Source organism: Lycium ferocissimum, unplaced genomic scaffold (assembly GCF_029784015.1).
Source record: "Lycium ferocissimum isolate CSIRO_LF1 unplaced genomic scaffold, AGI_CSIRO_Lferr_CH_V1 ctg8879, whole genome shotgun sequence".
NCBI lineage: Eukaryota > Viridiplantae > Streptophyta > Magnoliopsida > Solanales > Solanaceae > Lycium > Lycium ferocissimum.
Genome location: NW_026727473.1, coordinates 1 through 61,754, shown reverse-complemented (window position 1 = coordinate 61,754; position 61,754 = coordinate 1). Strand labels below are relative to the sequence as shown.

At 38.0% G+C, this 61,754-nt stretch overlaps 1 protein-coding gene across 4 annotated transcripts; it reads left to right on the top strand.

Moving 5' to 3' along the window:
- Positions 1-7,269: 7,269 nt before the first annotated feature.
- On the top strand, positions 7,270-39,948 carry LOC132045980 (probable sphingolipid transporter spinster homolog 2). 4 transcript variants are annotated; one of them, XR_009412577.1, is made up of 16 exons: positions 7,270-7,679; positions 8,603-8,734; positions 9,038-9,139; positions 15,037-15,141; positions 15,252-15,327; positions 16,528-16,602; positions 16,693-16,795; positions 16,860-16,922; positions 18,361-18,415; positions 18,554-18,651; positions 27,388-27,464; positions 27,734-27,847; positions 36,177-36,296; positions 36,744-36,872; positions 37,297-37,617; positions 39,355-39,433. XR_009412577.1 is itself a non-coding variant. In XM_059436542.1 (16 exons), the coding sequence occupies exons 1-16, from the start codon at positions 7,633-7,635 to the stop codon at positions 39,677-39,679; spliced, it is 1,485 nt and encodes a 494-aa protein (XP_059292525.1). In that variant the 5' UTR covers positions 7,284-7,632; the 3' UTR covers positions 39,680-39,924. The 4 variants fall into 4 exon arrangements, 3 of the variants coding, with proteins under 3 accessions (XP_059292524.1, XP_059292525.1, XP_059292526.1); XM_059436542.1 differs by lacking the exon at positions 37,297-37,617 and adding an exon at positions 39,570-39,924 and having other exon boundaries at positions 7,284-7,679; XM_059436541.1 differs by lacking the exons at positions 37,297-37,617; positions 39,355-39,433 and adding an exon at positions 39,570-39,948 and having other exon boundaries at positions 7,272-7,679.
- The last annotated feature ends 21,806 nt before the right edge of the window (positions 39,949-61,754 follow it).

The following is a 61,754-nucleotide window of genomic DNA, read 5'->3' as shown; positions in this document are numbered from 1 at the left end:
AAAGGAAAAGCAAAATAAGGCCGACAAGGACAAAAAATAAAGATAAAGCAAAAGTCTTCAAAGTACGAAGGCTAAAAGACAAACGTCTTAAAAGACTAAGAAAAAGCAAAGTTTGAAAAAAATTTATTATAATAAATCACTACAGCAACTTTACTTTTTATCGGTAAAGTTTAATAACTATAAAATACTTTTATAAATTAAAATAATTATAAAAGAAAAACTACTTTTATAAAAAGATATGCTCTATAAAAGCATATTCTTGTGGCGGGGTCCACTTATCACTTCATTTTAGATTTTTCCCGATCTTTTGATGAGCTGGAAGATTCTTCTTGTTGGCTTTTGAATAGTATGCTTGCGTAAATCTCGGTATCATCGGGATCTTGAGATCTCCTGCTAAGATATTTGATCATCTTCTTTATTATACGTAGTATGGCCAGGTTGATCTATGGATGCATACGAGGAATTTCCATATCAAGATTCTGCATTAAATCATTTTTGAATTCTTCCATATATGCTGCTATTATTTCATCTGGGGGTATAACTCCCTTTTTCATTTGAATTTTTCTAGCAATATGCTGGAAGGGACTGAGAATTTCCTTTTGTCTAGAATAAATTGAGTCTCTATTTGCTATTGCTGTCTCAATTTGGTTTATTAACTCTTATCCAGGAATAGTTCCATCGGCAGATTTTTGAATTAACGTCTTCCAGAACTTCGTATAAAAAATTCTGTGTAGGCAAGAAATATTTTGTGGGGTATTACCCACTTCTACAGACCATTTCATGATCCATGAGATAGAGAATTCAATGAAGAAATACATATTAGCAATTCCTTCAAAGAACGTAGTATTAGTTTCTAAATCTATAATATTTGGAGAAACTTCAACCCATTCAGTATATAAACTTTTAAAGGGTTCTGGTAAAATCTTTACAGTTAGACCATAATTAATCCACCATTGACAAAACCAATTAGGAATGCCCCATTTATAAATATTGGCACATATTTTTATAAACCATGAATGTTTCCTATTAGGATTTTCATATAAAAAGACTTTATTAAAGCCTTCAACATAATCCCAATGATTAAATTTAGCTAGGTTTTTGTTCATGATGGATATAATCCTTTTCCTTTAAAGTACTTATTCCCGTTCATTTGGAGAAAATCTTTTTATAATAATTTTTAAAAGTTATAAACTTTTGCTATTAGCGAGGTAAAAATATTGAAATTCTGTGATCCTAAAGATGAAAAAGACAGCTCATAATTCATGCGATATTTATAAGTAGTTGTAGCGTATGACGCTTGATCAAAATACCTTTGCATGATTTGCCAAGGCTCATTTCTCCATTGGAGATCTTTATTTTCTATGAGAATTATTAACCCTCTATTGTCATTTTGTTCATATGAATTGGTGTCCTCATGATCTTGAGTTACTAGTAGTAGCGACGACACAATATTTGATTTATTCCAACTTATAAGCTTGAGGAAATAAATTGGAAGAAAGGAGGGTCAAAATTGGGTGTCAACAACTTTTCTCCTAGCCTCGTTAGAGCATGTTTGACTTGTGAGGATGGGTAGCACGGTTCCCGGAGAGATCGGGCGAGCCTTGTTTGATTTTGAGGAAGTTAGAAGTTCTAAGTTGAATATGTGAAAAACCTTTGATCAATAGTTGATATACGAGTAAACGGACACTTTTGGATTTTATTAATACATTCCGTAAGGTCGAAGAAGCGATTAATGACTTGGTGGGATGTGTGGTCCGGTTCTCGAGGCTTTCAGAAGCGTTTTATACCATTGGTTGGAAGCTTGAGTTTGGCCATTTGGGGGTTGACCCGGTCAAGCGGACCTCCGTTAGAAATTTCGAGGGAACGGGTGAGTTTGTAGCGCATTTTTCCATATGTCTGCATGTTCAGTTTGTATCTAGGAGGTCTCGGCTAGGTGTCAGGATTTTGGGGGAAACTTGGTGAAAATTAGATTTTTTACGGTTTTCTGGTGTCCGAAACATTGGTATTCTGCGCTACTCAACTGGTCCGCCTATCTTTGGACTTGGCAGCCTGATGCGAGTTGATGTGGCAAGTGAATCCGCTGGGGTGACCATTCTTTCGCGGAGGCGAGTCAGCTTCTGCGGATAAGGCATTCACAGAGGCGGATGTCATGCCCCGAACCTAGGCTTGGACATAACACGGCACCTGGTGCCTGACTATATGTGACCGAGCGAACTAATTGGCTGACTGAATGAACATGTGGTATCATAACATACTGAATGTGGAAAAGAAAACTAACATATGCTGATATACTGAAAGTCTGAATGATACATATTCAATGTGTAGAAACACTAATACACGTCTGAAGCATAACTATAGCCAACATGGCTTAACATGAAAAGCCTACGACTATGTCTAACTGTTACTATAGTCTATGAAGCCTCTAATAAAAAATGCGAAAACAACTCGTCCGTAAATACCGAAAATTTGTAAAGCAATAATAATGCCCCGAAAGAACAGGGGCTCACCATATAACTGGTACGAGTCCTAACGCTCTGAATCGTCAACTTGTAAACCGTTACCTGCATCGTGAGATGCAGGCCCCGGGCGAAAGGGACGTCAGTACATTTGAATTGCACTGGTATGTAAAACAACTGAATGAAAGAACTGTAAGTGGGGTGCTCGGGGAAAGGATAGCCCAAATCAATAATCATGTACTAAGTGTTGAAACTGGACATAAGTACTCCCTGTTCTGAATGAGAAACCACCTGTTTATCTGAGTAAATAAGCTAAGGCCTCAGGCCTAATATATAAGTGCACGAACTACAACCTCGGGCCCAAGTATACGTATACATAACTACGGCCTCAGGCCAAATATAGGTGTTCAACATTCAGGAATTTAAAAATCAAGAATTGAGAATCATCTTTATGTAATACATAATGCTAAACTGCTGGTCAACACTGAATTGAGACATGTATTTCTGAACTGATTATGGAGTGATGGAGTGCAAACATACTGAGTTTTCATGGCTGAGACTCATGGAATATCAACGAGCTGAAAGTCATACTGTAATGCATATTACTGAAATACTGAATCGTGCTGGACTATGTAATACTGGAACACTGAATAGAACTAAACTGAGATATGTGTTCATGAGCTGATTATGGAGTTTAAAGCATGAACTGTTTGTAAGCAAATCTGAGCATTACTATTCTGAGACATAAAATCATACTAACATGGCTTTGAGAGTCATACTGAAATACTAATATGAGATACTGAACATGGAAGCATACCAAGGTGCTAATATGCAGTACTGACTATTACTATACTAGCCGAGACATGAATTTATGAACTGATTATGAGAACTGAAACTTTAACTAGTTTATAAATATGCTGAGTTTCTAGACTGAGACTTATGGGTATAAAACACTAGTCTAATTAGATTACGTTCTGGGTTCACAACGTTCGGAACAAAAGTCATGAATAAACTACGAAACTAGGGAATAGAAGTTATGAAACTATTCAAGGAGACTAAGCTGAACTATATTTCTGAGGCAATTCGTAACATTGTAAAAGAAACGTAGCGTAGGGATAATCATTAATATTACCAAACGTAGAGAATTAGCCTCACATACCTTAATTTCGGCCTTTGAGCGTAATACAACGTTCATCACCCCTTTCAACTTTAATCTATAGCAACACAAGTCAAAGGGATTCCATATTAGCAATAATATCCATCTTTGCTCATCTAAGCATTTTATCAAATATTTGGTGGGTATAAAATTCCACAACCTTCATTAATGGTGTTTTCTTCACCCAATTCCCACTCTCTTGCTTGTAGGTGATTATACAATCCCAAATAGATATAACTAACATCATTTTTCATCACCCATATGATTATAACAATCTCAAGTCAACAATCCAAAACCCTGGCATAGTTCATATGATTCTCTTTATTAAACCCATTAACTGTTCTCCCAAGAACTCATTAATTTACACTATAAATTATTAAAGAGTAGAAGTATTACCTTTTTGATATTCAATCCTCTTGAATTCGAGTTCTAAGTTTCTCAACAATGGTGTTCCAATCACAACTCTATTGATTAAAAGGGTTTACTCAAGTTAGAAAGGGATTAGTAACTTGAAATCAACCTAGAATCATCATAGAACTTACCTTGGAGGGTTCTTGGGGCTTGGGACTTATTCTCTCTTGTTTTAGGATGATTTTTTGTGATTAGGGGTGTTAGGGAACTAAACCCCAAGCTTAAATATAAGAGAAAACGCGAAAATCTGACTTTTGACCCGAAAACCCGACCCATTCGCGTTGGATCCGTGACGCCCATGCAGCGCGTGATCTCCTATAGGTCCATGGTTAGAGAGGGTGTTTTTGTGCTATCAGCCCGTGACGCGGGGCCATCGCACGCGCCCTCACGCGCGGCCCGTGTCGGCTCTGCATAGTGATCGGTAAAATGGGTATAACTTCTTGTACATTTCTCCGTTGGGGTTCCACAATATACCGTTGGAAATCTATTTCAAAGATCTACAACTTTTATGTTTTAAGTTTTCTCAAATTCTAAACGGATTTTCACAAGATTGGGCTGGAAGGAAGACGTATAAAAAACTTAGCCGATTCTATCGAATCTTAAGCACCTCACTATTTGTCTTGATTCCAGAGCAACTATTTCCATCCAAACTCAACCCGATAGTACTTCACATGTTTGAAATGTCACGTTAACACTCATTTAACACATCCACACCTATTCTGAATTTACGGAGTGTTACATTTACGCGGGGCCAACGCGCGGCCAACACGCATGGCCTGCTGCTCTGAGCGTTTTTGTGACGCTCATAACATCTTTCTCCGATCTCCAATTGGCCTGATCTTTATATGGATGGAAAGGTATTTCCACGTACTACAACTTTCATTAAGAAACCTTTTCCAAATTCTCAACTAATCAAAGGGTTACGGTTGCCCGAAATAGGCCTCTTGGCCACTTTGGCAAAACTTTAAAACGTTAGATTTTCCGCTAAAACTATAACGATACAAGTCTAACCTTAGTTCTAAGATACGGGGTGTAGCATCAGAGGTTGCTGATCAGAAAACCCTTTTTATTCCAACTTCGAAACCATTATTCTCATTCACTAAATTCTTGACCTAAAAAGTTCTAAGGGCGATTTGAGGAGCATTTGGGGTTGAATCTTCATTTGAGTAAGTCTTCCTACTCTATTTATGTTCTAAGTATGGATTCTAAGGTAGAACTAAAGAGAATAGTTGGGGAAGATGGGTTTACAAATGCTATTATTGATATATGAGTCTCAAGCTACGAAAATGGGCTTTATTGGTGAATCTTGCTAAATCTAATCATGGAGCCTTGTGAATGACTAGACTCTAAGGTTTAATCTTTATTTTGATTAATAATTAGATTATGGAAAGTCAAGGTTTCATCCCAAATTGGGGGTTTTTTAATCTAATGCGAAAATTGATGATTTCTTGAGTCTATTAGTAATTGGGGAATAATTTTGAACTTCAAAAATGTTGGGTTACCTATTTAATTTTGAAATTTCTATGTTGCCCTTGTGGGTTCAATTTTCCTCTTTTAAAGGGTTGTTTTCGATTCGATTAGTACTATTGCTTTATGGATATCGTTAGTTTCTATTTCTTACATAGAGTGCGTTGTTGAATAGACTTCGACCGTTCGGAAGGGTAAAGCTTTGGCGTGAGGGTTCATGGCACCCACTTGACATTGAGGTAAGTTACGACTTACTTTAGTTAGACTTTGATAAGTGAAACGTATGTATGCGATGAATTGACGAGAGAATGCATGATTAGGTCTTCCAACAAGATGTTGGGTTGGATATACTCTTAGGTTGGTATGGCTTCTGATTATGTGGGCTTATCGCCATTATTTTACGCATTGTGACATGTGTTGTACTTGCTGATGTGATTGAAGTGATCTGGGGTGATAGATTTACTATGATGATTGAAACTCTATGTTGATTCCATTTCCATGGTTGTTGTGATTTATGCAAGTCTTGATATGGCTTTTAGTGCTTTATGATCTCTACAACGGCTTTGATTGCATTGGTTTCTTATTCTTGCATTCATACATTCATGCATGATGGAAATATTGTGGAAAACAGCGTGATGAAAGGATTGTGGAACAATTGATGGAAAAAGACTTTGGAAACATATGATAGAAAGTGAAAGATGAAAGTCACCTCTGGGCTTTGTACGGAGCGGCTAGTTTTATGAAAGTCACTTCTGGGCTTTGGACGGAGTGACTGGTACATGGACTCCGCGGGGCCCCCACGGGTCATGACTGTCGAGACGTCAATATTTCGTCCGGAGCATGTGTGTACAGGTTGAGATACTGGCCATTGCATTGCATGTCGTCCATTTAATTGCATTGCATATATCATTATCACATTTTACATCGATTGACTGGATTTGTTGGTTGTATTCTGGATCGTGGTTACTTTGAGGCAATATTTGGAAACTTGACAGACTTATGTTTAGGTGCTTCACCTTGGGCGATGATTCGATATATGATATTATGTGACTTGAGTGGTTATTATGTGCCTATCTGTTTATCTTGTTGATTCTGTGCCTTATATGCGCAAACTAATCTTAGTCGGCCTATGATGCTTACCAGTACATAGTGTTTATACTGATACTACCTTGTTGTACTCTTTTCAGAGTGTAGAGTTCACACATGTGATTCACGTCGACCGCACCTGGGTAATTCCGTGCTTCCGAGTTTCCGGAGCCATGTTCTAGATTCGCAGCCCGAGAAACTCTTCTCTTATGATATCTGTCTTTTTGTTTCGAGACAGTACTTCAGACACTTATGTATTTCTAGATTCAGACTTACGCATATTTGTAGTGGGTCTTGTACTATGACTTGACCAGATTCTTAGGGTTTCGTTTGTACTTCTGCAATTTGGGTATTTAAGATATGAATTAAGACTGCTTGTACTATTTAATCTTCCGCATGTTAATTCTAAAAATGGTAGAGTAGGGGAAGGGTTCGCCCACCAGGGGGCTTACTGTGGGTGCCCGCTCGACCCGCGAGTTGGGTTATGACAGTAACCAAAACCCTATTCTCCGACACAGATCAAATAACTGAGTGGGGATCTTGGCTCTAATTTGAGGAAAATTGCAATCCAACTAGACAAAAGAGAACAATTAAGGAAAGAATATAAGAAAGAAAAAAGGATAGAAAAGAGAAGATAAGGGAAGGAGATAAATCACATAATTTGGGGTAAAAAAAATGTTGGTGTTAGGGAATTTGCAGGTGGCAAAGTCGACAGGGGTGTTTGAAATCGATGGAGTTTTGGTTGAACCAGAGGTAAAATAGAATTTTACTATAAAACTCAAATAGTAGCTACAAATGATAATTTTTAAAATTTATTTATATAATATATATGATAAATGTACTGAACTAGTTACACCAGGTGATTTTTCCTATTTTATGGAGTAACATAAAACATAACAAAAGATGTACTCCATTTGAAATGGATAAAGATAAAAAGGGAACCGCCCCAGGCATAAAAAGTTAAAAAGGAGGAAGAGTGAGGAATTCCCAAGCCATACAGTAGTGTTTATAGATACGGGAGGCAAGTCGAGAGCGTTTGGATGATCAACAGTGGACATGGCCCAAGCTTCAACTCCGCAACCTTCTTGGTTCACTCCCAAAAGGTATTATTCCAAATTCCGACGCCACTTTTCTCTCTTTCCCTTCTTCCCTTGCTATTCAATTTTTTTTCTTTGACTGTTGAAACATTTTCAAGGAAAAAAACCAAGATTCATAGCAACTGCCATTTCTGATGAACACATATTTTACTTCTTATTAAAACCAACCAGACAACTTGCTTCCCATCTTCTTCTTGATTGGCTTTCACTTTGGATTATAATTCTTTTATCCTTTCGTTTTTTTTTTTTTAAATGGAAACTGAAGAATTTTGGAAGACAAAAGTAGGGCTATTTTTATTAGTTACCAAAAGTTCATGATATATGTTGTGCGAGTGGCGAGCGGATTTCACGCCGATGGGTTCAAAATATAAAAGTTAAACATAATGCAAGTTGCTTAAGGATTCAATATCTACTATATATATATATATATATATATATATATAAAATAATTTTAACCTTATAAAAATAATATTTTTTTCCGCCGAGGGGATTCAGATGAACACCCTCGGCTCTATGTGGCTCAGCCACCGCCACTGGTTGTGCGGGTAACAGGAAAGCAAGTTGGGATCGGCTTTATGAATCCTCATTGACCGTATTACTCTATATAAACTAATCTCGCCGGACAGTGGAAGATTAATTTTGTAACGGTTTAATCTTTTGTTCACTAATAGTGTAAACAACTTTTAGCTGTTAGGTTACTTAATAACCAATTTCTAAAATAAGTGTAAATTAGCAGCCTAGAAAATATGGTAAGTCATTGGTAGTGTATATTAGTTTATCCTAATGAAACTTGTAAGCTTAATAACTGAAGATTTAATTGAAGCAGTGCTGATGTCTAGATATTTTCTTATAATCCATTTTATAACTCTTACTTTAGCTACGGCCAATTCTACATATTTGATTATGATCTATCTTCTGCTAATTGTCAGGTTACTAGCCATATTCTGTATAATCAACTTGTTAAATTATGTGGATCGAGGAGCTATAGCGAGCAACGGTGTTAATGGGAAACGCAGTGAGTGTACTAAGAGCGGTACATGCTCTTCTGCCAGTGGAATCCAGTAAGAATTTCATTTTTAATCTTAATGTTTTGATGTTTCATAAGTTCTCTTCCTTGAAAATGTTTAATATTCTTGCTTTCTAATTTCTTTTTTTCTTTATGATTGACTAGTTATTTTATCCAAGAGTCCAATTATGCGTTTTCTCTATGATGTACTTATACCTTCCCTTGGATGATCTGCAATTAGATAATGACTTTTCCCTGAGAAATTTAATGATTGGAATAGCCACTAAGTAACAAATCTGTATGACTATGCTGTGTGCTCCAACTTAAAGCTCTTTTTTTTATTGTTGTGTTTTTGCAGGGGTGATTTTAATTTGAGCAATTTCCAGGATGGTGTCATATCATCTGCTTTCATGGTTGGGCTTCTTTTGGCATCTCCAATATTTGCTTCCTTAGCCAAGAGGTGATAATTTTTTACACTGTTAGAATAGGAATAGGAATAGGATTTGTATATAGTATCCTACATGGAAAAGGATTAGGATGTAGTGTCTATAAATAGGGCTCAATGTAATAGTGTAGATACATAATTCAATAATATAATTTTTCTCCCATAATTTCTCACATGGTATAGAGCATTGGTGAGAAACATTCGGAGAAAAAAATACCATCACAGTGCCGTGCCTCAATTCCGGCGATAATTTTGCATCACTTTCTCTCCGGTGGGTTTTGTGCAAAATACGAAACTAGCATAGGGTAGAGAACACCGGCGACCAAACCCCTAAAATTTCCGACCGCTGGAACCCTAATCCGGCGCCGTCAGTTTTTTTTTCTTCTGGAAGATTTGGGTTTTCCGGCCACCTTTTCAAAAAAAAAAAAAAAAGTCCCAGTAAGGTTGCACAACAATTCTGACCCCAACCATATAATTTTCTTTAAGATCCGGTCACTTTTTGTTTTTCCGGCGAGTTCGAGCAGTCTCTGGCCACTTTTTTTTACCAGTCAAGTATCCCAGCAATTCCGCATTAACCCTAATAATTTTTTCCTGATTCTGATCACTTTAGTATTTTCCGACAACTTTTCCAGTGACTGTTTTGCTGGCAGCTTCTAGATCTGTCTTATTAGCACAATCAGCTAAGTTTCGTCCTTTTTGAAATTTTGAGCCATGTCTCTCGGATATGATATGTTTGCCTCCAAAAACACGGGAATCGGATCTTCAAGCCCTATGATTACTTCCGAACCGTTAATGGGAAGTTCAAACTATTTAGCTTGGGCTTCTTCGGTTGACTTGTGGTGCAAGGGTCAAGGTGTTCAAGATCACTTAACTCAAAAGGCTATTGTGGTTGATGAAAAGGCAAAGGCTAGTAAGGTAGATGAAAAGGCCAAAGCACAGTGGGAGAAGGTTGATGCTCAAATATGTAGTCTCTTGTGGCGATCTATTGATCCCAAGTTGATGCCCTTGTTTCGTTGCTTCCAGACATGTTATTCAGTTTGGGAAAAGGCTAGCGCTTTATACACTAATGACATATCTCGATTTTATGATGTGATATCTCGGATGACCAACTTAAAGAAACAAGAATCAGATATGTCTACTTACTTGGGACAGGTATAGGCAGTCATGGAGGAATTTGAGCAGTTGATGCTAGTCACTACGAACGTTGAAAAAAACAGGAGCAAAGACAGATGTTGTTTCTAGTTTTTACACTTACATTACTTCCTATTGACCTTGATTTGGTGTGTGATCAAATTTTGGCTAGTCCTACGGTTCCTACAATTGATGAACTATTCTCTCGTTTGCTTCGTCTTGTTGCGCCTTCTAATCACATTGTGGTTTCATCACCAATCGTTGACTCTTCTATTCTTGCATCTCAAACCATAGAGAATCGAACATCTCAATCTATGGATAATCGACGAGGAGGAGATCGCTTTGGAAAATCTCGAACTAAGTGTAGTTATTGTCATAAGTTTGGACACGCTCGCGACATATCCGTGTTTCATACGGTCCACTACCCAATGATGTTCGGTGTAGTTATTGTCATAAGTTTGGGACACACTCGTGACGTATGTCGTGGCTCGCTTTCTGTCAACCACCCAACAATGCTCATGTTGCTCGACCGACACTCTAGAAATCCGAGGCTTTTATCGGAAGTTGATATAATGAGTACCTTCGCAAAGTCGAGCAAGTAAGCGTACATCTCCTTGCAGCCGCGCATTCTCATCCTAATACTTCTGTTGCTGGTAATTCCTTCTCTTGTGTTTCACAGTCTAGTATCCCTCCATCGTGGGTCGTTGACTCAGGCGCTTTTGATCATATTTCTGGTAACAAATCACTTTTGTCAAATATTATTTATTCACAGTCTCTTCCTCCGGTTCTTTGATTATCCTATGTTATTTGTGTCGCTTGCGTTATTTCATTTCCATATCGCTTTGAATCTCTTAGCCTTATCCGACCTCTTCTTATGCTTTTTATTGAGCCGAGGGTCTTTCGGAACATGTAGTCCTACCTTGGTAGGAGTGAGGTCTGCGTACACTCTACCCTCCCCAGACCCCACGTTGTGGGAATGCGCCTTAAACCTCTCTCTTGAAAAAGAGCTGGGTTGTTGTTGTTGTTGTAGTCTCTTCCTCCGGTTACTTTAGCCAATGGGATCTAAACAAAACCAAAAGGGGTTGGACAAGCTAATCCCCTATCGTCTGTCACTCTAAACTCTGTTCTTTATGTCCCTGGTTGTCCTTTTAATCTTGCATCTGTCAATCGTTTGACACTCATAATTAGATACATTTGTAACAAGCTCGGTACATATGGCTTGTATGCACCAGCTTGAGGGGAGTGTTAGAATAGGAATAGGAATAGGAAATAGGAATAGGAATAGGATTTGTATATAGTATCCTACATGGAAAAGGATTAGGATGTAGTGTCTATAAATAGGGCTCAATGTAATAATGTAGATACACAATTCAACAATATAATTTTTCTCCCATAATTTCTCACAAACACAACACAGGCTGGATGTTGAGATATATAGAGGCATATATCATACTTAAGTGCTTTCACTGTAAAAAGTTTGTTTGACTGACACCCTACAGAAACAAGCATTGTATTTACTTTGGAGATCGTTTTGTCTGGACAGGAATTATAATGCATTACTTTATTCCCATTGTATCCATTTTCTTTAACCACCTTTTCTTTTTTAGTTTGTCTCAAATTTCTCGATAAGATCTCTTGAAATTCCAAACTAATATACGATATTAATACTCTTTTGTTTGACGTCGAATACCACGCTGTCCATTCTAGGCCATGCAACCCCCAAATCAGTGTCCACTTTCTGAAATGATTAAGTCACCACTTATTATCCCACTTTTACTCTTCCTAGCATCTAAAGAATAAAAAGTTATCCTTCGTTTTAGTAGGATAGCCTAGTGAAAAGGCAAGTCTAACCTTAGAGGTTGAGGGTTCAAGTGACCAAGGGAGCATAGTGGGAAATGGCCATTATTCACTCCTAGGTAGGGAAGTTGGGTGGTGGGTTTATCATATCAGAAAAGGTTAAAAAAGAGAATCCTTTGTTTTTTAAACATTTTTACTTGAATGAAATTGATAAATTTCAAATTCCAACCTAATAATTTAATGTAGGTCAATAGCTTTTTCTACAAATCATCTAAAATCAAACTATGGGTGTGTTTGGTATGAACAAAAATGTTTTCCATCGAAAATGTTATCCTGGAAAATGTTTTCTTGGAAAACAAGTGGGTTTCGTACTTATTGTTTACTGTTTGGTAAGTAAGCAAAAAAATATTATCTGAAGAGCATTTATTTTTTTAATCAAGAGTATTGGATCAAAAAAAAAAATAAAAAAAAATTGCTCTCAAGAGTATTTGTATGTAATCTAGCGAAACACTATAGGGGCAGGAGGAGGTGGAGAGTGGGGGTTCGGTAATGGCGGGGAGTGGGATGGTCAAGGGGTAGAGGTTGGGGCCTTTGAGTGGGTGGGGAGGAGACAATGAACTTGAAATGTCACGTATGGAACTTGTTTTCCCTACTTCCATTAGGGAAGTCATTTTCCTTATTTTTAAGGAACTTGTTTCCTAGAGAAAATGTTTACCATAACATTTTGACCAACCAAAATAAAAAAATTGAAAAACATTTTCCTCCGTACCGAACACACCCTAAATCAAATTGAATTGGATGAAAGTGATACCTATATCCCAAGGTTTACATTTTTATAACTAATTTCTCATTTTATAGATTTTAACTACTCCTAATATATGCGACATTGTTTGACTGGGCACGAAGTGTATGGAATTTTTTTTTTTTTTTTTTTTTGAAACTTGTGGTCTAAAATAAGGCATAGACTTTTGTGTGGCTATAAATCTTCTCACTAATGATAAAATGAGAAGTTTACAGTTAAATGGTTTCTGTATATAGAAATGTCTCTTTCTTTTGTGACAAATAAAAAAGGAAAGTGAGCCACATAAAATGGGACGGAGGGATTATTATCTTAAGCATGTCTCTTCCTTCTGATAAACATGAAATTAGAATATATAAGTTGTCAATGGATGGAATTGAAAACTCACATAATATTGGTAACCAGTACCTTCTGGGTAGAAAGGAACTAAACTTTGGGTAAACTTTTCCATTTATGTTAAGTGTGCAAAGTTCCATTGATGTTTTCACCATATTGGACTTCATAATTTATTGCCCATTTCTTCTATGGGGTAATATATTGTTAAGAATGTCAATAAAACACGTAATCATCAGTTTCACCTGAAGTATATTAAACTGTTGGACAACAATGCTAAAATGGCCAAACCATGCCATTGGTGATTGCTTCAAACCATAAAGATGCACTGCTGACATACTAATCCAGACTCTCTCTAAGCAACAACGCTATCAGTTGCTCTATGTTGACGTCCTCAGTAAGTTTACGATGAAGGAAGACATTTTTGCTATCAAACTGATAAAGGAGGCAATGAAGTACAATGGTGATGCCAGACATTGTGAAAGAAGTATTTTTCAGTTGGAATTTTAGCAGTTGAGATGTTGCTCCACTAGCACTTATGTGTGTCATATGGAGAGAGATATATACACGAGCTTTGAAGAAGAAGAGAATGATTTCTTGTAGTAGCTTGTTCCTTACTTTTATTCGGTGTATCCATGAGGTTCCTATATGTGTAGAAGATTGACTGTTGTTCATAGAGAACTATTTCTTTTGTAGTTCTTTTTTTTTTTTTTTTTAAACTTTTTGTATGCGATTTTTTGTCCCGTCATGAATAAAGTTATTTTACCTTATAAAAAACATAGCTGCTGTGGAGATAAGGTGGCAGATAGATGCAACTATGGCCACCAAAGAAAAGGTATCCGCATTGTCAATACCATAAATCTAAATATATCCCCTGAGCACCAGTTTAATTTTAAGATGATCAACCTTCCATCAGCACCTACGTTGACAGTGAACACCTAACGACATCCAACTATTATTTTTTCATGTACTAAAAGAGCTATCTTTTAAGTACATTGTCATGCAGACCTGTCATTTTCTCAAATATAGCTTGATACTAGACTGCATGATCAATTGCTTTTGCCGCAATTGTAGGTACTTTGACAGTGGATAAATTTGTAATGAAGGCATGATATGAAAGGTGATAAATGGTGCTAACTTAAGAAATTATAAGCCAGATGAGGGTTACAAGTAGTTCGAGTACCTTTTCGAAGAGAAATAGGAAGGTCAACTTATTATTCGACAAAACAGCGGTGTAGTTAGAGTAGGGAATGAAATACCAGAGTTTGTGTACTTTTATCATAAACTAAAGCTTCAACCGGAATTGACAAGCTTCAAACAAGGGCCATCATATGTAGTTTCTTGGGGTACTCTCGTCTTCAAACGGGTTACAAATGCTACCTAGTATACATAAGTATTTTGTGAGGCAGATGCAGCTTATTTGAGACACCCCCATACTTTTCACCAAATTCATTGAATAAAACAGCCATATGTACAGTTCTTGTCATGCCAACTCTTCCGACTCCCACTTTTCATATATGAACCCATTTAGAGCAAACCATTTATCATGCCAAATAACCAGACCAAGTTTTAATTAAAGCAAACAACGCTTAGCCTAATCCCTGTCTACCTCATTGACATATCGAAGATGCTGTTCTTTCAATTATGTTGTTTGACTTATGTTGTTAGACTTTAACTATAACTCATCCTTTCTCCTCCAAGTTCATAGCTTTGCCGCTTAAAACGCAAAGAGTAGGATTGGAAAAGTTGAACAGTAAAGGGAAAGGATTTAAATTCTGTGCCTATACACTCTGGTGTGCCTTCTATTAATCAATTTCTCATATTTCTTACTTGTATTCTGGTGACTTGGCAGTGTTAATCCATTTAGACTTATTGGAGTTGGACTGACAGTCTGGACCTTTGCTACTGCTGGTTGTGGCCTGTCAATTGATTTCTGGTCCATTACCATCTGCAGAATGTGAGTAGATTATGTTGGTTCTTTCAAATGCTACCAGTTTTTTCTACTTTTTCTTTTAGTTTGTGGTCCGGGGTTGGTTCTCTTTGTTAATAATTTGTTTCCTCTATCAGGCTGGTGGGTGTTGGCGAGGCATCTTTTATAAGCCTTGCTGCTCCATTCATTGATGACAATGCCCCAGTTGATCAGGTTTGTTTTGCAATTGTGATTCAGTTCTGCAAACGTGTCGACTCTGAGTAGATGATGCATGCTTATTGCTGTTCTTTTATTTCTGTTTTGAGGCTAAGAAGATTCTGGGTGCTAATATCTATTGCTAATGTGATGGGTTGTTCCTCTGCTTGTACTCCTGGTTCATTTATGTTCAAAAGTGTTTATGCTTATAAGACAAGGTGCAAGCTCTCGCCTCCTTTCTTTTTTAAAAATGGCGCGCCTAATTAATTCTGTGAGGGCTCCCATAAAGGTATGATTGCATTAGGGTGCAGTGATTACCTTTTCAGTATATTTGTAGGATTCTCTGTGTATTGCGATTGAGAACTATGAGTTTATAATTTATAAAGCAGGTGCAAATATGAGAGAGTGAGTCTGGTAATAATTATAAATCTGAAACATTGCGATAGTGCTTCCAGTCCTATGCATGAGTTTCTACTTAAATGTTACCTAGTCCATGCATGACCATGTCTCCTGGTAATGAAGAGCAATCACATTTCCTGTAAACAAATATTTAATCTACTGCAGGTTAGGTTCATTGAACTCTGTTGTTAGCTTGGTTAGAGCAAGTTGTGAGGCATTCATTCCTTTTTAATTGGTGGATCTATTAAACATATCTAGATCTTCTGCTTTACCAAAAAAAATACATATCTAGATCTTCTGTACAATTTTGGCCATGAAGATATCTGTCAGAAATGAGCACAACCTGGTTTTATGCAAGTTGTTTCCTATTGTAGTTGTATTTTCCTTTACTAAACTACATTTTTTTTAAAGCAAATATGTCACTAGGCATTGAGCCTACTGACTGACTTTAAAGTTAATACTCCCTCCGTTTCAATTTATGTGAACCCATTTGACTGGGCACGACATTTAAGAAAGAGTGAAGGCTTTTGAAACTTGTGGTTCAAAATAAGTCTGGATTATTTGTGTGGCTGTAAATCATTTCATAAAGTGAATTTGTTTTCAAATTAGGAAAGAGGTCATTCATTTTGACACTGACTAAAAAGGAAATAGGTTCACATAAATTGAAACAGAGGGAGTATAATTTTTTTCCTTGATGTGATCAATAGTTTTACATGCTTCTTCAACTTTATAGCTGCTCGTGTACAACTGCTAAACGTTTCTGCATCTCATGTTATGTCTGTAATGTGATTTCTGCATGCTAATTCCCCTTCATGTCAGAAAACAGCATGGCTGGGAATATTTTACATGTGTATACCAACTGGGATTGCTGTTGGTTATGTATATGGCGGATTGGTGAGCTCCCTTCAGTTGCTATGAGTTTTCTTGTGGAAAGTATCTTTTGTGGAGCATGCCAATTTTTACTAAAGCTCCACTCTGTGGTAGGTTGGAAGTCTTCTTAATTGGCGTTGGGCGTTCTGGATAGAGGCATTGCTGATGCTTCCTTTTGCAATTTTGGGTTTTGTGATGAAACCGTTGCAATTGAAAGGTGATGTAATATTAGTTATTCAGTCCAATGCATTTTCCAGACATTTCTGAAAATGTTTCTACAGGGTTTTCGCACACCGGATCAAAAAGACCATTGACTTCTGTGCAGACTTCTTGCCCAGAAGCAGGTAATGGCTGCTATCGCTCATATGTTGTCATTTCACCTTCTCTACCTAATTCAGCAGGGTTCACGATTCTTGTCCTAACTTACAAGATTCCTTTACCCGGATGAGGAGGTGCATCCTCCCAAATATGTTTATCTTTGAACAGGAATGTTATTTGGCTCTTTTCTTTTATAAGCAAATACATTGCCAAGAACTCGGAAAATCACATATGAAGATCACATATAAAAAGATAGTAAATTTTGTTGGGAGAAGTTCTTGTTTTGCACACATATTACAGCTAGAACAGTTGGAGGTAGGAGCAACAAAATAAAACCTGAACTGCTAAATAGTACCACTAGAAGTTAGGTGGATGTTTTTATAAGATACAAGTAAAATAAGAGAATGTCGCTTGAAGTGTTTCCACCATGCCCTAGCTAGATGTCTAGAGAATCTTTTTTGTTTGTGTAAACTTGAATATGTAAATAGTATTGATCATTTCATGGACTTGTTAGCTCCTTGATTTACACATAGTGATTACAGGAACATTTACAGGAGCTAATTTTTTTTTCTAAGCTGCTGTATCTTTTAGCATCTTCTGGATGCAGTTTAATGAAAGTTACCTCATTTTGCTTGGAAAAAAAGAAAATGTCTTTCGCCATGTCTTATGTAGATGTCCATATGCACCAGTAAATAGGAGCATCGATATCATGACATAAGGTGATACGCACCAGTAAGTATGAGCATTGATATCATGGCATAAGGTGATAATTGGGACAAGGTAAATATATCGTTAGATCCTTCAAAGAAGTAGTCTCAAAATACTTACAACCTCCCAAATTTAATGCCAACGTACTAAGGACAGAACACAATGTAAAGATCTACACATGTATTACCAACTAATTGAGATCAATACAGTCGTTGATATACTTGGACTACGTCAGGTGCTTGTCAAGATTGACCAACTAGTTGCCGTTGTATGTTTGCGAAGGAATAACTGTGAAATTTAAAGAACATCTAGTATTAGAAATCCCTTAATTTGCCTTAAAGACAAATTGTTTGTTATTATAATGGATACATGAATATAACAAAATTCATAGAAGATTCATTATAGCGTCCTTACTATTTCGCGATAGAGTGTAATTGATTGATTGAATGATTTTTTTAAGTACATTGTGTGTGATCATGCTTATTGATGAGGAAGATTCTTTCATCATGATTTTATCTTGGTCTTGATAATGGAATGAGATCATCTATTCCATAAAGAAGGGATAGATAATCCTGGTTATAATCCCAGGATAACCTGGTTTTGAACCAAACGACCCCTAAGGGATAACCAAACCCTGTGATGAATATAGTTGATGTTATGTCTTTTCCTTATTATTTGTTTTCCCTTACTAGGTTCTTTCTTATGATTATATCAATCACACCATAATTTGATCTTAATATCTTGTCATTAATGCAGTTGCTTCACCTAGTCAAGATGGTTCATTCCAAACAAGGAATGTTTCCAAGGATGAGTAAGGAACCTTTCATAAACATGGTCTAAGGCAGCATACCATCATTCCTGCAAGCATGATTGGAATTTGCGTTCACTAATCACTGTAATGCAGTAGACAACTCGGTCAGGCATCTTATTTTTCTCCCTCCTTTTGCAGTTCAAAAGGTGCACCCAGAATTTTGAATCAGTTGACAAGATTTTGGAAGGATATGAAGGTGCTTTTGCTTGAAAAGGTCTACGTCGTGAATGTTCTAGGTATTGTATTCACTTTTTCGATTCTGTTAATTTGATGCTTCTTTGTTCGAAGACCTTTATACCCCTTTAGAACTCAATATTCATCAATATTAATGTGGAAAACATAAGACACAATCTGTTTTGGAATTTTAAAGGTTACATGGAAATTTTCAAATGACTAAATGATGGTGCATGCATCTAAAGACTGCATTTTTTTTTTTTTTTTTTTTTTTTAACTTATTATACATCTCATACATGTATCACATTTTCCTAACAGAGAATTACATTTGTCTGTGTGAAGTGGAAGAGAAAATAAGAGAACCTGACTTGATTATTCCCTCAAACTATTGGGGTTTAAATAACTATATTTACTTGTCCTAAAGAGGACAGGAAAGCAATACCTAATTACAATAGGAGTAAATTAAGCTACCTATATACCCAGTGTATTCTCACTACCTACTGTATTTACATATATTCTAGAATATTCACAAGAATACTAACACTCCCCCTCGAGCCGGTGCATACAAATTATATGTATCAAACTTGCTACATATATAACTTGTTCTGTGACCGGCTAGGGACTTGGTGAATATGTTTGCAAGCTGATCATTTAACTGCACGAACTTTGTGACGATGTCTCCCGGGAGTACCTTTCTCTCTGACAAAATGACAATTAATCTCTATGTGCTTGGTTCTCTCGTGAAACACTGGATTCGATGCAATGTGAAGTAGAGCCTCATTATCTAGCACAAGTTGTCTTTCTTTAATCTATCCAATTTCAACTCCTTGAGTCTCTGCTTGATTCATATGAGTTCACATGTCACCACTGCCATAACTCGATATTCTGCTTCTGCATTCGATCGAGCAACCGCATTTTGTTTCTTACCTTTTCAAGACACCAAATATCCCCCACTAGAACACAGCATCCAGAAGTGGATTGTTTGTCAGAGGGTGATCTTGCCCAATCTGCATCTGTATATCCAACAAATTTCTCATGTCCTTGGTCTTTGTAAAGTAATCCTCTCCCTGGCGCAGATTTAATGTGTTGAATAACACGAATAACTGCATTTCAATTACTGTCACAAGGAGAATTCAAGAGTTGACTTACAACACTAAGGCAATGCCAGGTCGAGTCACGGTGAAATAATATTTCCCTACCAGCCTCCTTTATCTTCCACCTGACCTGGTAGGAGCTTAATATTTGAATTTACCGGAGTGTCATTAGACCTACAGTCTGTCATCACTGTCTGCTCAAGAATATCAAATGCATACTTCCTCTGTGAAATGACAATTTCTGATTTTGATTGAGCAATCCCAATGCCGAGAACGTACCTCAATTGACCAAGATCCTTAGTGTGAATGTTGCAACCCAATTTGCCTAAGCGGCGATGGCATTTGACCTAGCTCGTTGCTGAACCCGAAAGCATATAAGTCTCATTTAGTCATGCAAAAGACATAAGTAGGGTCAGAAGTAGGTAAATAGGATAAATACATAAGTTTAAAAACAATACAATATAGAATGAACAAAATACCCCTGAGTCTAGTAATACAAGTCATGAGCTACTATGGATTGTACAGTACATATGTCTCAAAAACGATATTGTCTGGACAATGATAAGAACATATAGTAGATAAAGAAAGGCTCCAAGGTGCTGCGGACGGGATCACACTGCTCACCACGACAGTCTCAACCAATGTTTTGGAGAGTGTGAAGCGAGAAAATGCGACAAGACCCTGCTTTGCTTAAATCGTGAAACAAAGTGCTCTCTTCATTGAAGTGAATCGCAATTTAAAAGAAAAAAGACCAAAATGAATAGAGACAATATGTATATATAAAAAAAAAATCAAATTAAAAACTAAAAAGTAGATATCACAAAATCATCCATAGACCACAGGACAAACAAAATCAAAGCTATTAATGGATCAACATCTAATTCTTATTCTTCTGCTGCTATAAATTGTCAAAATCTTGAATTCCTCCATTATTATTATATTGCTCATCATCTTCTTCAAGTCTATCATGTTCATCACTTTCAACTTTATCAACTAGGAATAGACTTGTAGCTACTTTTCCCCTCCTATGTAAGCTTGAAGTATTCCCCCTTAAGCCATAATGGTTCTTCTCAACTCCACTTGCCTCCACAACAACACCCCAAGTGAAATCAAAATCTTCCTAAAAGATTACTTCATCTTCATGATTTTCAGGGACTTTGGTTAGCCATTCGTCTGCATCATCAATATTACAACAACAACAACATGAGGGTAGAATGTACGCAGACCTTATCCCTACCTTTGTGTGGTAGAGAGACTGTTTCCGATAGACCCTTGGCTCAAAAGAAAGCATCATCAATATTTTCCAAAAAAATTGGATCAATTACATTGCGAGCTTTGTAATGAATCCTCAATGTTCTATTGTATTTTATGAACACTAGCTCATTAAGGCGCTTTAGGGTTAGTCTATTCCTCTTCTTGGTATGAATCTGCTAATAAGTTGTGACAAGTAATTAATAGGAGTTAAGATAATTGAGATAATTTCATTATCTCAATATACTAAATCTTTCTTCTTAGTTCTTAAATGTTCAAACACGCTCCAGTTCCTCTAACAACCGGATGAGCTACAAGTTAGACTTAGAACTTTGATGGCGAACTTTTGTAACTCTCCGACTCTCCAAAAATTTTGTCACACCCGCATCGGAATCTTCAAAAATGCATTATTTTTGGAAATCCCCCACACACCCGTCGACATTTCTGAAGAGTCCGAGCAACATATTCTGAACCATAATTCCACCATTCAACTATTGAAGTAAAACAAATATTCAAAAATTAATAAGTATAAAGAAATAACTTAAAAGTTAAAGCTATATAGAAACATAGAAACACTTGTTCACCCGGTAACTTCTTCTTTCTTTCTCTAATTGCCACTGTAATGCAAAAAGTCTATCAGCCTTCCTGTAAGTACTAATCTGATCCGCTATTGTATCTTGCACATTTTCATTCGCTACCAACTTACCAACACAATCATGGGATCCGTTCCACACTTTTTATCTAGTAAATCCATCTCACAGTTATCATAAAAGAGTGATGGGTTCAAAATATTGCTAGCCGCATGCAAAGGTTGATGAAGTTGATTCGACCACCTTTTATCAATGATCTCAAAGACCTTTGCATATTTATGGTAGTCACCCATGTTACTTGGACTCTTCACTTTTGGTGCCGCACCCGTGTTGACACGACATGGGTGTGGGTGTGGGTGTGGGATCCGTACCCGATCTGGTCAACCGATTTTGGATACTTTGACCAAAATCGACGTAGAAATTTTGGACAGATTCAATGATTAATTTAATCAAAACTAAAGCTAAGGTGAAATTGAAGAAAATGGAATACCTTCTATATAAAAATTTCTATGTTTTTTATCTCCTTCGGGGATTCTCCTTTTGATCAATATTTTTTCCTCAAAGTTTTCCACATAATATTCCATAATTTAGGTTTTATAACTCTATTTTTAGATATTTGAATTTTTTTAGCTGAATCCCGGCACCCGTATTCATAACTGGATCCGTATCTCCGAATCTTAAAATTTAGATCATGAAGGATCCGACATCTAGATCCGCACCCGTATCGGACACCCACACCCGAGTACGAGTAACTTAGGTCGTCACAAAATGCCGCTCGAATAGCCTCCTTAGCCCTATCCATAACTTCATAAAGGTAGCCCATTGGTGGTTTTTGCCCCCCATCCACCAAACGATGTACTTTAATCAAGGGACACCAATATAAGAGCATGAACAACATTATTCCAAAAGGAATAAGAAAGAATTATGCGTGCAACTTTTTTCCCCATTACATCTTTTGCAAATTTACTAGTGTTCAATTATTCTGAAATGAACAAGTTTCTCAAATTGGCCTTTTGCATGTGCATACTATGCACGGTCAAGAAGGTAGTAGCAAATCTAGTTTTGTCAGGTTTCACCAAGTTTTTTTGTTCTGTAAATCTCCTTATCATATTTAATCACAATAGCCTTTGAACAATGTAAGTGTGACGACCCACTTCGTGAGTCATGAGGGCACCCACACTATCCCGCTGGTGGGTCCTTTAATCACGTCATTTAATCAAGAAGTGCGGAAGTAAATACCGAAATCTATTGAAGTCATAATAGATATATAAATAACATAAGTGCAGAAATATGAAACACTACACCCTAAAAGCAGGTTTGAACTCGTACAAGAGCTTCTAATACTAACACTAATACAATGTCTGAATACTTGTACAAGTCTCAGTAAAACATAATAAGTCTGTCTGAATAGTAGAAAGTAGACAGATAACAGGAAGGAAATCCAGGGTTGCAGATCCGACAGGTTGCTCACCCTCGAGATCTCCTAGAAGTGGCCTCGGATTCACTCGCGAGGTCGCGAACTGGAACCGGTGACAAACTCTGTAATCAAGAAAAAGTGCAACAAGAGTAGTATGAGTACAACACAAGTACTCGTAGGCATCATAGGCCGACAACGATTAGTTCATGCATATTAAAGGAAAGAAATCAACAAGTAAACAAATAAGCAGTCGAGTACAGTCACGGAGCATGTCCAAGTATAAGATCAGAAAGAATGTATGGAATGTCGATAAGCAGTCATGAATAATCATGTGAATGCAATGCAATGCTATGTCATGCTATGCAATGCAGTGCCCCCTAGGCCTTCTCTCCGAATCACGTGCACACATGCTCAGGGCAATGCCTCAAAGTCATGACCACGGGGACCCGTGAAGTCCATGTGACCACACAGAAGATCATTGCCACTTGGGCCAACACATATGATCATTATTGCCATTGCCACTTGGGCCCACACAGAGTATCATTGTTTCCATTGTAACCATTTATGCATGTGGATAGATGATATGTAAATGCATGGATCAATGTCTAACTCAACCAAGTCATCATTACATAATCCTCCCTTTTTCATGAGATAAACGAAATATCAAGAACAACAATTCAATCAATAATCACAACATATCAACAAGTATGACCCACATAACAACATCCATACCAACTAGTGGGTTTATCACCACCACCATGCCCGAAGGCCTATCATGCTTTCCCGCCAATAACGCCATCTACATACCCCATGTGGGGGGGGATGGAAGAGGCAGCTTGGAAGCAGAGATGAAGAAGGCTTTAGAACTGAATTTCAAGAATTGGGGAAGAAAAATGGAAAGAGAGGATTTTTGGGGTTGAGAGGATTTTTTGGGAAGTATCTTTCAGACAGGAAAATATGGTGAACTAAAGATTATTAAGACTACGTGGAAAAGTTGTTATGTTGTGCTTCCCCAATTGACACCGACTCATAGTCTAACGTAGACAATTTAGCTAAGTACCATCTTTTGAAGTTCGGATAAACTAGGGTGTCCCAATCATCTGTGGATTAAATCTGGATAATCAGAGACTGCGGATTTAATCGGGAGAAGTAGAGACTGAATAGGCTGTAGTGGAGCTGGGAGAATTGAGATAACAAAGTCCATCCGACTCACCCCTTCGCTAATCATCCTTCCCGTACTGAGGTCTTGTAAACAAAAAAGTCACTAAAGAATGAAATGAAATAATTTAAAGCTCTAGCTAAACGACTAATTGATAGCAGGCTAAAGGGACAACCAGGGACAAAAAACAACAACAACAACATACCTACTGTGATCCCACAGGCAGTGTTATCAAAAGCGAAAAGCGCAAAAAAGCTCTAAGGTCAGCTGGGGCTTTAAGCGCAAAGCGCAAATAAAGCGTGGGCTTTAATGAAAAAAGGCGAAATGGTGCAAAAAACAAATCTATATATGTTTAGTCCAAGACTAATAATAATAAGCATGAATAACAGTCATATGGACAAAGGAATTGTAAAAATATTACGATAAAGTGAAATATGAATTATCTAGTGTCACCCCTTCAAGAGAGGCTCATTGGCAAGGAAAAGTATGCCTTAGAGCCTTGATGATGACACTGAAGTGCACATAAAGCGAGGTGAAGCGCTCAACATGGTTTGAGCCTCGCTTCAGAGCTTAAGCGCGCCTTTGACAACACTGCCCACAGGGGGGTCTGGGGAGGGTAGGATGTACGCACACCTTACCTCTGCCCTTTTTTTTTTTTTTTTTTTTTTGAGAAGGTAACATGTTGTATATATACAAGTGAGCAAAAGAGAGTAAAACTAGTCTACAGTTCTAATAGGAACCTAATGTGTCTATGATAGATAGAGTATCCTCTGGGTAGATCTGCATTTATAGGGCAGAGAGGCTGTTTCCGAAAGATCCTCGACTCAAAGAAAGGAAAAGAGAAGGAAAGAAGAGAAAAAAAAGTGAAACCAGGGACAAAAAGAACATTATTTAAAGTTAAGGAAGTTAAAGGATTGGCTTGGCCAACTCCACTTACCAGAACCATTAGCTAAAGTTAACGGGAAGGGACCGAGAATAAGTAATGTCAGACAACAAAGATTTATCACCAGAAATGTGGTCGGAAGCACCTGAGTCTATGACCTAGGGACCAAGTGTGGTGGACTGTGAGGTACAAGCAAAATGATTACTAGTCTAGGCAACAGAAGCTACTGGTGGAGGGCTTACTCGCGAAAGTTACTGTATTCTACCTCGGTTAAAGAGAATATTTGATTGGTTGGGTTACCAGTCGATTCAGTTTGCAGCATGAGCATTTCTTGATTTATCTTGTAAAGAGCAGCACACATCACAGGTACGGCCCAATTTGTTACAATAGCTACACCTTGACCAAGGTTTCCCAGAGCGTCCTCCATGTCGATTCGTCTGAGATGCTAGAACAAAAGAGTCTGCAGATGTACATAGGTGGTGCAGCCAGCCGTTATAATCGAACTAACAAGTCATCCACAACAGGATCAGCGGGTTGGCTAAAATTTGGTCATCCACCGAGTCAAGATCAGATGGAAGTCCAGCAAGTGTAACAACTAAAAACATCTTCTAACGTTGCTCCAATGGTTTTCCAACACTCGTAGTAGCGGGCATCAACTCATTATATTTTTCCATGACTGCCTGAACCTGTCCTAGATAGGTAGACATATCCAAATCCTGCTTCTTAAGATTAGTCAACCAAGAAATTACATTGTAAAAGCGGGAGATGTCATTTGTGTATTGCCCACGAGCCTTTTCCCAAACTAAGAAGCGAGTCTGGAATGGTCGAAGCAACGACATCAATTTCGAATCAATAGATTTCCACAATAGACTACACAATTGAGTATCAATGTTCTCCCATTTTTTCCTATCCTTTTCATTTATATCCGTAGCCTGTTTAATTAAGTGATCCTGAAAACCTTGTCAGTTACGTCATAATTGTATTGAAGGATAAGTAGGTTGTACTACCTATCCAGGGTTCAGCAGTGATAGAATGATTCGAATTGTCGTCAAAAGAATGGTTCAAATTGCAGGAAACCATGGTTTTAGAACCAAAAAAAATATAATCTGTGTGACAGTTTTTTTTTTTTTTCAAATAAGTTGGAATAACCTCAAATCAATGGTAAGATACAATTACCAGAAAAATAATAATCCGAAGTCTGGGACAGAGCAGATCTCGTCGAAAACAGTTAAGAAGTTCGTCAGAAGTCGACTGCCTCGCCAGGAAGTGGTTGGAATCTGGTGAAACCTGGATGGGTGGTCTTGGAATTAGGGGGCAAGTCTATCTGAAAAAGAAACTGCCGTGAAGCTGCCTGAATAGGGGTCATGTGCTGGCGCATGAGCAGATCTCGACGAAAGTTACACCATTCTGGGCGGCACGTGAGGGCACGGGGGTGTCCGTTTGTAGCGGAGCTAGCTGGGTTTTGGTCGCAGGGGTGTCCTGGTCCCTGTAGTGGTATTGGTTTAATCACATCACTTATAGAAACACAGGTTATGTCGGACAGTGGTGAAAGTTGCTGGAAACTGGCACGATGACATAGTTTTCTTCTTCCTATGTGTTGCTTAATTTTATTCTTCCTATGTGTTGCTGGCGTTAACCAGGCCCTAATACCATGTCAGGTGGAAGAGAAAATAAGAGAACTCTGCTTAATTATTCCCTAAAGCTATTGGAATTTAAATAACTATGTTTACATGTTCTACAAAGGAAAGAAAATCAATACCCGATTACAATAGGAGTAAATTAAGCTACCTATTATATTTACATATATTCTAGAATATTCACTAGGATTCTAACAGTCTGAAACAATAATTGTAAGAAAAATTATCTCAAATTCAAAAAGCTATATATACTGGCCAAGAGCATTAAACTCAAACTAAAAATATCACATTCTTTTTGGGGGAAGTTACACATTTGGCTGCTCGGCCGAAAATATCTACAACCGCTAGCCAATAACATATATTACACACTATTTATGCATATATTATACATTTCCGGGATAATTTTTTGGTGGCGACTATTTAAGTTAGTTTCCCTTCTTTCTTTTTGATGGGTAACTAAAAACAATTGTGGCTAAATAGGATCACCATTCATTATTTTAAAAAACTTACAATTCTTTCTTTAATTATTATTTTGTAACTCAAACACATTCTTCAATAATATTTATGTGACTTTATAAAGTTTTTCACTCATTGACATGATAGTACATGCACAACACATGTGCCTAGAGATTAGTTTTTCCTAAATTTGCTGTGATCTCATCTATGCACTAAACTAGATAGCATATTTCAATGCACTAAACTAGATAGCATATTTCAATTACTAAGTGCTAGATTCTGATTCTTCTATTTGAATGGTTGTTTTGCAGGATACATAGCATATAATTTTGTCATTGGTGCATACTCGTATTGGGGACCAAAGGCTGGTTACTACATATACCACATGGTAAGCATTTAGAGTCATCACTTCATAATTATTCTCAAAAGAGATGTAATTCTGTAGATAACATCTTTCTGTGAGCTAGTCATTCTTGGGAATTACCATTTACAACTTTAATGAGTTCAGTTTGTCAATTGCCCACCTTGTTACATTGATTTTGTTGCATGAACTAGTTACTCGTTTCAGCTTATTGTGGATCAGTCTTGCGTTTAAACAAATTAAAACCAAAAAGCATAAGTTAAAGTTAGCTGATCTGCAATTGGTTCCTTTTGCAGAACAATGCAGATCTGATGTTTGGAGGTATTACTATCGTATGTGGAATAGTTGGAACCTTAGCAGGAGGTTTTGTTCTGGATCTAATGACTTCCACGATATCCAATGCCTTTAAGGTAGATTCCTAGCATTCCAAAGGTTTTCTTTTAATATCTAAATCTCACAAACTGCTTTCAGATATAAATATTTAGGAGCTTGATCACTCTCGTTTTTTGCAGTTACTCAATAGATCAACCTTGTCTTGTATAGTTTTCCTGATACGATTCAGGATACACGCAAGATGAATGGTAGATAACAAATTGATTAATGCAAATGACAGGATAGAAATTTTGATAGGAATCAAAGAACAAAAAGAAGCTCAGACCCTTATTGAACGTCCATGTTAACAATTGATATATGAAAACAATCACCCCAAAGAACGATAAGAAACAAAGCTGTAAAATTTTTCAAGAATAAAAGAATTACTGTCATGAACCAAAGCTTGAAAGTAATTCCCAAGTACAATTCAAACAAAGAGATTCCACCCTCACAATGTGTTTATCATTCTCAAAATATGTCACAAACTGGCAACCATGCTAATGCAAAATGAGTCCAGAGGTCCTATTTGTACTAGGGCTCAAAGTTGGGTCAAGGACCAAAAACAAACAAAAGAATCCCGCTGGAACAGTGTTGAGTGCACCACACTGAGCATCAGCGTTGCTCTAGGCTTGAGTCTTCTGCACCGCACGACTTTGATAGAATGGCCATAGCTTTGTGTAGGAGAGTCGAAATGACGAACCATTTCAACCTCTGAAAACTAGACTTCGAGATCTAAAATATTGGTTTAGTTTGCATGTTTTTGATTGAGAACTATTCTCTAATGAAGTGAAGTCATGTCAATCTCAAATGTTGCTCCAGCTATTCTAACTCCACCTTTTGACCTCCAAATAGCTCCTTAGCCCCATTTTGGCCCTCCAAGATACCATATACATACAACAACAACAAACCCAGTCTAATCCCACAAGTGGGGTCTGGGGAGGATAGGATGTACGTAGACCTTACACTCTATGGTATATAAATTCAAGTCAATAGAAATAATTTTTCTTACGCTATCTGGGCCGTCCAGGATCATATCAGTTCGTTTTGATATTTTCTGCATGCAGTTTCATTCTTCTTGAGTCTTAATCCTTCCTGAAAATGGTGTCTAAGGCCTAGTAAAAGGTAGTACCTCACTTTTTGAAAGAGGACCTTGTGTAGTCCTTTCTTGATGTGTCTGGCCTATTACCCGTCTTGTGGAAAAGAAAGAAAAGAGGCTTATATGAGAGAGAAAGGTTAGTTATGTCACGATCCAAAACTGGAGGGTCGTGACAGACACCTGTGAGCATTCTACCCACCAAGCGAACTCTGAATTACTCATGGTTAACTCAATCAAGGCAAACAGTGGGACTCTAGGCGGTCCTGTACCTCCATACAACATACAAATGTACTCCTGGTGGCCCTACTATCATGCTGCTGTTATAACAAACAAAAACTTACAAGTTTAAAACTCAGCTTTTGGGCCTAATCATATCATCATGCTGGTCCATTAGGGACAGAACACAGTATGCATCAAAAGTAAACCCACCCACAGAGTATATGACACATGTAACATAAGGAGTACAACTGAAAATGGGGCGCAACTCAAACTGTAAGCAAAATAAGATAGACTACTAAGGCCTCCACCATGATAGTGGCAGCTCATCACTGCTGTTGATCGAGAAGACGTGTGCCCATACTTCTAGTGCTATGTTTGCCACTGCATGTACACATGAGCCAGGGTGAGTTATCTAGACCAGTAAAGCTTTATTGATCCGTTCCAAAAACTTTAGGATAAGTCTAAGAAGAAACTATAAACATGCATGATCTGCGGTAGCAAAAATGCAATCATAACCGCATGCTAAACTGGTGCTGTGGCCACAGGCTAAACTAGCTGGTCAAACATACACTCAGGTGCCTGAACAAACTGTATGCATATGTAACTAGGAGCATATAACTGGGAAGGATTCCATTAAGAAATGGACCCGCGTCATGTGTACATCATGACACTAACCTTACAGTAGAGGAGTATTGTACTTGACGCTGGGACTGCTAGCAAATTCTTGAACTGCAGTGCTGGCCATAGTCAAATGGTAAAGATACAACTTGCAGTTGCACGTGTGGTTCTGGCGTGACGCTCTTAGGCTCTTAGCTGGTTGATGCGAACATTCACTCAGTATCCTTCATCCACCTCCCCAGTGGCATACGCAGGATTTTTCCTAAGTGGTGTCACATTTTAAAAAGTGAATATAAGAACACTGCAATGACGTCATGTTAAAAGGTTGCATCTTCTGTCAATTAAAAAAAAATAAAATTGCAATTTCAAAAAAAAAAAGGTTGCATCTTTTTTACACTCAGAGGCGAACCCGGGATTTGAAGATGGCGGGTATCTTAAATAGATGCCTGGCGAAACTTTCGATGACGACTGAGGAATAGTGCCGTGTCGTACTGGTCACTGGTAGTGTAAGCAGTGGTGGGAGTGTGGCGTATCGGTTGAACACCCTTCGCTGGAAATATGAGTATACAGGTCAAATATACTCTTATAACAAGTGAGAGTGACAAGTCAGTGGTCAAGGGTGTTCAAAGCATCTGAACTGTTGCAGGTTCGATTCTCGTGTCTCTCATTTGCTCTTTTTGTTTTCTAAGCATAATAGGTGCAAACACGGATGTTTATCATGGCTGCAGTTGGGGCAATTAAATTGAAAAAAAAAAAAGAACTAATAAAAAGTGTAATTTGGGATCGATCCAGGGTCACACCTGCCCACTTTTATTTAACGGGGTGCCCACATATACAGAATTTTTTCCAAAGTTAACAGGGTCCCATGACCCCCTAGCTTACACGTGGGTCCGCCATACTCCAACATATCATACTCAACAAATCATTGAGGATTAAAACGACGTAATTGATCATAACAACTTTCTTTGAGAAAAATGGTGATTTCGCAGTTGAAAAGTACCTTTTTGAAGCTATGGTTTTCTTAGTGCATCATGGTTATTTGGATGATGTTTTTGAATGCTAATCTTTTCCAGGATCAGGTTTTTTTTTGACAAGGACTTTTCCAGGATCAGCTTTTAATAAATTTTAATTAACTCTTTCACTTTATTGCTGTTTTCAATCTTCTAAGCTAGATGAATTTTGAGATGTTAAAGTTAGTTTTGAAAGGTTGAAAGATGGTTTATAAAAATAGCGCTTCATTGAATTAAAAATAAAATATATATCAACTTAGATAAACCTTAAATAATTTTATAGATTCAACAAAGAAAAGAAAATAATGAAATTAAAAAAAAAAAAAAAAAAAATCCAACTAGAAAGAACAAAAAAAAAAAAAAAAAGTAGTAAGGGAACTGGACGGCTGGTCCATTAGTTTAGTTTCTCAATATATGCCGAGAGCATAAAAAGGATTAAAAAATGTTAAAAGCACTGTTCCTTCTGAGATTGAGCCCTCGACCTCTCAAAGATCTTAGGTGCGCTTTACCAGTGAAGCAAGTGACATTTGCTGTCAAGTGGGGTCATTTCGTTGTTTTTCAGCTGTTTGCTTCTTTTGCATATCATTTATATATAAATTAAGTAAATTTTTCCGCCGAAGCGGTGTCGGATGACACCTCTTAACACAAGGTGCGTCTGCCCCTGCACCTCCCAAAATGAAACACACAACACGCAACCATTATGATCATGTTCAACCTGAAATACTATAAATCAATATATGCTTAGGAAACATTTATGGTGCTGGAATGTCACAATGCAACATCTTAAAGAAGAAAAATATTGCTTGAGGTTCAACTTTACTTAACTTTAACTTGCAAGCCATGTATACGCTCATCCCCATGTATACATGGACACCAAACTAGATATCATGCCATTCACACAATCTCCAAGCACTGTACATGCCTAGTTTGGTCAAAACTCATGAGTTTCAATGTTATTTTTAAGAAAATTATCTGCTTGAATTGTGGATAGTTGGTAAGAATTTCTCGACATATGAAGCAATGATTACAGTAAAAATATCTTGTGGTATGAAACAACTTGAATAAGAGTTAGAATGTCGATCACTAAGTCATAGCTAAAGAAATAGATATAGAGAATTTTACCTAAAAGGGTCATGGAGATGCTAGACATAAAGAATTTTACCTAAAAGGGTCATGGAGATGCTGCTCTTAAAGGTTTCTTCGGCAACTTGATGTGAATAAGTTATGGTGAGGAATCCTTTATATAGAATTGGGAAGGGGCCGGCATGAAACTGTGTCCAACTAGGAGATTAATTTGCTAGGACTTTTCCTAGTAGGAGTCCTAATTCTTATAGTATTGAGTAATGTAATACTTTTTTTTTGAAAAGGTAAGTAAGCATTATATTATAAAACAAACCAACTTAGCACAAAGAAAGTGCAAAAGCAGTACACTATCTAGGAATCCCTCATAACAAACAAAAACAAAGGGGGAGGATTCCAATATACAAAAACCTGTTCCTGTAAATTATCTATAAAATCTAGCATGCTGTGTTCATCCTGAGGATTACACCAAAAATCCAACAACTACAAACATTTGTATTTGAGCTTTTGTACGATGTCTGTTTTCCCTTCAAAACATCTGTCATTTCCTCCTTCCATACAACCCAACATACACAAGCAGGTACTGTATTCCAATCTTCTTCAATGGCTTACTGATTCCTTTGAATGCAGAGGCGGATCTAGGATTTGAAGGTGGCGGGTGCCACAATTTTCTTCAATGTACATCTTGTTAGGAACGTGTATTTGGGTCGGGTCCATCTCTTTTTAATTTATTCGGGTCAACTTAATAGGCTTTTTTTATTTGCAAATGTGAAAATTACATCTCAAAAATCAAGAAACGAATATAATTAGCATCTTAAACAAGGAATCACACTCATTAACACCCATTAACAACAGAAGTAAAGTCATCATTTTCACCAAGGGACTTGCATCTCTTATGTATATTAAAAAATGAATTTGCACAAGTAAAATGACATCTTCAATAAGGGAATTACATCAATCAAAATAAGAAAAATAATAGAAAAACTCTTCAATAGGTAAATACACCCCATAAGTTAATGTAGAATTAGATAAACTACAAGTTCTCAAAAATAAATCATAAATTTCATGTTTTTTCTAAGCAGTGCTTATGAAATTTCCATCACAATTTAAGTAGTAAAGTGATTTGAATTGAAATTATAAGTACTCCAATTCATTTCTCATTTTATCTATTGCTTATTAAGAGTGTCCCAAGTCAAATATAGACAAATAAACATGGACGGAGGGAGTAATAAACAAAAGAAATAAAAAAAAAATTGAATTTTGATCTCAATCCAAAATTTCCATTGAGACCCAAGTTTTTCGATTTAAATACTCACAAATTTGAGATTAAGAGAAATGTTTAATTTAAGAAATTTTGTGTGTGTTCTCGCTAAAGATCACAGATAAAATAACAGAAAAGAGAAAAGACAATATAAATAATAAAAAGATAAATAGAAAATTGGGAGGGCCGAAAAGGAAATTACTGGTACAAAAGAAGTAAAAAGCCCAAAGAAAAACGGGAGTAAAAAAAATGTTCAATTTAGATTCAAACTTGTATCTAAAAAAATGTTCAATTTAGATTCAAACTTGTATCTACCAGCCGTGGCACCTTTGTCTAATTTACGATTGGGGGTGGCAGGATCAAATAATTAACCTAATTTAAGCAAATTACAACATAAGTATATAAAAAATTTATTAATGGAGGGGGTGCCATGCCACCCCCACCCTAAAGGGTGGATCCGCCCCTGTTTGAATGCCTAGCAGTTTTATAGCTATTTACCTAAGTATGGTATAATGAAATGTACCCTGAATAGGTTGAAGAATAATGACCACATCTGGTTGCAAAAAGAGATGGCTGCAGCTCTCCACCTCTCTGTTACACACAAAGCACCTACTGCAAATTGACATTCCCCTTCTCTGTAGATTGCTCTGGCTGAGGCAAACTTCATGAGTGACCAACCACACAAAACAACTAGCTTTGTAGGGTGATTTTGATTTCCATAACTGCTTCTATGCCAAAATGATGGGATGTCACACAGATCGTTGCTCGTCTTATAGCATGATTCAACATAAAATAGTCCATTCTGCTGCGTTGTCCATATGATGCAATCTCAACTTCTGCATTTTTTTTTTAAAATGGAATCGTCAACAGTCTTATAGGATAGCTCACCATTCAAGTGAGTTACTTTACCCAGCACTTACTGTCTTCTGCATTTATACGTATACACTTTAAATCTTTTAACAGAAGAGCCATTTTGGGTATTTACCCTAAAACTTATGCACCAGGAACTTCCATTTCAGCATTGTGAGACAAAGCAAGCTGCATTGTTTGTTTATCCATAAAGATCATGATACCTATTCCTTAATGGAGAGGATCCTGCCCAAGCATCATGCCAAAATTTGTGTTCCTGCCATTGCCAATCTTGACGTTGTGTAAGCTTCAATAGTGGGCCTAAAGATACATATATATTGCTATAAATCTAAAGCATGAGAAGTGTGTATGGGACCGGTATACCATAGATTTTGATCACCATATCTTCCAGTAATTACTCTTCTCCACAAGCTCCGTGTTTCTTTGTTATATGTCTCCACAACTATTTCATAGGTAACCTACTGTAATGTACTTCAGGTTCCTAATACCCAGCCACACCTTTTTCTCTATATCCATTAACACCCTATCCCATTTTACCACGTGATAAGTCTTCTCATCTTTGTTGCCATCCCACAGAAAGTTTCTACTCATCCTGTCCAGATCCTTACATCGGCAAAGGAAATAAAAGGAGTAAGATAGGTTGGTGACACTGTTGATATGAATCACCCTACCTCCCAGAGAAACGTATTGTCTTTTCCATAGAGCAAGTCTCATTTCGCACCTCTCTTCAATTTTTTCCACACCTGCTTTGACTTGTATCTAGCACCTAAAGGCATGTCCAGATATTCTGTGGGAAACTCTCTGATTTGACAACCAAGAATCTCCCCCAAGCTCTGTATCCAGAAACTGCTTAAATAATTTTAAGATCACTCTCAGATATCTCAACTGTATTCCTTTGAAAGTTTAAGTGTATCATCTGTGTAGAGCAAATGAGAGATTTCCACACCGCTGTTTTCCAGTGCCCCTGCTCTGAAGCCCCTGATAAACTGTAAAGACATTGTTTTTCATAGCATGTGGCTTAATCCTTCGGTAGCTAGGATGAATAAGAAGGGGGAATAGGGTCTCCCTCGGTAGCTAGGATGAATAAGAAGGGGGAATAGGGTCTCCCTCGCTCAACCCCCTATATATAAGGAGAAAACCTTCTGGGGCGCCATTAATAGTCACTAAGAACCTGACCGATGAGATGCAACTTTTAATCTTTCTACTCCAGTTTTCTCCAGAACCCCGCATCATTCAACAGGTTAAGCAACTATGCCCAATTAACATGATCAAAGGATTTTTCAGTGTCCAGCTTGCACAATATACCCATTTCTCCCTGTCTCCTACTGTCAAGACACTCGATAGCAATCAAAACCGCATCTGTAATTTGCCTCCCTTTAATAAATGCCATCGGAGAGTCTGCAACCAGAACATTCATTACCTTCTTTAATCTTTCTGACAGTAGTTTAGAAATGATTTTGTAGAAATTCCCCACCGGACTTATTGGTCTGAAGTCCTTTATTTCCTCTGCCCCAGCTTTCTTAGGGACTAATGAATGAAAGATGCATTAAAACTTCTTTCAAAATTTCCACTCTGATAGAAAAAGTTCTCCGCAGCCAAAATATCTTCCTTTACTGTAGTGCAGTAGTGCTTGTAAAATGTCATATTGAAACCATCTGGCCCTGAAGCCTTTTTCCTTCACAACTTCGAATAATTTCTTCCACCTCTTTCTCTGAGAAAGGCCTTTGGAGCTCCTCCTTATCCACCTCAGTTAATCTTGGGACAACTAAGTTTGAAACAAGGCCTTCATTGTACAGGTTGCTGTAGTAATTAATAATCTCTCTTGATAATTTCGTTGTCCTCTACCATCTCCTCATTTACTTGCAGCTTCTCAATTAAGTGGTACCTTCTATTTGCATTGACAATTTTGTGGAAAATTAGGTTTTCTCTATCCCCCACCTTGATCCACCAGAATCTGGATCTTTACCTCCAAGATATTTCTTCAAGTTTGGCCACCACCTCAAGTTCCATCATCGCGGCTCCCCTGTCTTCTATTTGTCCTTCATTTAGTCTCCCACCTTCTTCAACCCTTTCTAACACTTCTAGTTTGTTGAGAACACCTCTCTTCTTCAGCCCTTGCTGAGTGATGTGGTATTACAGGTTATTCCGTGGGTGTATTGACATGATATTATTCCAATCTCTGCCACTAATGATGTCAGTGTACTTTGTTGCAGCTTCTTTCAGTGGCAACATTTTTTGGAGCAATATTTTGCTTTGCGGCCTTTTGTTTTAAGAGCTTGTATGCCTTCATCGCTCTTTTTGCAATAGGAGAATTGCTTGTATTTGCAACACAGGTAATTTATTATCCGATCATATTATTTGTGTTCTCTACTTCTATATCCTTTTAATAACAAATTCAATGTTGGTTATTTCTCAGCAGCATGCTTTCTCGCAAGAGGATACCTTCCCCTTTCCTTTGACTCGTCTAGTGTCAGTAGATGTTGCATCTGAGATCAGAAGTCTAATTTTTTATGAGGCAAAAATAACGATCCAGAACTATAGAATTGTTTCGCTATGATTGGTATTGTCACTAAAGTTTTTCCTTGCTCTTGGAAGTTTCTGAAATCAGTAACTGGCTTTGACAAGTTACCTGACATGTCCCAATTAATTTGACGTGATTTTTTTTTTTTTTTGAAATTGGTAACATACTTTGACATGATTGTTTAATTGTATTTATCTAACATTTGATGACTATATCAGCCAGTTCCTTTCTTCTTTAACATTGTACGCTATGACTGCAGGGCCCAGTAAATTATGTCTGTCTGCATTCCGTCAAACCAAGTTTGAGACCGTTGTCTATGGCTATGTCCACTGTTTCAATTCACATATTCGGTGATGTGCCTTCCTCTCCTCTTGTGGGGGTTCTCCAGGTTTGTGTTGTTTTGTTTTGCAGTAAATATGTAAGAGCTTATGTTGATGCAGTTCTTTTTTTTTTTTTTTTTCTTTCTTTCTAATTAAGTTGTTAAATATGGAAAAGTAGATATTATTTAAATATAGAAAGATTCCCAAATCCCTGTAATCAGGTAATAAAGAGATTTTGTAGGAATATAATTATTTTCTTTACTCTCTTTCCCTTTTTTCCTGATTGGTAAAAGCTTTATATTAAAGAGCAGCAAACTGCTGCAAAGCTTTTACATAATTTCAGGATGCGTAATGAGCTCAAAAAGTCTATCATGGCCTCTGCATCATTTGCAATTGCCATGTTGCACCAATAAAACAGTAAAGAAAAGCATCTGTTCTTAATGCTGATAATAGATTCCTTTTGCTCTAAAATTTTCTTGTGTTCCTTTCCAGATGGCAACAGGCATTTTGTTCGATATCTTTTTGTTGTCCTTCCCTATCCCTTTCAAGTACCAATATTTGGGAGCTCAGTAGTTGTCCTAGGTATTGCCCAGCAAACCCCTCCAATATTCAGAATGATATGCCAGACGTGCGAGGTGAAAGTGCAGTGAATGAAAAGATGATTGATCCCCCTTTTCTGAAGGTTGTCCTGAGTAAGCAAGCTCCGTGTGCCACCAACCATACGAAACAATCCACCTTCAGGGGTGCTTTGTTTTTTCAGATGGTTTTCGACAGCCAGTTAGAAAAGCTACCAGTTGGATTCCTTAATTGCTGGTAGCATGTTCTAACCTTGAATAAACTCTTGGCATCCTTTACTCTCTTTCCTTATTTTGAACTCCTTGTGATGGTTTGAAGAGAATAATCTAGCAAATTCCTCTAATTCTCCTCTTATTTCACATGGTATTAGAGATAGGATTTGAATCCCTACTCTTTCTCCTTTGATTCTTCTTCTTATAAAAGCAGAATACCAAAATTAAGCAACAGATCTGCGAGGGTCTAAAATCCTCTGTTGTTCATTTTGGTGGCTCAACCAACACCATCGGGAAGCTCCAAATCCATTGGCGAAGAAAATCCAGAAATCCCAAACCCATTGGAGCTTCCACGAGCCCTCAAGCGCCAGGAGGTCTGCTTTTTCCTGCGAGGTTATCTCACCCCCACGGAATGTGCTAGCACTTCCACCACTTTCTAGATCAGCCTCTGTTCCCACTTCCTCCACGTGTGTTTGATTGTACTTGTTTTGTTCAGAATCTTACCCATGGAAAAGACAAACTTCAACAAAAAGCTGTCAAATGTGTCTTTTTAGGGTATTCTCGTCTACAAAATGGTTCCAAATGCTTTGATTCCTCTACAAATAGGTACTTGATTTCAACAAGATGTTACCCTTTTTCGAGATCGCTTCATATGTCTTTCCTAACCCATTAAATTACCTATCCATATTTGTTCTGATATCAACTTTTATGCATACAAATCCACTTCCACCCAGATGACATAGACCTATATCTCAGCCCGCTAATCCAGTTGATGTTTCCAACCCTGATAGAGGTACACAAATTCACTTGGTGACTTATTTCTGCTCTGACAATGCCTCTTGCTTCAGTCCATTACTCATCAGATAATCTCCCCATTGCTATTCGCAGAGTGGCAAAGGTACTCAAACTAATGTCAATCAAACTCCTATCTATATGTATTCCCTGTAACGCAATAGGATGATCCTTTTTCCCTCCTATTAAAGCACAGAAATCATATAACAGGGTTGACAACATGGTTTTTAGTTTTGTTTTTCCACGGGGTAACAGGCAGTGTATAAATCATCAACAGTGTTGGAAACCAAAATGAAGTGTTTACATCAGCGGATCCGAACCAAAAGTATAAACTAGAGACAAACCCACTAAGACCTATATTTTCTCATAAGGACCCTAGGATGTCTATAACAGAAGCTGGATCATCTGTATACTATGATTTACACCTGTTACAAAACATCAGAATACAATTCATCTTAATCCTTTGTAGGGAACTAATAGTATCTTCAAAACATCTAGAGTTCCTTTCCTTCTAAATTGTCCACCAAATGATTCTTAGTTTTGATAAACGGAAAGGGTTCACATATGAAAGAAGGAAGGTTCTCATTACATTTGCTTAATGATGAGAAACATTTTCACAAGCATGAATGGTTAGATATTAGAAAAGTAAGTGCAGAGATGATAGGATGGCAAAATGAACCACTTGTCAAGGCATAATTAAATTAGTAGATTTGATATTTGTGTACTGGCAGTATTATTCATTAAAAAGCCAACTACAAGTAACTATACATAGTCAACGTGGATTGGTGACCTAGAAAAGATGACAAGTATTTGCTATAGTCGGTTAAACTTGACTATAAATTGGTTTCTGTCAGTGAAATGGATGACCTAGTATGGGTGGGCTGTTCTTGCACTAATTATGGTTATCATATAGTTGATTCAATGGTATTTGACAAACATTTGATACAATCCTGGTATTATTTTTTCTCAGGATCACATTAATAACTGGAGAGTTACTGCTTTAATCCTGACATCGATTTTGTTTCTGGCCTCTGGAATATGGGTTGTAGGTAAAGCAGATCAAGTTTTCCAACGAAAACACCCGATCCTGAAATTTTAATCCTCGAGCCAATCTATCCAATGTGATTAAGTAGAAGTTACGGATTGAGCAAGAAGTTTACATGTTTCATTTATTTGTACATGCAGGTATCTTTCTTCATAGTGTTGATAGATTTAATGAAGAAAATGAGCATCAAGTTAATGTTGCTGACAGTTCAAACACAATTCCACTACTTGAGGAGAAATCTACAACTTAAAGTCTTTGCTAAATCTTGGTTTGTCGTTTTTAGTTGTTCCTCTTTTATCATTTCCTTTTGGGACTTGCAAATTTGCTATGTAATTTCTTTGATACTTAGCTTGTGTTTACATTCTTTTCGAATTGCTAAAGGAAAAAATACTTATACTTGATGCATCAAGGGAGGCTTGTTGCCTCTCCAGTGCAGTAAACCTGGTGGTCAAGGGGCCACAGTTTGAAGTTCGAACAGTAATATTCACAAGTTCCTATCTGATGTTTGATTAAGTTTTCTACTTGCACTTACTTTGTGGAGGGAAAAATTAATATTTGTTGTAAATATTAATTGGATGTCCATCAAGTAACTTGCTTTGCAAGTTACTTGGCCACCAAAATATTTCCCTGGTTACTTGGCCATCAAGCATTTTCTTGTAGAATATGATATATACAATGAAATCTTTCTTAAGTTGAAGGTTGAATAATATATTAGTCTCTTTCTATATACTTGTCTTTGGTATATTTACTTTATAGCCTTTATTTTATAACACTTTATCAGCACGAGACTCCGTTATCTTGGACAAATATTTTTAAACAATGACGAAAGTAAGAGCTGGATCAGGTATTCCTTTTAGCATCTTTCGTTTCTTTTTGTTGTTCCATCTGTTGTTTATAATATCATGAGGGACGTAAGTTCTATCTGTTGTTTATAATATCGTGAGGGACGTAAGTTCTCTTTGTTGAAATACTATTTGAGATTCTGACTATGTGGCCATAAGAAAAATGGTTTTCAACCTTACTTGTTAGTTGTAACGAAATCAACTAAATCTTTGGCATATAATTTGCCATAAGTAAAATTGTTATTATGGAAAAGAGCTAATGAATACATAGCATTAGTAGTATATATAATATCATCCTCTATGAATTTTGGATGTATGTTACCATTATTTCGTATACGTGGATTCTTTTGATCTCTGGAGTTTAAATGGTTCGCTTGATCATTTATGCTTCAAATTTGTTCCTGAAGAATAATATTGTTAAGAGGAATTATCATATTAATTTTATATTTCTTAATGGCTAAGAATGAAAGTTTGTAAGAAATACATGATCACCAGAAGTGATAATATTTCTTAAATACGTTATGATTAAATTCATTTATGTCAATAACCACTTGAAGTGGTAATATTTTCATAGGCTTGTTATGATTACAACTGATGATATGTTAGAGAAAGATTCTCTAAATTATATGCATGCTTCGATTTGCTCTTGAAGTGGCAATAGCTTAAAAGAGGTTCAGAGCTATCTCGATTTGATATGCTTAAGACACGTTCAGATAATTATGTTTCATTCCTGAAGAATGAGAACTTTTGATAAAATAAATACAGATTTATTCGCTGAAGTAAATGTGACACTATGTAGTAAAGCCTATAAATATAAACGTGCATTTGGTTGTGAAAATATCACGACTCATCTCCACAAGAGGTAGAATAATTGAGAAAAAATATTCTGAATATCTTATATTTTACTCCTGAAGTAGTAAATTTAAAAACTCTACTCTCGAAATAGTGGAACTCTGAAATTTACTCTCAAAGCAGTAAACTTTTAAACTTTATTTCTGAAGTAATAAACCTTTAGATTTTACTCCCAAAGTAGTAAAACATTATATTTTACTTCCGCAATAGTGAAACTTTAATCTTTACTTCCAAAGTAGTAAAACTCTTATGTTTTACTCCTGAAGTAGTAAAACTCTAAGCTTTACTCCCGAAGTGGTAAAACTAACTTTACTTCAAAAGTAGTAAATATGAAACTTACTCTTATGTAGTAAAGCCTACAAATATAAACGTGTGTGGTTGTGAAAATATCATGACTCATCTCCACAAGAGATAGAATAATTGAGAAGAAATATTCTGAATATTTTATGCTTTACTTCTAAAGTAGTACAACTCTCAAATTTATCCCCGAAGTAGTGGAACTCTAAAATTTACTCTCGAAGCAGTAAACCTTTAAACTTTGCTCTCAAAGTAGTAAAACTTTAAATTTTACTCCCGAAGTAGTAAAACATTGTATTTTACTTCCGTAGTAGTGAAATTTTAATCTTTACTTCCGAAGTAGTAAAACTCTAAGCTTTACTCCCGAAGTGGTATAACTAACTTTACTCCAAAAGTAGTAAATATGAAACTTACTCCTAAAGTAGTAAGGCATTTTTTCGAAGCAATGTCTTTTTATGCTTGAGCAAAATAATGAGCTATTGATGAACATCGTATTTCAACACATTTGAATTATCAGGTTTCATTCCCTGAAAGTGAATGAAGAAATATCACTCTTGGAGGAATAAAATAACAAGGGATATACATGTTATTTTTATGGAATGAAATTAAGGCATTGCAACACGTATCTGTTGTACGTAGAACATCTCAAATAATTTTATCAAATATCATTTTATGAAAATAGGAAGTAGAGTAGAATGCTTACTATAACCACATTGATACATAATGGTTAATTGTTTTTAATTTCTTTGAAGGAAATAAACATTAACGTATCTCTTTTTGAATGATGTGATTAGTATGTGGTTTCTACTTTGATACAAACTATTCAGATGTTAATGGCTAATCTCCTTGAAGGAGATATTTGAAATACTGAAGTTTAGAGCTTAATGTTTACTTTTCGTAATTTATAGTTTAAAATTATCTTTAAATTTTCATTTGATTACTGTTTTCTTTCATGACACCAGTAATGTCTAACCAAATCTTCTTTGGTGATACCAAAAGTATCTAAAAAAATATTCGGTAGTAGAAATTAATGATCAAGGGTTCCAGAAGAGCTAATTGTTTATCTACAAGTATCATGACACCATCAATGTCTAAATAATATCTAACTATGACAAATAAATTGAAGTCTCTCGAAGGGGTTAGCACCATTTGTACTAGATCGTAATGGTTACGATCGGAACACAAATTATAGTTAACCTGAAGTTTACTAGCAATAAAAATGGTTGTCATATTGAGACTAAAAATGATTGAAAGATTAAATATCTTCAAGTTACTACGGTAAGAAAGACGTATGTAAAACGTTACACGAGCATGATAAGATCACATACCGCAATAAACCAGAAGTTTATTGATATAAAATTTCATGCAATAGTAAATCAGATGTTTACTAAAATAAATAACACACGTCATAGTAAACTTGAAGTTTATGAGTACAGATAATTTTTTCAGTTGACATGACCGTTTTGGACGTCCAGATTTAAATATGATGTGCTAACTGAGTATTCAAAATATATTGAAGAACTAGAAAATTCTTCAAGATTTCTTTTGTATTGCTTGTTCTCATGATAAGTTGATTATACCAACTAATGTTGGGGCTGAATCCCCTAAATTTAGAAAAATATAAAAGGTGAATGTTGGTCTGTTCACCTGTAATGTGATGTCTTAAATAGATGCATCTATGAGACGGTCACATGTGCGTTTATCGTCAATCGACAGTTTGACATTTACGTAGTTTTGCTCAAAATAATTGAGTTGAAAGCTTAATTTTCAGAATATGTAATCAAGACAATTCATCTTGATAAGGCTAGTTTACATTCAAGCTGATTTAGCATTGAATGTCTCCGATATATATAGCTAAACCATTGCTTATGAGAACAAAGCTTCATGTGTTGGTCTAAGACACAATAAATTGCATACATTGGCACTTTTATGCTTCAGACCACCAAAATTACGATAAATTCTCCCCTCACAAAATTGGTTCAGGATCAAGAACCAAATGTTACCATTGTAACGTCCCGTTTGGTCGTTATTGGGTTTTTAATTTTTTTACCCCTGTTGACTTTTCCCCTAGCATCGTTAGAGCGTGTTTGACTTGTGGGGATAGGTAGCACAGTTTCTGGAGAGATCGGGCGAGCCTTGTTTGATTTTGAGGAAGTTGGAAGTTAGAAGTTCTAAGTTGAATATGTGAAAAACGTTTGACCAATAATTGACTTTTGGGTAAATGAATCTTTTTCGAAATTTTATCGACCCTGTGAGGTCCGCGGGGGGGGGGGGGGGGGTTTAGGTTCCCGAGGCTTTCGGTGCGTTTGGGTAGTTGGTTGGAAATTTGGTTTTAGCCATTTGGGGGTTGACCAAGTTAAAGTGACCTCCGTTGGGAATTCCGAGGTGACGGATGGATTTGTAGCATGGTTTTATTTGTGTGGACATGTTTGGGTTGTATTCGGGAGGTCCCGGATGGTTGTCGGGGTTTTGGGTTGAGATTTGGCGAAACCGGAGTTGTCGATTTCTCGCCCCGGCGGATGGGTATCCGACGAGAGGCGGGTTCGCGGAAGCGATTTGCTCGCCCCGGCCGAAGATCGGGTTTAGTTCCGAGGCTTTCGGCAAAGCGTTTGGGTAGTTGGTTGGAAATTTGGTTTTAGCCATTTGGGGGTTGACCAAGTTAAAGTGACCTCCGTTGGGAATTAGGGTGACGAGATAGATTTGTAGCATGGTTTTACTTGTGTGGACATGTTTGGGTTGTATCCCGGAGGTCCGGACGGTTGTGAGTGTTTTGGGTTGAGATTTGGCGAAACCGGTAATTCTTCGATTTCTCGCCCGGATGGGTATCGATGAGGCGGGTTCGCGGAAGCGGGATTTGCTCGCCCCAGCGAAGATCGCTGGTTTAGTTCCCGAGGCTTTCGGGTGCGTTTGGGTAGTTGGTTGGAAATTTGGTTTTAGCCATTTGGGGGTTGACCAAGTTAAAGTGACCTCCGTTGGGAATTCCGAGGTGACGATGGATTTGTAGCATGGTTTTACTTGTGTGGACATGTTTGGGTTGTATCCGCGAGGTCCCGGATGGTTGTCGGGGTTTTGGGTTGAGATTTGGCGAAACCAGGTAATTGCTGATTTCTCGCCCCAGCGGATGGGTATCTGATGAGGCGGGTTCGCGGAAGCGGGATTTGCTCGCCCCAGCGAAGATCGCTGGTTTAGTTCCCGAGGCTTTCGGGTGCGTTTGGGTAGTTGGTTGGAAATTTGGTTTTAGCCATTTGGGGGTTGACCCGAAGAGTTAGTGACCTCGATTGGGAATTCGAGGTGACGATGGATTTGTAGCATGGTTTTACTTGTGTGGACATGTTTGGGTTGTATCCGGGAGGTCCCGGATGGTTGTCGGGGTTTTGGGTTGAGATTTGGCGAAACCAGGTAATTGCTGATTTCTCGCCCCAGCGGATGGGTATCTGATGAGGCGGGTTCGCGGAAGCGGGATTTGCCCCAGCGAAGATCGCTGGTTTAGTTCCCGAGGCTTTCGGGTGCGTTTGGGTAGTTGGTTGGAAATTTGGTTTTAGCCATTTGGGGGTTGACCAAGTTAAAGTGACCTCCGTTGGGAATTCCGAGGTGACGGATGGATTTGTAGCATGGTTTTACTTGTGTGGACATGTTTGGGTTGTATCCGCGAGGTCCCGGATGGTTGTCGGGGTTTTGGGTTGAGATTTGGCGAAACCAGTGTTGCTGATTTCTCGCCGGCCGGATAGGTATCGATGAGGCGGGTTCGCGAACGGGATTTGCTCGCCGGCGAAGATCGTCGTTTAGTTCTCGCGAGGCTTTCGGGTGCGTTTGGTTAGTGGTTGGATATTTGGTTTTAGCCATTTGGGGGTTGACCAAGTTAAAGTGACCTCCGTTGGGAATTCCGAGGTGACGGATGGATTTGTAGCATGGTTTTACTTGTGTGGACATGTTTGGGTTGTATCCGGGAGGTCCCGGATGGTTGTCGGGGTTTTGGGTTGAGATTTGGCGAAACCAGGTAATTGCTGATTTCTCGCCCCAGCGGATGGGTATCTGATGAGGCGGGTTCGCGGATGTGGGATTTGCTCGCCCCAGAGAAGTTCGCTGAACTAGAAACCTTGTTTTTATTCCCAACTTCAAATCATTAGTCCATTCACCAAAAACCTAAGTCTAAAGAGAGATTGGGGTGATTTCTAAAGGACTTTTGGTGGAATCATCTTGGGGTAAGTTCTTGAACCTTAATCTTGTAATTTATCTTTCCTTTACTAGTATCCATGGTAGTTAATGGTTATTGAGGGTGATGAGTTATGGAACCTACGTTGTCAATCATTAAACCCTCTAATATAACTGGTTATTGTTGTTCTAATTACTGATTCTATCATCTAAAATTGTGGATTAATAGATTCTAAGATTGATTCTGTCTTGGCTTCTAGAATCAATTCATGAATTTAGGATTCTTACTAATTTGGGGGTTTTGGCTTAATTGATGAATTGAAGGACCAATTGTGGTTAAAACTCCATGAAATTAAGGATAATGACTAATTGGACTATGGGTAGTTTAATTTCGCCCTTAAATCCCGATTTTTCCTCGTGATTCGATAGGGGTATTTTGAGTAATTCTCTACCCGTCTTTTTCCGGATTAGTTGGCTTGTTGTGGTCATTTAGTTACTTAGCATTGTTAATATTAGACTTCGATCGTTCTGAAGCGCTTCGGAAAGGGAAGACTCAGGTGATGTAGTACGTGGCTCCTATTCGGCATTGAGGTAGGTTACAACTTACTTTGGTTAGACTTTGATTAGTGAAACGTATGTATGCGTGGAATTGGCGGGAAAAAGCATGATTAGGTCTTCGGACATGACGTTGGGTTGGATATACTCTTAGGTTGTTACGACTTCTGATTATGTGGGCTTGTCGCCATTATTTTATGCACTGTGGCATGTGGTGTATTTGTTGATGTGACTGGGTGATGTGAGGTGATAGATTCACTATGATGATTGAAGCTCTGTGTTGTTCCCATTTTCATGGTGGTTGTGATTTATGCAAGTCTTGTTATGACTTATGGTGCTTTGTGATCTCCATGGCATATTTATTGATATCTCATTTTTGCATTCATACATTCATGCATGATGGAAATGTTGTGGAAAATAGTGTGATAAAAGAATCATGGAACAATTGATGGAAAAAGACTTTGGAAACATTTTATGAAAGTGAAAGATGAAAGTCACCTCTGGGCTTTGTGCGGAGTGGCTGGTTTTATGAAAGTGAAAGATGAAAGTCACTTTTGGGCTTTGTGCAGAGTGAGTGGTACATGGACACCATAGGTGCCCCGCGGGTCATGACTGCCGAGATGTCAATAGTCTGTCCGGAGCATGTGTGTACAGGTTGAGATACTGGCCATTGCATTGCATGACTTGCATAGCATAGCATTACATTTCATCCACGACATCATATGGCACTTTTATTATTGATTATTGTCGTTGATTGATGGAATCTTCTTGTGGTAAAGATCAATTATTTGACTTGACAGCATTGTGGTTTAGTGGCCCCATATAGGCTTATGACTTGAATAATTGAGTTTCTGTATGCCTTCTGGCCGGTGGAATTCCTTAATTTTTGTGATGATTTGATATGTGAATATGCCTGATTTTCATCACATTTTACATCGATTGGGACCGGAATTCTTTGGTTGTATACAGTCAGGTTACTCGAGGAAATAATGGAGACTTGACGTACTCGTGCTTAGGTGTTTCACCTTAGGCGATGATTCAGTTGTGATATTCAGTGACTTGAGTGGTTACTATATTCCTATCTATTTTATCTTGTAAATTTTGTTCCTCATATACGTAAACTAATCTTATTCGGCCTATGATGCCTACCAGTACTTGTTGTTTGTACTGATGCTACCTTGCTGCATTCTTTTATGAGTGCAGAGTTTGTTACAGATTCCTCATTAGGACCTCGTGAGTAAGTTTCCCGAGGTAGTCAGTTGGAGTTTTCGGGGTGAGCCATGTTCCGATCTACTACCCGAAAAACTCTTCTATCATGATATATGTCCATTGTATTCGAGCCAGTATTGTTCAGACTTAATGTATTTCTACTAGTCAGACTTATGCACTTACTCAGTAGCTCTTGTACTATGCCTTGACCAGATCTTTGGGGTGTCGTTTGTATTTTCGTACTTAGCGTTTATCTATGATATTGAGATTGCTTTTGTTACTTAATTTCCGCATGTGATAACTAAAAACGGTTAAGTAAGGGGAAGGGTTCGCCCACCAGGAAGGTTAGTGAGGGTGCTCGCTCGACCACGAGTTGGGTCGTGACAACCATCTAATAATTTTTTGATGTGCTGTGTATGATTAATGGATCTACCACGATGCACACAGATGGATATTCCCAAATGAAATGGGGGATATGTTAGTTTATCTAACATGAGGGGGAGACAATGCAGCTAAGAAACATTTTGTGAATTATCATCTGTATGATCCTCATTCAAAAGATAATTCAAGTCAAATGCTAGAAGCATTAGCTGACCCAAAATTTATCTCATATTTCAGCTGCAAATTCTCCTATTGAATGTCCTTGGAGGACAAAGTCCACAACATGCATGAAGCATGGTAGACAAATCGGTTTCATATGTAATAACTCTTGGAAAGGGCAAGGAGCAAATGATCAAAATGGTTATAATAAGGAGGCAATGTGCTCTTGAAGAGCCTACAACATAACACTTAATGAAATCTCATGTGAGGTTCAAGTACCTGAAAATAATGAAGTGATGAAATCTCATTAAGTTATGTCGAATTGCGAACCGATACAAATGATCTATCGTGTCACGACCCAACCCCGTAGGCCGTGACTAGTGCCCGAGCTGGGCACCCGTACGCGCTCATTAACCAGATTCGGCATACAAACGACTTATACATATATAAATATCCGACATGGTTCCAAACGGACGATACAAACATATATACCGCACAGGTAAAGAGGTTTAGCCGTCATAACATACATAACGTGTCGAAGCATACATACACGCGTGACAAAGGTCCCGCCCAAATGATGGGCCGCCAAAACACAACTCACTCAACGCATCCGAACAAAACTCGTACATAACCCACATCCATGTCTGCTGCCTCTAACAAAAAATAACGAATCATGCGACGGACGGGCCCCGCCGTACCCCCGAATACACAAATACGTATACAACGGAAGAATATATATACCAAAATGTAGGCTCCGAATGCGGAGCGCTCCAACAAAAAGGTGTCCTAGATCGGCGTGATCACCGAACCGTACGTTCGTACCTCGCGGGCATGAAACGCAGCCTTCGAAGACGTGAGGTCAAGACGAATATGTCTCTTTGAGTATGCAATGAAAGATACAGAAAGCAAATCTAAGTCATAATCGAAACAAAAATACGAGAAAGTAAGTACATATCCAAAATACCCAAAAAATGTTCATTGTCAAAATTCTGAAATCATCATGGGGCTCGGAAGATATGGTCCCCGCCCGTCGATGGCGTCATGACACATCATATCCCAGAAGATTTTGTATCTCCGAAAACCCGACATACCGCGGTCAAAAATCCAGCGGCCATGCCACAGCCCGCGGTCAAAAATCCAGCGGACAATATCACGACGCGGTCAAATATCCAGCGGAAAATATCACAGCCCGCGATCAAATATCCAGTGGACAAATACCACATATTACATACACACGGTACCGACCCAAAAACGATGAGCTCGGCGAACCGGTCACATTATAACACCAAATAGCATATAGTGCACACGATACATAACCCAGCCGGACTCGCGAAAGACATAGCAACAAAATGCACGAGCGAGAATCGTGGGAAACCTTATGCAATGCAAATCACTTACAAGACCCAATAGGATAATCAAAACGAACTGTTAGATCATAACCGCAACAATCGTCAAATAAGGTTTTCTTCCGAACATCACTCGGGTACATATCAAACCGAACTTCATAAGCCACAGTTACGTATCGGAATCGTAAGTATACGAATCGTCATTTCAGACTCAACGAATAAATATGTAATCATACTCGGGGGTCGGAAAGGTAGTCATGTTAAGTTCTTTCGAAAATAGGTCATTAACACCAAATATGGAAAGTCACGGGACCCACGGACGAGTGTTGACCCGAGCCGGGCCCGCCTATGGAAAACATACTCATCATACACCATACAATCTCCTACAAACATATCGAGGCAATCCGAGCCTTTCTGTGAAAGATACGGGCGTTCGTAGTTACTTTAATTCTTTAAAAACAAAACTTTTTATGCAACATTTGAAAATCAAATATTCCAAAGACATAAGGGCCAATATTTCATCATATCAAACATACGAATTTCAAGAAACAAATAAGAGTCATACACATGCTCGGATTGCGAGAATAGAATTTCCTTGAGGCTCGTGTCATAGCCTATTTGTAACTAAGGCATGCCAAAAGAAGAAAGGATTGAGCTTTACATACCTCGTCCGCTCTCACAGTCAATCCAAACTCAAACTTCGGGCTCCCTAAGATCTACAAATACGACATAATATGCCAAACATTAGCTATAGATACTTAGGAATTCATCTCCAAACTAATACTTAATTCTACGGAAATTTGGGCAGCATTTCCCCTGTAAATACACCAACCCCGAGAATTCAACTCGGCCAAATCAACAACAACAACACCAACAACCAAACTAGCAACATCAATAACCAATTCAACACGCATTCTAGCATTAAATACTCTGTCTACATAATCCAACAATATTCGCTATATTCAATTCAACGGCTTACCTTCAAGCCAACATCAATGCCTATACATTCAAATACTAGTCTGAACTCATGCCAACAACATTCAAGAACATTTCAAACAATTCACACAATTTTTCAAACATCCCAAATAATACTCCAACTCACCCGAAATTGCCCCAAACCCGAGAACCTCAACTATAACACATTTCTCATTTCCAAATCATGATTTGCACCAACAATCCACGTCCTAACAATGTCATTCTCATAAATATACAATTTACATCAAATGCACAATGACCTCCAAATCAGCCCACAACACTTACGATATCAATTTGAGTCATTAAACTCTTATTGTCAACATAGAATTCACGACGACAACAATCAAATTTCAAATAGAATTAATTCATTCTTATTCACACAAGGGTGGCCACATTCGGCCACCACCCCAACTTACCATCTTTATGATTTTCATTCATTTCTCCACTCTACAACAATCAAAACATGCTACCTAGACTTTAATTCATTACTTCAATACAACACCACAACACACACATACGGCCACACACACCATGCACACGGCTCACTTTCACATGCAATATTTCCATGAATTTCATCCATTTTAACATACTACAACATGCATACATCATTCATAACACATAAAACAAGATTAAATCTTACCTTTCTTCTTCAACTTCACAATTAGGCTAGGGTTTGCGATTGACAAAACGGATGGTTTGTTCGCTCCAACAACACTCCCACGTTACTTAGGGACCTCCAATTAGTGGATTTGCTAGGACGAAATAATTTTGGGATGGCTGATTTTTGACTTGAATTTTGGGGAGCTTTGGCCGAATGGCCTTCTCTTTTGCTCTCAAAGTTCTTGTTTTTTTTTTTCTAAGTATAGAATAGAGAAAGATGACTTAGTGATCATCTTTTATGCTTATATGTGTATTGTACAAGTGTCCATGGCCCACACATGGGTTGGGCCAATTAAATTTGGCCACAAAAATGTGTGGGACCATTTCAAGGCCACACGGCCACAAGGCCAAAATTGCATGATTTTCAACTTTCAACAATTCCACTTTTGGTCCCAAATTTTCCTAATTGTTCCATGCCAACAAATTCATGAGCAATTTAGGTCTTATAACGAAATCGAAGGTCAAAAGTCTCGACTTTGTATCCCGGAATGGTTTTGTCTCTAACCTATCATAGTCAATTCGGATTGTCCCGATGTACGAAAATGCGGGATATAACATATCGTCAATGATATTTTTGATACAATATAGCGTGCAATATTGTATAAGGTTGTGAGGATCTGAATTCTACGTTTCTTAAAGCATGTTGATGTAGAAATAATTACCAAGTGAAATGATGCATCTTGATAAGCGGTTGGACCAGCAGTCCAGACATCAGAAGATGTCACAATTTGTACTGATGGAATTTGTCACAACCTATATGGCTTACTTGACAAAATTTATATGAAAATTTCTGAAGGATTCAAAATGGCTGAAGCATATAGAAGTTATTGAGAAACTTGTTTATAATCCTTGAATAGATTATGAATCAAGGTTGATGTACTGGAATCGCCTTAATAAATATTCATTAACGAAGGGTACAAAGATGACTCTGTTTACATTTGTTGCTTTGTAATAATCATAATCTTTCATATTGTTGTGCAAGTTAATGACTTGAATATTAGAACTCTTGAAGAGTTTCCAAAAGCATTAGATTATCTGCTAAAAGAAGTTGAGATTAAAAAATTGAATTGGTCCTGCAAAGACCATATCTTTATACAATTGATGCATTTATATATCCTGTTATAACTATGAGCATTATATAGGTTCACTCTTCTATAGAGATATTGAAATAAGATCAATTGCCTATTGCAAATGAAAGCCCTGATATGAATATGTTTATCCTAACAAATATTGTCAAGTTTTTTGGATATACAGGGCATTCAGCTGATCAACATAAGAGTTCGATCCAGATATGTTATCTATTCCCACGAGGGGTTGATGTCATACCATGTGGTTTTACATGACAGTTAAATCATAGAAAGATAATAACGGTTTATAAACCAAGTCAAGAATGTACTTGGCGTGATTGCAACAATATTATATGATGATGACGCAACTCTATCAAGGAATAAAGATGCAGATGATCAACTAGTTCGTCAAATGACCATTTGACAGATCTGATCAAGGTACTGCCTGTCACGACCCAACCCGCCATGACTGGCATCCACACTAACTCCTACTGGGCGAACCAACATGTAAGTCATCTATTCATTCAAGTCCATTTTATATTAACCAATTCATTCAGTATTTAACCATTCAAGCACAAAATAAATCAAATTAAGTCATGCCATTAAATAATGAAATAAATGCGGAAGCCCTAACTATTACAAACCCCAAAATTCAAAAGTCACTGTACAAGGACTCTAATCTAAAACATGTCTAAGGAATAAAAACTGTCTAAACAATAACCATAATGTCTGGAGTAGGAATTAGATATCATAAAAGGAAGATCTTCGGGCGACCTTACATGGATAGAAGCTCACCCTAAATCTGTCAGCAAATGGCCTCAATGCTAGATGTGAGGTCGGATAGCAGTCTCTGGATCACAATCTGCACTCAAAAGAATGCAAAGAAGGTAGTATCGGACAAACACTATGTACCTAGTAGATATCATAGGTTGACTAAGATTAGTATCATGCATATATCATAAAATCAATAAAATAGACAAGTCAGCCAACAACACGAAATCAATAATCCAACAATAAGTCAACCAAGAATAATCACGAATCAAGTCACCCAAGATATCAAGAATCAAATCAACGGAAACAACAAACGGGAACAAGTCTGTCACGACCCAGCCCCGTAGGCCGTGACTAGTGCCCGAGTTGGGCACCCAAACACAATCGTCAAACCCGAATCACACATAGGTAGTTTATACAGACACAAATATCAAACGTTGTCTCAGATTATATCAAACTGTCTCAGACACATCTCAAACACAACCATATATATATCAGAAGCCGACAAGGCTATCAAAACAACGGCCCAAAACATATACAAATGCAAGCCGACGAGGCTGCCACGGCGAATGGGATCGCCCAAAACATATAACATACAAACACAACTGTACAGAATGGGCATAACCCACATACACGTCCACAGACCTCTAAACAGACAAACAGAATCATATGACGGGACAGGGCCCCGCCGTACCCCTGAACAAATATATACATATGCAACGGACGAGTATATACCAAAATGTAGGCTCCGGAATAAGCGGAGCACTCCAAACGACAGAAACGGGTGTCCTAGACGGCGGATCACCAAACGTGCGTCCGTACTGCGCGGCATGAAACGCGACCCGAAGAAAGGGGGGTCGATGGGAAATATGTCCGAGTATGCAAAGCAGAAGATATAGTAAACAAATCTGAATCATACTCGAACAGAGGTACAGAAAATAAATGCGTTTCCAAAATATCAAAATGTTTACTTTCAAAATACAAATCATGCATAGGGCTCAGAAAATATGGTCGCCCGCCCGTCGATGGCGCCATAACACAGCATAACTCCAGAAAGTTTCAAATCTCCGTATCCCCGTCACACATCATATCACAAAGATAACGCCATACACAAGATAACACCAAATATAAGCGGAATCCCACCCTAGCGAGGCGCTCGGTGAACCATAAACACAGCATAACACCGGAGTGTATCATAGTGCGCACGACAACAGAACCGGCCCGGGACTCGACGAAAGATATAACAGAATGCACGAACGGAGTCGTGAGTAACCATATGCATAAAATCATTATCATAGACTCAAGTGATAAGTAAAATAACCATACTTCGAAATCGGAATAATAACCAAATCAAATTCTTTCAAAAGTCGTTAGGATTGCAAAAAGAAGAGTCGCGGGACCCACGGACGGGGGTTGACCCGAGCCAGGCCCGCCTATGGAAAACATACTCATCATACGCCATAATATCACCTACGAGCATATCGAGGTAATCCGAGCCTTTCTGTGAAAGATACGGGCGTTCGTAGTTACGGACTCTTTAAAAGCCAAACTTTTTATGCAAAAAGTTGAAAATCAAATATTTCAAAGACATAAAGGCCAATATTTCATCATATCAACATACGAATTCCAAGAAACGAATAAGAGTCATAAACATGCTCGGATTGCGAGAATCGAATTTCTCGAGGCTCGTGTCATAGCCTACTCGTAACTAAGGCATGCCAAAAGAAGAAAGGATTGAGCTTTACATACCTCAACGCTCTCAAAGCTACTCCAAACTCAAAGCTAATGCCAACCTACGCCTTGGCTCCCAAGGTCTACAAAGACGTCACAATATGCCAAACATTAACTATAGACATTTGGGCATTTAATTCCAAATTAGCCCTTAATTCTACAGAAATTTGGGCAGCATTTCCCCTGTAAATGGACCAACCCCGAGAATTTAACTCGGCCAAATCAACAACAACAACATCAAAAACCAACCTAGTAACATCAATAATCAATCCGGAAAGCATTCTAACATTAATAACTCTCTTTTTATCATTCAACAACATTCATAATATTCAATTCAACGGCTTACCTTCAAGCCAACATCAACGCTTATACATTCAATTACTAACCCGAACCCATACCAACAAAATTCAAGATCATCTTAAACAATTCATACAATATTTTCAACAATCCAACAATTGCTCCAATTTACCCGAAAACAGTCCCCAAACCCGAGAACCTCACTATAACACACTCCCCATTTCCAAATCATGATTTGCACCAACAATTCACATTCTAACAATGCTATTCTCATCAATATACAAATTACATTAAATGCACAATAACCTCCAAATCAGCCCATACAATTACAACATCAATCTTGAGTCATTAAACTCTCATTTCCAACATAGAATTCATAACGACAACATTCAAAACACTAATTAGAATTGATCCATTCATTGTTATATAATATGCCCCATTTTCGGCCAACATTACACATGCACATATGATCCTGATTCTCATTCTTTTCTTCACACTACACACTAAACATGCTACATAGAACTTAACTCATCACTTAAACACAACACACACATCACACGGCCAAACCTCACACACACGGCCTCAACTTCAACATACTCTATTTCATGATTTTCATCCATATTAACATACTACAACATGCATACACCATTTATAACACATAAAACAAGATCAAATCTTACCTTTCTTCCTTCAACTTCACAACTAGCTAGGGTTAGCTAGGATGAAAACTAGCGGGTTGATCGCTCCAACAACACTTCCACGCTACTTAGGGACCTCCAATTAGTGGGTTTGAACCAAGGGAATATTTTTGGGATGGCTATAATTGGACTTAGTTTTTGGGGTCTTGGCCGAGAGCCTCTCTTTGCTCTTCAACTTCTTGTCTTTTTTTTTTCTAAGTGTTGATGATGAAGGATGAATTAGTAGTCATCTTTTTCATACTAGTAGGACTTATACATGTGTCCCATGGCCCACACATGTGTTGGACCAATTAAAATTGGCCACAACATGTGTGGGAGCCATCTCCCACTCACACGGCCAACATGGCTATTTTTGCATGATTTGCAACTTTCAATTATATCACTTTTGGTCCCAAATTTTCCTAAATGTTCCACACCAACAAATTCATGAACAACTTATGTCTCAAAATAAAATCGAAGGTCCAAAAGTCTCGACTTTGCATCCCGGAACGGTTTTGACTCTAACTTATCATAGTTAAACCGGATTGTCCCAATGTACAAAATACGGGATATCACATCCTCCCCCCCTTTAGAACATTCGTCCTCGAATGTTAGATTAACCTTACGGGATCTTATAAGCACTCGGGGGAGTTTCTTTTACATCTAACACAACAATTCATTCATCAAACAACATAGTCAAGTAAAGAATTTAGATTACCTGTAGGCACTGGAAATAAGTGAGGATACTTCTTCTTCATCTGCTCCTCAGCTTCCCAGGTCATTTCTTCCCGATTATTGTTCCGCCATAATACTTTAACAGAAGCCACATCTTTATTCCGCAACCTTCTTACCTGACGATCCAATATGGCTTAGTCGCTCTTCATAAGATAGCTCCTCTAAACCTCGGATATCATCTACGGGAAATACTGCGGAAGGGTCACCAATACATTTACGAAGCATAGAGATGTGGAATACTGTACCGCTCCCAAATCACATTATCTAACTCATAGGCAACCTTGCCTATTTTACGGATAATCCGAGCAAGGCCCAATATATCTCGGACCGAGCTTTCCTTTCTTGCCGAATCTCATATCACCTTTCATAGGTGACACTTTCAGAATACCCAATCACCACATCCGAAACCTAAGTGTCGACGACGATTATCCGCATATGATTTCTTGACTCGGCGCTAACAACCGCTCCCGAATGAGTTTCACCTTATCAACCGCCTCGCCGGATCACATTTCCAATCTAATTCCATGAGTCTCCCCAACATCAAACCAGCCAATCGGTGACCTACACTTCCTGCCATACAAGGCCTCATATGGTGCCATCCTCGGGATATAAGTATTAGTCGTTATTATAAGCAAATTCAACAAGCGGCAAATGATCATCCCGGCTACACCGAAATCAATAACACACCCGCAACATATCTTCCGCCGTCCGGATAGTGCGCTTCCACACGTCCGTCAGACTGAGGATGGAATGCTGTACTGAGACTCACATGGGTCCCCAATCCTTCTTGAAATGACCTCCAGAAATTAGCTGTGAACTGGGAACCTCTGTCAGAGATAATAGATATGGGAACTCCGTGAAGTCTCACAATCTCCTTGATATATAACCTGGCATAATCCTCAGCTGAATACGTAGTCCGGACTGGGAGGAAATGGGCTGATTTTGTCATCCGATCAACAATAACCCAAATGGAATGATACCTCCGTAGAGTGCGAGGTAAGCCTGTAATAAAATCCATATTAATGATTTCCCACTTCCACGACGGTATCTCCATCTCCTGTAATAACCCACCCAAGCTTCGGTGCTCGATCTTAACCTGCTGACAATTCGGGCACTGAGCGACGAACTCTGCTATATCTCTTTTCATACCATCCCACCAATATAAGCATCTGAGATCATGATACATCTTCGTCGACCCTGGGTGAACAGAATAACGGGCATAATGTATATATATACACATGCAACATCGGTACACATACCGCCCGTGTAATAATACTCCATCGGATGTAAGCTCGAACGCAGGTCTTCCATTCCAACGGGGCCGTGTCTCTATTTTCTAGAATATTTCCTTATACCGACGCCGCTTAATCTCTTCAATAGAGGATTCAAAAATACCTCGAAGTAAAACCCCAATATATATATGTACCAAGCGAACTCCAAGACTAGCCAACCGATGAATCTTGTGAACCATTTCCTTCCTCTCCGATGGCACGTCATGGCTAGATCGCATAGACACATGAGCGCGTCGCCACAACATTAGCTTTTCCTGATGGTAGAGAATATCAACATCATAATCTTTCAAAGAACTCTAACCACCTAACCCGCAAGTTCGATTTTCCTTAAAAGATGTCTTGAGGCTCTTATGATACGTATAAATATCAACGTGAACACATAAATAATGTCTCCACATCTTCAAAGCATGAATCACCGCGGCTAGCTCCAAATCGTGGGTAGGATAATTTCTCTCGTGCTTTCTACCGCCGGGAAGCATAAGCTATAACTGCGTGCCGCATCAATACACACCCCAAATACAAAATCACAATAAATAACGTACCCATCTGGTCCCTCGGGAAGTGTCAGAACTGGAGCCGTATGTTATATCCCGCATTTTGCACGTTGGAATATTTTAAGACAATTGCGGGAAGTTAAGGATAAGATTATTTTCCGACGTTGTTTTGAGAAACGAGTTGCTAATGATTCCATCGGTAGGGGAGTATTAGTAAGTAAACAAGAATAAGGAAAATTTGAGGCTAAAAGTTGGGAAAATAATTTTTGGAAATGGCCAAAAGGCCAAAATTTATTCAGTGGGCCCCACTACATGTGGCCAATACTTTTATGCCATGAAAAAGCACATGTGTACACTACACATTTGAGGGAACTATATATATATATACAAAGCTTGCCAGGACTAAGTTTTCATCTTTTTGGTCAAAGAGACTTCAAATTAAGAAAAATCGAGGGAAAGACTTAAAGAATAATCTAGAGAATTGAGAAAAATTGAGAAATTTGGGGAAAATAGGCACATGACCGGCCATGTGCCCCATATTATTTATATATACGGGTGTTATGTCCAAGCAAGACACACACTTCATCATTTTACACATGGAAAGTTCAAGAAAAATTGAGAGAACAAGGAGGAGCAAACTCCAAGCATGGCTGATTTTGCCCTCATGGAAGTTGAAGGGGAAAATTATTTTCTCCATGTTTTCCTACTAATTAGGAGGTTCTCTACACCATGGAATAATTGTTGAAGCAAGAACAACACTCATCCCTCCAAACCTCATGTTGGCCGAGAATGGTCCCATGGAAAATTGAGTGGGGAAAAATTATTTTCTTCGAGTAAGTCCACTAATTTGAAGGCCCTCATTAACGTGGAGTGGTTGTTATAGCGAGCAAATCATTCGTTCTAGCAAGAGTCATCATGGCCGAATGAAGAAGTGAGTAAAGAAGGTGAGGTTCAATCTTCTCTTATGTGTTGTGAGTGATTTATGCATGTTATTGAATGTAGAAATGATGGAAATTCATGAAAATATGGATGTTAAAGTTGAGTTGAGAATGTTGAGGTTTGGCCGAATGTGGTATGTGATGTGTAGAAATAATGAATTAATTGTATTTAGCATATTTATGTGTTGTCGTAGAGTGTAGTAAATGAATGAAACTCATGAGATTATGTATGTTGAGGAATGGCCGTGTAGGGGCTGATTTGGTGTACGTATGCTAAGCTAATTTTACTTAGTGTTTTAGTTGTTGTTATTATGGATTACGTGATGAAAATGAGAGTTTGATGATTCATGTTGAAGTTGGAAATGTTATGGGCTGATTTGGAGCCTAATTTGATTTCAATATGGCTTCTTGTTTAATGAGAAATGATGTTGTTAGCATATAGAAGTGTGGATGTAGTTTATGAATTTGGAAGAAGGAATTAAGTTGTTATTGTTTTTGTCGAAATTGTAAAGTATTGGATGAAGTAGTATATTGATTGAATTATGAATTGATTGTTGGCATTGTTGTTGATGTTGTGGCCGAGTTCCATTCTCGGGTTGTTGTTGATTGAAATCGGCCAAGTTAAACTTGGTGGCATGGTATATTTACAAGGGAAGTGCTTTGCCAAAATTTCGGTAGCCAAGTTCATTTAAGAATCCAACTCAAAAGGCCTCTAACTAAGGTTTGGTAAATGTGACCAATTTGTAGATTTTGGCGGATTTGGAGCTTGAATTTGGAGGAGCGTAAGAAGCGGAAAAAGGTATGTAAGACCTTACTTTCTTTTCTTTGGCATGTCCTAGACGTATAGGCTTGATTCCGCCCGGAGACTTCCATAACTCTAGAAATCCGAGATTGAAAACTAGTTACTATTCATTCGAGAATTGAATTAGAACTTGCATAAAATGTTGGAAAAACTTCTCAAACATCCAACTTACACAAATAGGATTCGATTATCCTAAGACCCTCTCAAGTGACGCTATGAACCGTAATATACGTAAATTTGATATGCCGCCTCATTTGACTCGAGGTGGGCCCACTATTTCCGAACTCTCTCTTATTGACCCATTGACTTACTTTCATTCTATAGTTAAGGAAAGTTTTTGGTTATTACTCTCCGACTACTAAATAATAATTGTTTTTACAAATCCCTCGATTCCAAAACATGATTTTCCTTTCCTAAAAGTTTACAAATGTTTTCCAAAATACTCGTTTTCTCCAAAAACTAAGTTTTACAATATTGCAAAGCCTTAATGACTAAGACGACGACTATGACTCTATGATGAAAAAAATGATGATTCTATGAATAAAGGTTCCAAGTCTATGATTCGGTTGCCGAGATGAGAACGTTAAACTATTTCTTGAATCCTCGGCTACTCATGAATAGTGTTTTCCTTTAAAGATTCTAAGTACACGAACGATGCCCTATGATCCTACGTTGTACTTTCTCATGATATTGCTTTCCATTAATTGTCTCGCCTTACTACTAGTTCCTTCAAGGTGAGATAAAGCGCCCATGATCATTTCATAATAAAATCGGAGGTCACCGACCTTACGTCACTCAGATAAACACATGACTTTCCTTGGACTCCCATGCATGCTTTGTTTAATTGTTTATATGATAATATATATATATATAATACCTGATATTGATGAATGTAATGATGCATACACGTATATGTGGGGAATGGGAAGAACTAATCATGTCCACCCGATTGGTGGCTTATCATCCGGACGCGGGATGCCGGACGCGGATTTATGGGAGAGGGCGCGTGCGCGCGTGTTGCGATATATATATATATATATATATATATGCTATATATTTGGGACTTATTTGGGAGGGGGGGGTTGGGAGAGCCGATGAATTCGGCGTCACGTCTTGCGTGTAAAAAATCTTAGTTTTCTTAAAAGTATCACGTTTTCTAAGTACAAAAAACAAGAAACAGGTATTCGGAATAAGAAAAAGGAAAAAGCTAAGCGTGCATGGCCATACACAGTGCACTCACATGTATGTGGTTGTTCCTCTATACGTGTATCGGTCTATGCTTCCATATAGTTATTACTACGCACGAGTGTTACCGTCTTACACATGATACATCTCCACGTATGTACGACTTTTACTACGCTTGTTCTTGTGGCATATCTTACATACTCAGCATTGCTCGTGCGACCCTCTTCTTCTTCGGGCGTTGCGTTCATGCCACGCAGGTACACTCAGACGGATAGAAGCCGGGATAGAAGATGTTCCGGCGGGGTGTAGCTCCATTTGGCTCGAGTGTAGCCGAGTCATAGCATGCGTGCCGGGATTCCGATTGTAGTAGAGACTTTGCGACAGTCATGGGTCCGGAGTCAAATTGTATTATTGACACAAGTTATATACGGTTACATGTTTTATTTGACTTAAAAGCAACAAGAGAGTATTTCGGTCATCTATTTATGTTTACTTGTCCCTAAAGGTTTTCAAAAAAAAAAATTTTTCGTAGTAGAGGGTCGGGCCGGTTCGCTCGGCTCGTTGTAGGGTCGGGTGCCCATCACGCACGATCGAATCGTGGTGTGTGACACCGTAGTCAACTTCTCTTTCAACAGGGAGCTACGTCGACAAGCATCCAGCTCCACCGGAACTTAGCTCCCGCCGAGTCGGCCTTTGTCAAAGGCGCTGAAATTGAAGCAAACTTCCTACGAACTCACCGTAATAACCGGCCAACCCCGAAGCTACGCGCCTCGGTCGGCGCCGTAGGCCTAGGCCAATTCTTTACGGCCTCAATCATCCGGGTATCCACCCGGATACCATCGGCTCAAATAATATACCCCGAAATGCCACCGAGCCACGAATTACACTTAGAAAATTTAGCATATAAT

What these genes read in the sequence shown, in the direction of transcription:
- LOC132045980 (XM_059436541.1), top strand. Translation starts at nt 7,633, where the DNA reads ATGGCCCAAGCTTCAACTCCGCAACCTTCTTGGTTCACTCCCAAAAG. An exon ending in TCTTCTGCCAGTGGAATCCA is followed by an intron (nt 8,735 to 9,037) that starts GTAAGAATTTCA and finishes GTGTTTTTGCAG; the next exon opens with GGGTGATTTTAATTTGAGCA. An exon ending in CTACGTCGTGAATGTTCTAG is followed by an intron (nt 18,652 to 27,387) that starts GTATTGTATTCA and finishes GTTGTTTTGCAG; the next exon opens with GATACATAGCATATAATTTT.